The sequence below is a fragment of the Lepidothrix coronata genome, unplaced genomic scaffold, assembly GCF_001604755.1.
Source record: "Lepidothrix coronata isolate B3197 unplaced genomic scaffold, Lepidothrix_coronata-1.0 Scaffold12, whole genome shotgun sequence".
Lineage (NCBI taxonomy): Eukaryota > Metazoa > Chordata > Aves > Passeriformes > Pipridae > Lepidothrix > Lepidothrix coronata.
In genome coordinates, this window is record NW_016690192.1 from 9,977,913 (window position 1) to 10,050,001 (window position 72,089).

The following is a 72,089-nucleotide window of genomic DNA, read 5'->3' on the forward strand; positions in this document are numbered from 1 at the left end:
TGGGAAAAGATCCAACACCATCAATTCATTTTCATTTCCCATGAATGGTGAGAGTATTGATTTAATCCAAGGGTTAGAATTGACAACGCCATATCCATGCTTGCTGATATATAGCTTTGCTTTCCTTGTGACTTAGAGCATTTGGGAAGTGGCTTTAAATGAACAGCTTTTGTGTCTTCTTCCAGGAAGGAACTGGTGAAGGTTCATGGAGACATGGGTGCTCTGGCACAGCCCTCATGAGGCTGGATGGATCCTGGGCAGATGGGACATTACTTTGGTTGTTGTGGTCAGCCTACAAATTTCTTTAATTTGCTGAAGGACTTGGGCCTTACAGGGCTATAGGGCTTCATAAACAACTTTAATTTTCTCTTTCCCTATCCTGACTCAGATCCTCAGGTGAAGAAGATGTGAAGCTTTGATTCAAAACTCCACATCCTACAGCTGATGTCTTAGGTGACCCTGTCCCACATTTAACAGCAAGTTAATTTGGTTTCTGTATTTAAAAAAAAATACATGGAGGTCTCTGACCTTTTCACTTGAGTTAAACATATATGCAAAGGCAGGGTATGATCACAGTGGAGGGTGGTGTTGCAGTGCTGCCTTTAAGTTGGCTGGTCTGACCAGCAGTGTCATGGATGTCAGCAAGAGGTCTTGAGACTCACTACTTCAAATGTTTGTAAAAATACCTTTCCTAATGTTGCTGGCACAGCCCTGACTGCACACACAGGAACCCCACCTTCAGTTGCTGGTAGGTGGCTCTGATTTCCTATGCTTTTAGTGCCAAGGGATTTTGCAATTTTTTTTGTGTAACTTGGATGGAAAGTGGTATTTCGGTGTTTTTTCTGTGACTGCTGCTTTTACTCTCCTTCCCCTGATATATATCTTGGAGAGTTTATACATCTTAATGAAATTATGCAAAGGGGAGGTGGTACCCAGAGGAAAGGAGAAAGTGGAAAAATTATATAAGCTTCCAGAAATAACATGGAAACCAATTTTTTTCTGTAGTACTGAAATCCTCTTCTAGATGACTAAATTAAAAGTGTTTGTAGTAATACACTGAAGAGACAATGTAAGTGTACAAGTGTCTGCTAGGAACACCCACCTGAATGAGATTCCACCTGTACAAGCACTGCCACCAGAGAGTTTTGCTGGCATAGCTGGGGGTTTTTTAGGGGACTGGCACTGGGATGGCCCCTTTCAAATGCCATCTGATGAATCACAGTTTTCTGAGGTGGTTGTGGAGCAATCTTTGACTCCGCACATGAATTCCACTGAACAAGAGCAACGCAGGAAAAATTTCTTGTACATCATACGAGGCTAAAGCTGGAGCCAGTCTAGCCCATGTCTGTTCCCAGGGCAGCCAACTTACACGTGGTCTCTGACTCACACCTAGCTGGAACTGGCCTTTGTATGTGTGTGTGAGCTGGGCAACCAGAGTGCTTGGTGCCAGTGTGAGGCTTTGCCTCCAGTATATCCTTTTCCAAAGCCTGGTATTTTGCGTGCAGGAATGTGGCAGGGGGCAAGGCAAGCCGATTGCTTTGTGGAATGCTAGTCCTGGTGGCCTGGGTCTCTGGGCCTAACATTATGCTAGATGTATATGTTTGCATTTATTATTGCCTCTCATGAAAAATACATAAGCAGATATCTCTCACTCTGTAGCTTTCTGTTAGTTTGCCTGTAGTTGCTGTAGTCCTAACTGGGAAGGGACAAGGAAAAAGGGAGAGGTATATCTCAGCCACAGGGCAGATCTGGGTTAGAGCCCAGAATAAACTCAGTTCACCAGTACCCATAGCTTGAGGTGACTGGGCTGGGTGGAAATTGTTGACAGGAGGGGGAAATGTATGCATTTCCTTTTTGTTTGAATCGTGATTTGCCCTTTCTGTCCCAGATTGCATAACATACATCACTTAGAAGGTTAAAATACAAGTCTTCGTGACTCACTCCCAGAGCTACCTAAAATACTTTTGGGATTTGTGCAGGGGAATCTCAGTGGTGAAGGGGGTGAATCTAATAACCTTGTAGAAGTTGAGGTTACATGTCCCGTGGTAGCAAAAAAAGGTGAAAAAAACCTGCCTTTGAATCCCCCGTCACCACAATACTCACTCCTGCCCTTTCTCAGAATTTCCTTTCAGGAGAGCTGATTCAGCTGTTTGTGTGGCTGCACATAAACTGGACGAAAGAATGAGATTTTGAAAAGCCCTCAAAAAGGGAGGGTTGTGAACCTGTGCAGAAAACACATGTTGTGCATCCATATTGAGATCTATAGTTGTGCTTAGATGAGGTTATCTGCACTTATAGTGCTTCTGGACTGGGACCACAGATGATGAGGCTTGCTGGAATCACGTGCCCAAGAAGTATATGACCTTGGAGCACAGAGCTGAGTGAAAGCCATGTTTCACTAGGATTTTTGAGAGGCAGCCAGCACTGTTTTCAAAGTGCTCACAAGTATTGTGGAGGAAATGTTGACAGATACTGCAATACTCACACTGATGAATATGCTCAGGCTGCACTGAGCATCTCTACATTTGTGCCAGGACTTGAGACCCAGCATAACAAGTGCAATACAAGAGGAGGAGGAAGGAAAAGCTGATAGTGGGCAGATGCTTTCTATCATTTTCTGGATGAGCTGCTTTGGCCTCAGCGGAAGAAGCTGTCCCCAGGCAGGCAGAGCTGCTCTGTGGAGCGGAGCAGGCAGAGTTGCCAGGACACAAGTCATTTTTCAGACCACAGAGTGAAGTTTCTTTCCCAGGGCAGAGCTGGGGGCATCACTGTCAAGGCACGAATCTCCCTGATACCCTGGAGCTGCTGCCCTGATGGCTGACACGTGGGAGGGTGTGGGGGGTGGCACAGCACCCACCTTTTGCAGTTACTAAGCTTACGTGGTCTCCAGACCAAGGCTCCAAAGTGAGTTTACCAGCACAATTATTGAGCTAACAGAGTGTGTAATCATCAGATGTTTCACAGAAATCAGAATGTTTGGAGGCTCCTCATTGCAGATTAAGTCAAAGCACAAGTGGAAAGCACAGAGAATAATTATTTTCAGCATTAAATTTTCAGATCACACTACAAGCAAAAACTTGATTCAGAAACATGTGCAGTATATGTAAGTTTTATGAGCCTTGAACAGTAAAGAGTTTGCTGAAATTTCTATCATCCTTGAAGTGCATGGGAAGTAGCATGCATGCAGTGTGAGAAAGAAGCTGTATCTGTTTTCTTCTCTTACACATTTTAAAGGGTTTTGCATATGTTCCTTGTTTTCATAAAACTATGCAGTGATTCCCCTATAAAATGTCAGTAACCTGGAAACAAACTGTTACATGAAAGTTTGACTGTGTTCCATGATGTACACATTGTATCATAAACCCAACAAAAACACATGGCAATTTTCCCTTCCTTCACATTGGGAAAATTTCTTCTGCAGACTAGCTTCTTCAGTAATACTCACCAACATAGCACAACTTAAGGAACAAAATGCTGAGCACTCTCATGGCAGGATATATTGGGCCACGTGGAAATTTTTCCTGGAATGAACTACTTTGGAAACACAGAAAAAAATATGTGAAATGTTATGTCAAATCATATGTTGACATTCTGGTGATTCCGTCACAAGTCTTGTAACAGGGTTTGCTGTACACCTCTGCAGTTTGATTCTAGAGAGCCTGGAAACCTGAGCTATAAGTAACAATAAAAACAATAAATTAAAAATGAGAAAAATATTGCTCAATCACGCTGAAAAGTGTAAAAATAAAGCTCAAGAGCAAAGGCTCAGAAAAGTGGCCTCCAAGTGCAAATATATATACCCTCAACCTTTTTTTTTTCCTCCTCTCTTTTTAAACTTATTTTCAAACTCTGTGTGACTTCACGGCAGTTTTGAGGCAGAAGGCACAGGAGCACGGGCAGCCTCGTACCTCTGTGACCAGATCCTGTAGGAAACCCATATCCAAGCTTACTGCAGCATGAAAGAAAAGGAGGCATGCCCTCTTCTACCCATTTCCCTACAAAAGCAGTAACAAATACTTTACTATGTCCCACTAACTGTACAGAGAGAAAATGTCAGAGTGTACACAGCAGCCTGCTGTATGCTTTCTTCTGCTTCTGTGGCAGGGATGAGTTTTCTGTTTCTGAAGAACCCCCCTCATGGTTCATACTCATGGTGTATTGCCTGGAGTAGGTCCCTTCCCATCTGGAGTGCTCCTCTTCAGACTTCTCTTTTTCTTTCTGTAGCAAGCCCAAGGACTTATCTCTACAAACCATAGCCATAAGAGGACTAAAGACCAAGATCTTTGGTCTTAGAACCACAGAATCATTAGGGTTGAAAGGGACCTCTGGAGATCATCTAGTCCAACCCCCTGCCTGCCTAGTGTGGGAATTAGAGCCTGGAAAAACTTTTAAAGCGAGCAGGTTATACAGGAATGTGTCCACGTGGGTTTGGAATGTCTCCAGAGAGGGAGACTCCATGACCTCCCTGGGCAGCCTGTTCTATCCCTCTGCCACCCTCAAAATAAAGAAGTTCTTAATGTTGAGGTGGAACTTCTTGTGAAGTCTTCAGCCACTTGAGCTGTATTTTTTTCCCTAGAAGGTGCTTTTTCACAACCTCTCATTTGGCTTTCTTGTCTTCAGTCAGAGTAACAGTATTCTAGTTAATGGTGGCTTTTATTTTAAAGAGAAAGAGCAATGCAAGAAAAGTAAAGTACTTCACTGATAATTTAGTGATTACTAGAAAGTTGCTCTGCAAAGATAATTTCTGTGTCATAATGAAGCTGATATCTTCTCTCTATATCCAACCAACCAGCTATTGGCAATCATGCCAAAAACCAAACCAAAACCCAAAATGGGTTTTCTATTGCCTGTACTTCAGTGTTCTACTGTGACCTAAGAGTTATGGCAATGGCTCTCTTTGGCAAGTACCCCCTGCTGCTTGTGGGATGCCTCTGAAGCTCAGCAGGGCCACAGCAGGATGCAAGCTCCAGCAGGTTTGTGCTATGGCATATTTGAAAGCTTCTAGTCTTTTCTGTAAAGAGCTATATGAAGAAGTTTGTTAAGTTTGGTTGACTTTTGATCTATATTCTAAGTGGTTTTTTTCCCTGTAGGAAAGGATAACGTGATTAGTGTGTTTCTGTATTAGGATGCTTTCACTCCCTCCTTTTGAATTTTAGGGCGTCTTTTATGCTTGTATTCTCAATATATACCTACAGAGGCCATAATATTTGACCTTTGGAAATCCCATATTATGGCTCTGATTTATGCTGTGATGACAGACATAAGAGCCCACTGAAATCAGTCTGGCTCTGGATGGTTACCGTGGTTCTTCTCTGAGCCTCAGATGGAGGGATCTGCTTCTATGTTAATATCTAAGAAGAAACAAAGGGAATTGGAACTCATGTTTTATAAAGAATCAATGTAATTTTCATGTTCCTACCTCACTCCCCATCATCCTAAAATGCAAAGAAAGCTAAATGTCAAGTGTCAGTGGAGATGTATGTTAAAAATTAAAATATATTTTTTTCCACTGCTGTGAATACTGTTTTAATGGCACTGGAGAGATGTGCTGTTGCAGACAGGTGCTCCTGTAGATTTAAATACTATGTCAATCACACCTACTATGTCAATCACAGGGTTAAGAGGCAGACAGCTTTCATCAAAGGCCAGACGAACCCCTCCCAATTTAGATCATCTCCACTGCAATTAAACAGTGTTAGTATTAGGCCTTCACAATTGTCAGTACCTGGTTGCTACCCACTGTTAGCAGCAGTTGATAGTTATTCTACAGAATTTCTTTAGGTTTTAGAAAATGCTTTAAATGAAAGCATAGAGGAAAACACAGCACTTGGAAAAACGAGGAGAGGGTGTGGGTAGTTACAGTACTGAACTGCAGAAGAGCTGTATTTCATAGTAACTGTGCTGCTGTTTGTTCTTGGAAAAATCACTTATTGTTCTCTTATCCCTGTACTGTTCTGAAGAATCTACAAAAAAAAATTAAGAAAACAAATTCAAGGAAGCAGTGGAACGTGAATTCAAGAGCAGAATGTGATTGCACAAGGAGATTCTACACCGAACTGAAACATTCATGTTTTGGATCATTGAGAACAAATGAAGTACAATACCGGTCTGTTCCCTTTCTATTCTTATGTCTCTGTTTTGTTTTACTTTCCTTAGCTTAGATTTTTTTTCCTTTTTGGAGTCCTGCAGGGAGGAAAAAGGAGCCTTTGTTTTAAAAAGTCTGAGACCAACAGTGGCCCATTGATCATAATTAAGTCTAAAATAATACGCTTTTGCTGACCTGTTTGTATTGAATCCAAAAAATTTTATGTTATACCTGCTGTAGTCTTGGTCTGCCCCCAGATTCAGTTGCTTGTTCCTGAGCTTCTGGTTCTGGGGCAATAGCTTTAAAAGCCTAAATAAACCTGTGTGTTTTCAGGGCTGCATGTGAAAACACCTCCTTTTCTGTATAAGAACAAATCGATCATAATCAGATGTTGTCTTTGTCATGTACTCTCTTTTCTTTGACAGACAGCTGTCCCCATAACAACCATCTCTGTTGTCAATAACTTCCTCAGATCATGAAATGGCACACAGGATGGCGGTAGTTCTCATAGTAACACTGGGAGGTTGCATAAAAATTTTAAGTAATCTTGCCGTGATGTGCTTGGACCCAATTCAGAGCTTCCTGAAGTCTGTATGAAACTCTGCTGATTTCAACAATCATTCATCTCTTCAGGGGCTGCTTCTGACCTTTTGAATTCAGGTTTTTAACATGACAAACTACAGAGGCTTAACCCTGTGGCTCTTGGTAGTCTAGTATGCTCTAATGAGTCAATATGCTTAGTCGTAGAACAAATATGCTTCAGGAAAATAGTGGAGAGATTCACAAAAAATATGTCTTGGCATCATTATCCTATGAATGGGGAGTGTTAGGTGCCTTGGACATGCTTCTATCTGTTCTCAGCCTGGGTCTTTACAGACACCCACAACAGGTGGCATAGTCCCATCCAGCTCCTAAGAATGCATGCTCAGGATAAAAGCCCTTCAAGGGTCACCCAATACCTGTCTCCCAGACTGCTCATTTGACTCACCAGCTGGTCTGGTTTGGAGTTCATTACCAGATCAGATGCACAGACATAGAATAGAGAACACAATCACACGGAAGGTAGTTAAAAACGGAATTTAAAAAGAGGATAGGACAGACAGTGGCAATTAGCCATGGGGCTCAGTCACACAAACATACTGACCAGCAGCCTGCTTACATGCAGATGGCTTTTTTTTATATCCTTGCTCCAACACACCTCAATCTTTTTAGCTCTTCCCTGATCTGCCTTTGTGCCTCCCTTCCTTGTCTTTGGCCTTTTCCCTAAACATCTTATAATAATCCTGTATCATTTTAATAGTCTCCTAATCAATCACAGTGTTTCCCTCTCAGACACTTTCTTGTAAATCCTGCTCTCCTTTATGCAATAGTCCCCTTAGGTTGTACAGCCTGCCAGAGAGTTTCGATTGTTGAATTTCTCAGTAGGTTTTGCACCAGGGAAACAGGTTTGGTAGTCTTAGGGACAACTGACTCAGATGAACCCAGTTTTCTGGATTTTTGTGTTTATTTTGAATAACCATTAGCTACACTGATCACAAATCTATCTATTCTGCATTATTTACTCCCTTCAGAGCTGCTTATTCAATACCATTATCATTAAAAATCTCATTTGGCCCAACCAGATGAATCGGAATAGGGTGAGAATCCACTTAGTGCATTCCACAGCAACCCACCCTGCAGCATGCATTGAGTCCTCAAGCAGAGATTATACTTTAAGTTTTGACTGCTGTGTGTTTTAGGGCATCTGAGAACACAAGCTTGGTACTGACTTGCTACTGAGGATAGTCTTCGGATTCTGTACAGGTATATGCTATGGTTTAATCCAGCAGGTTTTTTATTTCGTATAGAGCTGTGCGTGGGTGTTTTCTTGCCTGGGAAAAATCTTCAAATATGTTGTGTTTTTTTCTTCTTTTTTTCTTGAGAAGTGACAACATCTGTGCAGGTTATGGTGCAGTGGTGGCCAGGCCCTCACAGGCTGGCCCAGGCAGATGCCCAGCAGGAGCCCCTCCAGCTGTACAGCTCACAGGTGGGCCTGCGCCTATCTCCAGGGCAGCGGGATGCTGCTCCATACAGGTCTGAGCCCATCTGCAGGGCAGTGGGATGCTGGTCCTTGTGCCTGTTCACAAGCACAAGTCTGCAGATCAGGCTGTGCAGTGCCGAACAACTACTGCACAAAAGGCTGCAGAAAAGAGGGTGCTATGTTGCAAACACGAGACGCACAGCCTTGGACATTCAGGAAAATGTCTACTGCATGAATCTCATGTTCAGTGCAAGGTGAGGGTGTAGAGGGATGGGTACACAAACAGGTCTGTGTGAGGGGGTATTTGGTTTTTGAACATTGAAATCATTGCTCTGCCCAAGCATAATGTATCATTGGACAACAAGTTGGTGGTAAAGCCGAAGGAAAGGTTCCCTTTGGCAGGGAATAACCACTGTCTCCGCATGTATGTCTCCTCCGATGCTGGGGTGAGAAGGGAGCCGGGAGCTGCGGTTCACATTCGTTCGCAACTACTGCCATCCAGAGCTCGGGGGGCGAAACTGCTCTGCCAGGCTCAGGGTTGCGTCTGTTGCAAAACTTGGACTCTTGACCTCGGTGAATTGTTGTGGGGTTTTTTTTTGCTTTCCTGCAATGGGGTTTTTATTACTTTTTGGATGGGGAGAAACTGTAATTTTTTGATGCCGTCCTGCCAGCCACCCAAGACTCAAGGAAGCCCTATTTCCCGGGCAAAATCAAACCTCAGGAGATAGCGGCTTTGCCTACTTGTGCAGCCTGAGAGTTCACCCACAGCCTGTCCTCACAGTCATATTCCCAGGTTTTCTGTACCAGATCTGCTCATTGCCATATAATTTTTTTTCCTCTCTCTTTTTGTTTCTTTTTGTCAGGGTTTTATAAAACTAATTAAGAAACAATAGGGAATGAAATACTTCTCCGCATGTGATCTTCGCATAGGTCATTGGGGTTTTTTTGCATGATCATGTATCTGGGCAAAGTCGTTTTCTTCTTCAAATCTTTGCATAGAGGAATAAAGTGTTACCTTACGACTAACCTAAAATGGAGGTCTATGTTTAATGTTAGCCTGTTTCTTTCAGTGCAGCCTGTTACAGATGCCAGAATACTTTATCTCAGGATTGGTGGATCATAGAATCATGGAATCATTGAATGTTAAGGGATTGAAAGTGTAGGAAATAAATAGGATGGTTTTATTACAAGCAGGGGTTTCCATGGCTGCCTCGTGCTGGGGCACTTGGGAGCCATTTTGTTTAGAGGACTGGGGAACTATTTTGTGGTCAGGGACTAGTGGACTGCTTGTGATTCTGCTTGAAGTTGTTTATTGCTGCTGCCTACTTGCTGCTACATACAGTTCTGCTTGGGGTTGCCTATTGCTCTGCTTATAGTTCTGCCTGCTTACTGCTACTTATTGTTACTTATTGTTCTGTTTGCTTTACAGTTCGAAGGTGAGCAGGGAAGAATGTAAGGTGGTGAGACCAGCCTGGGCTCACTGCCAGGGAACCATGCGGCCCGCGGCAGGGACACAACCTGGTAGGTGGATGAAGACAACCAATGGGCTGCACCAGAAAGTGAAGATTGCCTTTTAAGAAAGAAAAGAGCGAGGCCTAGCATGGGAGGAGCGAGGGAGTGGTTGTGCAAATCGAAGGGTCTTAAAGGGGCTCGTCCCTCCCAGTCAAGTGTGCTCGAACCTGGTCATGAGTTCGGTGCAGCCAGTGCGCTGTTAATAAAGTTCTTTGTTTCACTTTATTTGGCCGTCTTCTAAATTTTAATTAGAGATATTTCTCATAAAAGGGACCTTAAAGATCATCCTGTCCCAGCTCCCCCTGCCATGGGCATGGACATCTCCCACTAGACAAGGTTGCTCAAGGCCTTACATGTTCTGGCCTTGAGCACTGCCAGGGATGGGACATCCACCACGTCCATAGGCAACTTGTTCCAGTGCCTCACCACCCTCACAGTAAAGACTTTCTTCCTTAAACTGATATTATGTTCATTGAAGGAGAAGCATCACGGGAGAGTCATTGCTTAAATAAACGGTTTATTTTGTAAAGCCATTTGGTTTGCACAACACCGCAGCAGCGCACACTGGGAGCTGGCAAGGCACCTCACGCCTGAGGCTGTGCAGCTGCAGGGATGCCACTGAGGGCTCACTCCCGCCAGGCACTGCCTGACCTCAAGGGAGCGTTTTTTACAGCGGCCACTTCAACAGGGCCCGCGGGCATGTGTGTGGGAGGCTGAAGGTGTGGATGTTCTGCCACTCCTCGTCCTGCAGCGGCCTCAAGCGAGACAGAGCCCTTCGCCAGAACACAAAATGGCGGCTGCCAGGGCTCAAAATGGCCGCCGCGCAGCCTCCCTCGTGACCCGGCTGGTCCAGGAGCCGCGCGCAGCGCTGTACGCGGCCGTCCCGGGCCCCTGCTCACGTGACGCATAGCCGGGCCAATCGGCGCACGCCGTGGCCGTGCGTGCCGCGCGCCGGGTCCGCCTCGCCGCGTTGTGGTGGAAGGCGCCATTGGAGCCGCCGGAGCCGCGGGAGCAGCGCTCGCCGCCGCCGCCGCCGCCGCCGCCGCCGCCATGGACTACGGGGAAGGTGAGGGCGCGCCCCCGCTGCAAGGGCAGGGCCTGGCCGCCGCCGCTGCTGCCGCTGCGGGGCCCGGCCGCGGCTCAAAAATGGCAGCGGCCGCTTTGTTACGCGCAGGACGGAGCTCCCCTCACCCACCTCCTCGTCCTCCTCCGCGCCGCCACTGCCGGGCTGGGGGAAGCTGCGGCGGCGGCCGGCGGCGGGAGGGCTGCGCGGGAGGAGGGCCCTCCCGGGGAGGGGCGCGGGCGGCGGGGGGCGCGGGCGGGGGCGGTGCCCCGCGGGGCGAGGCGCCCTGGGGCGCGGGGAGAGCGGGGGGCGAGGGGGCGGTGGCGGCGGGCGGGGGGCGCGGGCAGAGCCGGGGGAGCTCGGGGCGAGCTCTGTGAGGGGGTCGTGTCAGGAGCCTGGAGATCCGACAGGAGAGAGAGCCGCCTCTTGTTGCGGCTCCCTGTCTCTCCCCTCCAGCTCTTGCTAAGCACTAAGTCATTCTCACTGACCCATCCTCTCCAGCTGAAGACAGAGATTGGAGATTCCCAGATACCCCCATGCATTGTGGTGTGAACATGCCCAGTGGGTCAGTCTCAGGTATGAGCTATAAATACGTCTAACCTGTAAAAAGAGTTGGGGCTGAACAGTCAGTGTTGACAAAAACGAAAAGCAAACGGGTTGTTAGAAGTGCATAACATGGTTTAAGTGCACATGTTGTTTTCTGGAGGAGTTATAACTGTCTGGGAGTGAGACTCGATTTTCATCTTGGGCATGTCAACATGAACTCCTGCACGTTCCAAATCAAAATTGTGAGATCAAGGAATGGGGATGGGGGTGGGGGGGGGAAATACAGACTTTTCTTATGATGATGCCTTTTTTGCATAACTATTTTCTTACAAAGTACTGTATTTGATTCTTACTACTTCTGTTGAAAAGGAAGGATATTCCCCTTCTTTTATACAAACATGGAAAAACCCCCAGAACCTGTAACTACTTGAGTTTTATTTATTTACTTTTTTTCATAAAGTTTACCTTAACTAACAGTTTGGGAAGGAATATAGGAAGCATATAAAGTAAATGTGAAACACCAAAAGCTAGCTCTTGTTTTTGCACTGTCAAAAGTACCAAACAGATAAAACAAAAAGGAATGCACTTATTTTTGTAAGATGATTAAGTTTGTGAGTTTAGTAAGACTCAAGAAATGATTTGACATCTCTTGCTAGCATGCAATCAAGTACTAAAAGGATGTTAATATAAAACCTTTACTGTAAACTGTACCCAAGCTTCATTTACAGATGCCGGCAAATAAGCGCTTGCTGTTGGATCTCTTGATGCTCTTGCTGGCTGTTGGATGGAAATAACTCATCGGATTACAGAGGCATCTTTGATTGCAGTATAATCATTTTTGTGATACATTTCTTGAGTCTTAACTTTTTTTTCCCCCAATGATATTATTTTGCATTTATCTTTCATTATAGTAAAATAAATAAATTAAATCTATGGCCCTGTTTTTTAATTTTCTATATTGATTCTTAATTGAATGTCCTTCTGATTTTTATTATAAAAAGTTATTATTAAGTGGCAGCTTAAATGTCTTATTGGAATATTCACTGTAACCGTTAATCAGAACCTGCTTTTCTGAGATCTAGTGACAGTAGTATTAAAGTGAATCCAGGCTCATCCTATGGAAAGTAACTAATCAAATGTGTGTTGTACAGTTAGCATGTTCCTTTTATGTACCTCTGTAATATGAGTTTTCATTATGATAATTAAGCTATTATTTGTATTTATTAAAAAATTTTAATTATGATGTATGTGGTTTGAGGCTTTTACAATGACTGTTTATGCACTGTGTGTACATGAGCAAGGCATGCAAAAAGAGTCTTACCCCAGTTCTGCACAGGGAGCTGAAGGCTGTTTTGTGGGGGTCCAGTAGTGGCAACATAGGATGGATGTTGGGAATTCTCATCTTTGTCCAGTTTTCATTTGAGCTTTTGGCAAGGTTCCTACTGTTGGAAACTTTTAGCCAGTGAGAAGCACTTTTAGTTGGATGTCTGATGACTTCTGTAATTTCACTGTTGTCCCTTGCTGACAACTCTGAGACAGGGTTGACATGCTCTGCAGTATAAATTCTGTAAATATTATTAACAGAAATATTAACTATTCATGTTAATATTTTAGTTACTGCAACTACTGTCCTTCTAATCTGGAAGGGGAAATGGCCTAATGAGAAGATTGTGATCCTAATATAGACACAGTGTTATGAAAATGTAATGTGCCTGGAAAAAATACTGCTTCCTATTGCACAGTGGATCCTTAAGGTTGTTGCAGTCATTGTGGATTATGAATTTAAAATATAGTGAAATTTAGCTTCTTAAATTTATTATTTATTGCTGAAAGATCTTTCTCCTTTCTCATTTTCCTAGCCTTTTCATATATTTCACATGGAGAACACTGTTGAAAATGATATCCTCTCTTTTTACTGTAAATATGATTTCAATTTTCTCTGATCTTAACCTTTTTTTTAAATAGAGTCGTTGTGCCAAGAGATTCTGAGTGTTATCTACTATGTCTTAAACTTCTTACTTCTTTTTATAAGGAAATTTTGATTTTTCTTTATTGGCTATTGAGATTTATTTCACAGCTATTTTAAATGATTTCTCCACCAGATATGGCTTTTTTTTTAATTAATCTGAAGGAATACTTGTACATTAACATCTTATTGTAAATTATTGTACATTAACATCTATTTGTAAATTAAACTTGTCTTTTAGTGTCCCATTCTTTTTTTTTTTAGAGGTAATATTTTTTCACCTTTGACATAACTCTTCTCTCTTGTCTATATCAGTAGACTTTTAAGTATTATATAGAAACTAAAAACTAAATAGTTCTTCTTGCAAGTTCTATTTCTGTACTTCAGTTCAACACTTCATTCATCTGCACTGTATTTATACAAGAGGTTGCAGATACCAAGACCCAATTTAGTCCTTTAATAAATTCTTTGTTTAAGATACTTTGACAGTGCCTTCATCAGTTCAGAGATTCACTCTATTTTTAAACTTTAGAAGCAAATATGGACCACTGTTTTTTCATATTTTTTATTCATAGATACACAGATATAATATTTCTTCAACAATTTCTTTGATAAACAGTTACTATTTAAAATAAAATGAACTTTTTTCTTTAGTGCTTAAACACATGTTCTCTTAGCATGTGAAGCAATTTCACATTTAGTCTGAATAATTTACATGGACAGGGAACTGTTGCATATCTCTGCTGGTGGTGACTGATTATTATTTAGTTACTATATTCAAAAATTAAAGTCCTTTTAACTTTGGTTCATCTAAGTGAATATTTACTGTCATCTTGTATGTTTTCTCCCTTTTTAGGGTAAAGCCTATCTGGAGAACAGACTTTCAAAGTAAAGAAAAGTTTAATACCTGAAGAAATACTGTGCTTGTTAATTTGAATGCAGTATCTTTGTCAGGCTCTGGACATGAAGTATAAAATCTAGAAATCTTTGGTGAAGTTTGCAGATGACAGGATGGCTGAACCAGGAGGCTTCTGGTTGGAATGATAGGTTAACTGCTCAGCAGTGTGGAATAGTGCATGAAATAGTCAGAAAGAGATCACAAGGTCACCTTCATTACATCAGGTCAAAGATGTGTCTGTCCCACCTCACGAATATCCCGTATGTCACTGTGTTTGGGGGTGTGGAACAAGTGGTACAAGTACTCCTTTAGGATGTTTTTATGCCTTCACTGGTTTGCAGCTTGGCGACTTTCTGAGCTAGAGACATAGTGTTTGTGTTTGACATACTTTGAATTTCTTGTCAGTTGTTTTATCCAATTTCTGTGTTAAATCTATATAAATTTTTAGTAACTTCTTGTTACTCAGTTCCAGTACTTGTAAATATGTGTTGTGAAAAAGGATCTAATTAACTCTTTAGCTTGTTACTTGTAAGTTTCATTTGCTACCTCCAGTTTCTTACAGTCAATCATTCAAGTGATTATTTCTCTTCGCGTTTGTACTTTTGTATCCCTGTTAACCATTTTCAAATATGAATGTATTATAATGTAGGTAAATGCAGTGCACTGAGTCTGGAAAGGATGAGAAAGTTGTTCGCTGTTAGGGAGGAGGTGGTGATGTCCTAAAGGCAGTGATTTGAGGATTTAGGGACTGGCATAGCTCTATAGCAAGACTGCTGCTGTTATATAACATGGACTGTGGACGAGTAAGGAGAGTGTTGAGCTTATGTGGGTGTCAGAAGTGACTGTAGAATGGATTTAAGTATTTGCTTTGATGCTAAACATTTTAGACTAAAAATTTATTTCAAAACTATGCTTTGAACCGTTTTTTGGAAGAGTTCTTTGCCTGTGAATGTTTTTGTGTTTTTCCAATACAGAACTTCTGACGTATGGACAACACAGGTCCCTACTTTACTACACTCTAGTAGAATTGCATTGCGATGGGAGGGATCTTGACAGAATGTTGTGTTCTTCCTTGCTGGATGATTAGATTCACCTCTGCAACTCAGCCTCATTGGTTTTGTGCCCTCTTAGGGCCTGCTGCTAATAGGGAGCAGGTGAAGCTGAGATAAATTATTGGGTGCTTTCAGGTCAGGTATATCAGTTTTCAGAGTGTCAGTGATTAGTTATACTGTATTAAAAATACTAACAGCCTGAATCTGAGATTGACCATGGGATCATCTAAACTTAATTTCTGGGAATCTGAGTTTGTTTTGTTGACTGCCTTCCTCTTTTTGCTGGCCTGCATCTTTATGTATATGGTCTTGAGTGTATTGTACTGGATTAGGTGGCAGATCATTCAGTCATGCCAGAGAGGAACATAAGTTGCTTTTATTAGAAGCCTCAGCCATTTCTTTTTGCAGTTCAAGTTGATGATGTGTTGTGCTACGTGATTACTATTTTGAAAAGCTTTTTTTGTGCTTTGATTTTTGAATCTTTATAAAGCATATAAAAAGGTGCAGTGTGACTTCCATGTTTAAAGTTGTTTTTTTTTCCAGAAGTATCATCTTTTAATTTTTTATAAAGTACCTATGATCATTAGAATAAAAAAAATCAACAGGAGGTCTTTATTTGTTGGAGTCTTTATTCAGGTATGCTAATAATATCTGTGTAAAAGTGATACAGTCAGCTCAATACCATGTGCAGAATTTTTGTTGACAGACATGAGAAAGTAAGTTAGAGTGACATGGTGCTAATAAAAAGCAGGTACAAATGGGATATAGTTTATATAGGTATTTTCAGCACTACAGTTACTTTCATGAAATGATATGCACACAGAATTACTGTGTTTCTTTCAATATGACAATTTCGTATGACTTCAGGTGAGCTAATTGTCCTGGAAAAGTCAGTGTTTTACATGTGGAGAAATGTACAAAATACTCTCTCTTGTCAGAGTAAATTTATTTTTTGTCTTTTCTGTGTTCATTCCATTTTCCTTCTCTGTGTTGCTTTTTGTGTGAGTCTTGACTTGCCCGGTTTTCTTTGTATTATCCAAAAGTTAGTGTTGGTTGGTACTGGGAAACAGTTTTGGCCTGTGGAATGCTAGTGAAGCGCAAATTGTGTATGTTCCAGAAAGACAGCGGATCATACTTATTATGCAGATTTGTGACACTGTTTTAGTGCTTTGAATTTATGAGTTTTACTTTTACATAGGACTTCCAGTGCTGAGGAATAAGTTGGGAGAAAATTAATTTGTTTGACTGTAACCTATATACAGAGTCTGCACTGCAGCAAGACAGCTTGTAACCTTGACCCAAGGTCTCTGTCAGTGTGAGTGAAGGTTTTCTATGGCCTTGGATAGAGAAAACAGATGCCTGTGAGTTGGGTGTATTTTTAAAGGGGCATAAGCGGTCTTAATTCTCCACAAACTTCTGTCATATTCTACATCAGGTGTCTCCATTTAATTCTCTTAATTTAACTTGTGTTGATTCCAGCTGATGGAACAATAATCCTGAGTTACTCGCTACTGGGAAAAAAATACGAACTTGATTCCAATTGTGACGTGCTCAGATGATAACAAAGACACATGGCTTCTCTAAGCACAGTGTCAAAATTGTTTTGCAATTGGCAATTTTGTATTTTGTTTGTAAGCACCATGGCAAAGAGTAAACCTTTTACTTAAGAATTTAAACTAGATTACTTAATGAGGCTTCTCACTTGCTTTCTTTATAAACATTTTTCTGCTCTTTTTTTAGACATGGACCGTGATTATGGGCATGGAGGCTATGGTGGCCCACGATCCATGGACTCTTACCTTAACCAATCCTATGGGATGGAGAGTCATGGAGGTGGAGGCGGAGGAGGTGGTGGTGGTGGTAACAGGTAAAATAATCCTTCAGTTGTCCCAAGAATTGATCAAATCCAATTTAGGTTAAAATCATTCTGTCTTCTAACTTAAGTGTTCCTGAGGCATGTTGTTACGATTTTGTACAAACACTTCCGTTCTGAGTCTTCACGTCTGATAAATACTGGCAAATACTAGACTGTAAGAGCTGGATTCTGGTAATAATCAGCATTTTTGTGGAAAAGTTTGACAGTGAAACAATGCGTCTTTGAATGAAAATAGCAAAAGTTCTGTTTTTCAATAATGACTAGCAACTTGTAGCTGATTGGCCTGTCATACCATATTTGACATAGCAGACTAGACCTGACTGGTTTAGTGCCTTAGACTGAATCTATCAACATTCCGTTTTCAAGGAACATTTAGGGTATGTGTTCTTTGGTTTGAATGTGGAGTGCTCAAATGATCTTGGTATTGAATCTGAAAGTCATGTCCAGATTATTTCATTGGCAGGTACTGATTACACTCGAAACTGTGTGCATGTTCTGGGCTGCTTTTTAAGATGGATTGGTCTAAAACTAAAAATTCTGATGCAGTGGTCTTAAAGTTGTGTATTTCATGCTAGGATTCTATTACTGTTGCTCTTTCAGATAAAAACAGTAGGGAGCAGCTGATTTGATTTAGGTCTTAATATTGTATTCAAAGAAGCATGCTTTTCAGAGTAGTGATCCGATCTTGGAGGGGATAGAGTGAAAAGAAAACTTAGATAATACAATGGTTTTCTTGTGAGCGCCCTTGAATTTTTATCTGGCTGTAGCCAGACTACTGTATGATTCTTGTCTGTAGTCACTGTGGTGCCACTGGAAAAGGACAGTACTAAAACAGGGAGGCTGGAGAAGTATTGTGTTTTGCTTCTTGGTTCTGTTAAACATTTTAGTTAAGTATAATTTGTTCAATAATGAACGTTGAGGCTGACTGAAAATTCTGAGCAGATTCAGGAATGAGTTGTACCTACCATATAGTAATCTGCATATGATTGAGGTCCAATGACTACTTGAACACCAAAATGTCTCTTGCCATGTTATGTTACTATTGTGCATGGTCGTCTTCTAGTGTCATTTTCTGTGTAGCTTTGGGTCTTCTGAGACTAACATATTTTAAAATTAAGGCATTCAGTTTACTATAGATACAGTTAATAAGTTGAGTCTCTCCTAGTTTACATTGTATCAGTCAAGGGATTGTCTTTCCCAGAGCCTTCTGAATCACCCTGTTATAACCCAGCAGGAACACTAATGTGTTTCCCTTCCAAGTGGTTACAAATATTGATGATTTCGAGCCTGACACTGCTCTCACCCCAGGCATAACTAAAGATTTCAGCTCCTTGTTACTTTACTCTAAAATTCCAAGGACTGTTTGTGTCCACTGTGCATGCACTGGGTAGACTTCGAAAATCCTGAGTTGCTAGACTTAATGGTCTGCAAGTGAAAGCTGGATATACTGAAGACCGTGAACTCTTTTGACTGGGAGACTGAATTTTACAGGAAAGAAAATTTCCAAAACCTACAAATGTGAATGGAAGAGCACGTGTATTTTTCCTTTAAAATGAGAACTGTGGGGTACTTAAGACTCACAACTGTACCACTTAAAAAAAAAAAAAGATTTTTTTTTTTTCTCAGTTCAGAACTTAGCCGCCTTTTAACTGCTGTTTAACTGTTAGACTGTGAGGGTATGATTTCGAAGAAAGGAGAGTTTGACTAGCCTATGAATGTCTGCAGGTGATTATTTTTGTGAGACTAGGGCTGGGCTCTAATAATGTTTTAGTAAATACATGTTGCTGAAAATTTTAAGTAAACAAAGTTCAGGTATACTGAACTTTAGAATTGTTTGTAGCAAAAATGGCTCAGATAGCTTTCTGTCTGGTCATAGTGTGAATTGCCCAGCCCTAATCAAGATTAAACAATAACACGACTGTACGGACCAGTATAGTAATAAATTGATTTTAGTTGATAAATGTCAACTGATAACTTGTCTTTTGTAATGTGTAACATTAGTAAGCTTACTTTTTTTTCTCCTCACTGTGCAACTTTTCCAGGTTTGGACCTTATGAGTCTTACGACTCCGGGTCTTCTCTGGGTGGGCGAGATCTGTACAGATCTGGCTATGGTTATAATGAACCCGAACAAAGCCGCTTCGGAGGTAGTTATGGTGGTCGATTTGACAACTCCTACCGGAATAGCCTTGACTCTTTCGGAGGTAGAAACCAGGGCGGGTCTAGCTGGGAAGCACCTTACTCCCGTTCAAAATTGAGGCCTGGGTTTATGGAGGACAGAGGAAGAGAGAGTTACTCTTCCTACAGCAGTTTTTCTTCACCCCATATGAAGCCTGCACCTGTAGGCTCTCGGGGGAGAGGAACGCCTGCTTATCCTGAAAGTGGATTTGGAAGCAGAAACTATGATGCTTTTGGAGGACCATCAACAGGCAGAGGCCGAGGCCGAGGAGTAAGTACAGAATCTTTTCAGATTCTTTTCACTAGACACTCTTTTAAACCCTTTCAAGACCACTGCTTTAAAATGAATGCACTGTTCAGTACAGTGTGGAGGTTTTGTCCAAGCAAACTATCATGGTTGACAATGTTGTTTGTCCCTTTGAAGCTGTCTTCAAGTAGAACCCAGTCGCTCTTTCTAGAAGACTAGTTGATAAGGTTTGTTAAATCTCTCCTTTTGCTTGAAAGGTGAAGATAAAAGTAGTAGGTTTGGTCTAAAAGGGATTAAAAGGACTTTCATTTTTCCTTGTAAACACTAGCATCTCTGATGCTGGTGGGGAAATTCTCGAATATTGTAAAAGTTGAATTCAAAGTCTTTTGAAGTTTTGAGTAGGTTAAAGGTGCAATGTATAAGCAAAAAATAAAACCCAGGTTGTGAATGCTAGGGTAGTTTTTGTTTTCTGTAAAGGCCAAAGTTTAGCTAATACTTTAGTGTGTTGAATACATGTTTTATTAAACATCAAGTCTTCTTTTAAACTTAACTCTTGCTCTGACTTGTATATTGGAAGGGTGATGGGGAGAAAATGGCAAAGGTGAGTGGTTAGCAGTTTTACAGTGATTCTTTCTCAAAATTAAAGCATGGTTAAAGGGACATCATCAATTTGAAATCAGGTCCTTTCACAGAATTGAAATCAGTCTCCACATAGTGTGCCTAGTCCTATTACTTGTATTAATTTGATTTGAAGATTTATGTTATAACTCCTTTTCAGTGGATTCCGTTCCAGTGTAGGATGTAAAAACTGTGTCCAAGGAACAGCATGATTAACTGTATGCAAAACAGTGGATCGCAGTTTGAAGAAGTAATGCTTGATGTTAAGTGAGTTGGGGGGAAAAAAACACAACAGAAGAGAATAAAAAAACTCACCAACCTGACAGAAGTACTAACTTTAAGTTGATGGTGTCCCTTTGTCTTGGTTTTATAATACCAGTTCTGGCTGTTTTTTAAAGTACGAAGAGTTCAGTGAACACTTTTCTGCCTGTGCCTGTAGGTGTAACTTATCTTTTAAAATTTCTAAGCGTGCTATATTTCTTTGGGAAGTGATTCTTTGATTTTAAACCATACAACTTATTGTAGTTTGAAGCTTAGAGGAAGATTGTTTTTTTACTGGGTCTTTTAAATGCCTATTTGCGTGGTGGTTTTGTTCCAGAACGTCTACTTTGCAGCATCCTTGAGTACTGTAGTTGCCATATTCAAATTTTAGCTCAGATTTGCACATGGCTGTTAGGTAGCATGTAGCATGGTATGAGAAATAGATTCTAATCTTTGTTTCTCTACTTGTGACGCTGAAAGTGTTATGTTCTTAAGCCTCAGTTCCATCCTTTCAGAATTCATTTAGATCCGAAAGCTTTGTGCAGTTACAACTGAGTTCTTTTTTACTTTGCTTTTGAAATTTATCCTTTTAGTCTTTTATGTAATAAAGGAAAATGTGAGGGCTAAACTACTTACCATATGTAAAATGCATTGCACCTTTAATAGGTAGATTGTCTGTTTAAAAAAAAACCTGAACTTGAAATGATCCAAGTGCGTACTTCATGTCAAATTGATGTGACCAGTGTAAATGTACATGCTAGGTAGTTTATAGCTATCTCAACTAAATAAGTTAACATGGAGATCTTGTGCATGGACTTCTGATAAAGAAAAGTGCTGGCTTTGGTACATTCTGTCTGTCATTTAAAATTTGCTTTAAAAAAGTCATACTTTTCACAAGTATTTTGAAGTTATTTTTAATGTTCTTTTGACAGTGTAATATTAATTATCTTCTCATGGAAATACAAATATTTCTGCTTATCCAAGTCACCCATCCAGTCAGTGGGCTTTCTTCTGTTGTCCTTTATTAATCAAATAATTGAGTTAATATTAAGAAATATGTTAGCACTTTTTAAAATTTCCCTCTTCAGATTACTCATTTATTCCATGTCTTCAGAGAGGTAACTTTCATGTACAAGTGTCCACAAATGAGTGTACATAATTTTAGAAATATTAGAAAGGTTTAGTCTTTCAGCTGAATTTTCATTCCTATTGGTGCCATGTTTTTGTATCACTCTCTCCAGACCCAACTTAAAAATTTTGATTTTATTGAATTCAGTGGAAAGATAAGTAAAAGAAAGAATGATCTTCTTTCAGTTGATCTCTTTTCCACACTGTACAAGCTTCTTTACTCAGTTTTCAAATAACTGATATATCATTTGGCATAAGATGCAAAGCAAAGAAGCTTTTTTTTCCTTTTTAGTGTTGAAAACTGAGTCGTTTAGCTCTGTTTTTTTCCAGAGAGAGGTCTTTCATCATCTAGAGAATCTGAAGAGAGTAGCCAAGATAGTAGGCAGAGATATGAACTTGGATAGATATGTTCATTGCCTGGACAATGGTTCTGAATAAGCAGAAACGCAGTTTATACAGACATATTCGTTCTACTGGACAAACACCCACAAAGCCATTGCACAACAGAACATCAGACCAGGAGCCTAAGTTTCTCCTGCATTTTGCTGTAGAATGCAGATTTTACTTACATTCACAGTTGTGTTGTACCAAGTAGTTGCTTTATTTATGTTGATTTCATATACTAATACCTTCCTCTTGATTTTGCAAATTTTCAGCATATGGGAGACTTTGGAGGAATGCACAGACCTGGGATTGTCGTTGACTATCATAACAAACCCAGTCCTGCAGCAGTTGCTGCAAGAGGAATAAAAAGAAAAATGATACCACAGCCGTATAACAAACCTGGTGGGACTTTCATCAAGAAACCCAAAATGACAAAACCTATTTTGAAGCTGAGCCAGAAAAAATCGCCTAGTAAGTAATAAGTGCCAGAATTCTTAAATTTAGATTACTAATGTTTTTATTCATTAGAAATGACTTAGCTTTAATATTCAGAAAGAGGGCTGTATGTGCTGTTTTGTAATTCTTTATTTTCCACCTTTAAAGTAGTCCACAACAGATTCTGTGAATATACTCATCTAACTTTTCTACTGCAACAGTAATTTGCTGAATGACATTGAATATTTTGATGTGTTCAGATATGTACTGTTGAAGACTGTCTCATTGAGACTTCATAATGATACTTCCTGGAGGCAAATTTTCACCACTGAAAATAATTTCAGGTCTCTGAAATTTCAGGTTGTCTTAAGTGACAATGCCCGACAGATATTAAAATGTGCTCTTGCATGAGCCTGGGCGCCACTGTCCAAATTCTTTGGATATTAAAAGTAGTGCATCAGCTGCAATAAAGATGTGAGGCGTGGGTCAAGAGGAGGGGGAAAGGGAGGCAAACTGAGAAAACACTGAACATTGTTATAGAATAATTTATGAAAGGCAGAAAGAGTTTGCTCCCACTTGCAAATGAAATGCTGTAATGACAAGAAGAACTCTTAAATGTGATAGACAAACTGTAAATATAAATTTCAAATTGTATTAGTGATGCTTGGTTTCTTCCATAAAGATGTCCTACAACTCTAATAACTTTGATACTGCAGGCAGAGTTGGAGAAAAAAGTCACTAATGAGGTTCGAATAAATTACTTGCTTTGAGGGAATGTAAACTCGAGTATTAAATATGATCCGTGCGTACAGCAGTCAGATTTTAGTTTTTTGTGCTTGTAATTTCCTAGTAATTTGGATCTACAGTGTTTTATATAGCTTGGTTTCAAATCACATCTGAAAATAGCTTAAAGTTACTGTAGCTCACAGCTGGCAAGGTAAATGCACAGACTTGGCAGAAACTTCCATGTGTAAATTTTATTTTTGATTTTGTAGTTCTGGATCTATTACTGTTTATTACAAAACTGTTCCCTTAACTGTAACTTCAAGAATACTGTACAGATTTCAGGCACTGGGTGTATAGAACACATTTCTCTGCCTTTTGAATAGGTAATGTTATTGGTGGTCTTATTAGTTTTGTTATGATTAAATGTAGAATATGCATCTGAGTTCTTCCAGTACTTTTGTACATTCTCCTTTTCTAAGATGTGTTCAGACAGAACACTTCTAGTTTATTATCTGATCCCCTTCACTGATTTCCACAATCCAAGGACCAATATACTACATAATATTGAAGTTACTTTAAGAAGTAGAACAGATAGCACCTTCTAGAATGCAGGCTCTGAGATTAGGGGGAAGAAACTGTTGAGTGGTTTAACACAGTTTCTGAAACTTAAACTGAAAGATGCCCTAAGCCTCATGTAGTTGAAAACTAAAAAGTAGGTGGCAACTAACAGAAGATATGATGCAATTGGTATACAATGTATGTATGAAAATATATCTCAAAATTATATTGTCCTTTCAGTCTTGATTTTCTTTTTTGGAGTTAAATATAGGTGACTGCTTCTAAAAGTGTTTAATTTATATTTCTAAGGATAATTGATTTTACGTTTAGTAGTATTATTAAACTATGATAAATTGTAAATGTAGACCATCCTACCTGCATAACAAGGATTATGGTTTTTTCCTAAATATCTTATTGTCTTAAAATGAATTGGCAGTGACAGCGCTTTTGAATTCTTTCTCATTTTCTGTTAATAGACATGAAGACGTCTTTCCAGGATTCTACTATAGAGGTAAAGATTCTCAGAATTGAAAAATGTTTGTGATCCTTTGAGAACTTTGCATAGTATGCCTTAAGGCAAATAATTGCTAAGCTAGAGTTATGAAGTTGAACATTAAATTATATAAGCTTTTCTAAACACATTTTTTTTCTTCACTTTGTCTAAAGTTGTCTTATTTTGATGCCAGTCTGAAAGCCTTACTGATTTCAAGTGACAAGATACAGCTAGTGCAGGTAGCCTGGAAAATAAATTTTAAAGTATTTTTAGACCCTCCCTATTCTCATAATGCACAGAGAAGCTCTCATTTGAATACTTCTCAGGTTGCCACAGGTAGACAGCTTGAACTCATACACCTATGATCTGCCTGGGTGGGTTGAGAAATTAAATACAAAGGAGATTGCTAAACAGAAGTGAGGAGGAATGGATAAGACATAAGACACATCAAGGAGAGAGGGTAAATAAAAGAAGAACCAGTGTTAAAAGTTGTTCTCTGACAGGGTACAAAGGTTAGTCTCCACTACAGTTGCAACACTGTATAAGAATGTATTAGAAAGCTAAGCATGTGTATGTGTGTGTATACAGATATATATCTCCTGGTTTAATGTTGAAATACTGGAATGGTTTTTTCCTTCTTTCTGAGTGAGGTATTAACACATTCTCAACTAAGTAGAAGTCTGGATTGGAAGTCAGAATATTTATGTAGAAGACAATTTTGACTGTGAAACGAATTCACTAAGGCTATAAGGCATTAAGGAGAAATGCAGAGCTAGAAGTTTTTGTTCACCGAGTCCAAGAAGATACTCAATTCACTTTCTTTCGTTGCCATGTTTGATAGAAATAGCAAGTAACAGATCATTGAAAATTAAGTAATTTATGCTGCCTTTCTGGATTTAGAGTGACATTGTTTTGGGGGGTGTTTTTGTTTTGGTTTTTTTCAATTTATGGATTTGACTTTATTAGGAAATTGAAGTTGATACAAGTGGTGCAGTCGTTATATATGAAGACTTTACAAGAGATGCTTATGATCTTGGATATCAGACTTTTGGAGGTAAGTCAGTTTACTTTGTCAGGTAAGGTATTGTAGGTATAGTATTTGTAAGTCTTTGAATAGATATAGTAAGCCTGTATGTATGATCTCTTATAGTTATTCAGTAGCATGACTATTTCTGTTTGTTTTTTAAGCATTTATAAATTTAGGCTGTGGGAAAGATGATTGTTTCTATCATCCATCCATCCCTTGGTTTTTCTCATGCTTACTGTTTATGCTCTCTGATCATCTCTGTATGTTGTTGTTTGACTTGTTTTAATTTTTGTGAAACTAATGTAAATGGTCTTATACTTAACTACCATTCTGTTGCTTGAATGTTGTTAATCCCACTGGTTCCTCACCCATATCCTATTATTTATCCCACTAGCTGATCAACCTCACCCTTAAACCCTAGGTGAGTCACTTTTATAAAAGTGGATTCAGTTAACTCAGAGAGCTGCTGTTAAGAATGCGGGATCTGTTTCATGTACAGTCTTAATGAAACAGGTTTATTATTAGTTTACATAAAATCAGTTAAAGTGTATATTAACTGTGGTAATTTCAGACACATACATAAAGAAATCCAGTGTTAAGGCTGAAACTCTTTTTAGTCTCCTTTTCCTTGTGTATGCTGTCCCATTGCATATGCAGTCTAATCTGGTAGTAAAGAGTGCTGGAAATTTGCAGCCAGGTGATGAGTGTTTCTTTTCTTGAAATAATAGTAAATATTTTTTAGTTTATTTTTAAATTGTGCAGGTTTTCTTTCTTTTTAAAACTTTGCATAAGCAAAGTTTCAGAAAGTGGGAATCTTAGTTTATATGTAGATTCAGGCTTCCATTCATTCCTCAGCTTCTAACAGGACAAGCACTTGAATTTGGAAGTTTGAGGGAGAAGATAGAGGCCATTTCACTCCACAGAATGTCATACCAGATGATTTTTACAGCAGTAAAAGAAGTGACCATTTGCACATTTCCAGGGTTGGTGGTAGGGCATGAAGTGAAATTTAAATCCTGAGATCAGTATGGGAATTGAGTAGGTGGTTGTTTGTTGTTTTCAATTTGAATTTTTAATTTTATGGATGGAGTTTTTGCCCTCTCTGGATTACAGTACATTTTGAAACTCTTCACTACAGAATGAAAAACCTTGGGATAATCAGGAGTGAAGTGTAAGCTGTTAGTCAGTGAAAATGTTTTCAGTACTCAGTGACACTTGTACAGCCACAGTGTGTTTTGCAAGTCTTGGTGTTTTCTGCATTATGCTGCTGTATTTTCCTTTCTGTTGCTGGTTGAATGGAGGTAGATTTCCTGGAGGCTGACCTCTGTTCTAAGGTTGAACTGCAAAAGAGAGCAAAGTGTTCCTCTTTTTCTTGCTCTAAACCTACTCACCAAATAATACTGTTTCCATTTGTCCATGGAGTTTTAAAGCAGACATAGGAAAGGCAAACATAAGTGCACTTATGCAGACAGTCAGTGTCCTTGGAAGTCTTTAATGTTGCAAAACTAATTTCTATTCATTTATTTGTTCACACTTACATGCCAGGTGGTAATTTAATCAGGTTCTCTGAAGGTTTGGTTGGGTTTTTTGTTGTGTGGTGAGTCTGTCTGTCCTTGTCTATCCCGCCCTGCCTCATTAACTGATTTGTTTCTTTAGCTGAAAATCTTTGGAATGTTTTTCTGTGAAATAAGTGAAGTCTAGTGGGGAAAAGTAATAAAGTTGTTAGAGTTCATTTTTGGTACTGTATGTTGGAGACACACTGTCTTTTCTCCTTTATGAGAACTTTTGGTTTTGGTTTTGTAAACTGCCTTCTCGGCAGAAGAGTCTGTTATATAGTTTCTTTTTATGTAAGGGGATTGTAGCAATGGTTCTCTCAAAACATGGGAGAGTTTTAAACAATGTGTTTCTCCCTGTGTTCCAGCAGTCACCCTTTCCTAGTCACTTGAAGAGGCCTCTAATAACTAGGCACAACAAGGAAGGGTTTGTTCTAACTCTGAATTTCCTTGCTTTTATGACTGTAACCTAGAATGTAAACCCTTAGCTACTAAGTGGACATTGCTGAAAGCAAATGTTTAATTTGGTTGTCTTTAGAGGAGGAAAACACAGCGAAATTTCAGGACATTTAAGTGAACCATTGAACCATGTCAGTATATAGTCTTTCTCTGCATTTTGAGGTGTTTGTGGAGGAGACAAGGTAGACAGATACTTCTACTGTTGTTGTTTATTTGGTTTGGGTTTGTTTATTAATCTTTGTATTGCATGTTAAGATGGCAAAGGAGGAGAAGTTAAAAGTGAGGAAGAAGAAAAGCGGCGAATCGAGGCCAGAAGAGAGAAGCAAAGGCGTAGAAGGGAAAAAAACAGTGAAAAATATGGTGATGGATACAGGTTTGTGCTGTAACTTCTATGTCGTGTGCAGTGTTTTACGTCTCCATTATGCCTCATATTCTTTCCTGAAAGCCCTTTTGGACTGATTTAGGAAAATAAAATGCAACAAAGAAACGAGGAAAAAAAACCTCACCTCCTTCCACCCCCTAGCTTCCCCCACTCCCCAACAAAACGAAAAATCTAACCCAAATAAGGAAAAAAAACCCTCAAGCCAAAACCTGGCACCCAAATTCATTTCATGGGACCACTGTTGTATCAGAAAATGCACAATTTACTCACTCCTTCTCCCTCAGAAGTGCACACTTGAGAAGTAGCTTAGAATGGTATTCCTTTTGAAGTATTTGTTCATGCTGACTTAAGAAGCTGTCAGAAGTTGACTTTATTCTGGTTTTATATGTTTGTATAAATATATATATGTATATATGGTCAACTGTTTTGTGGCAAAAATAAGTACGTAGTTTTGTAACTTTTCTTAATTTTGCCTCAACCCAGTGGGCTGCACTGTACAAAATGTTCCACGTCAGTGCTGTATATCTCATAACATTACTGTCTTTTCCTCATTGTACTGAGGAGGTTTTATTTTTTTATAAAGATTATATAGTTTTTGTATGGAAAATGAGCTTTAAATGAATTCTTCTTACTACTTGTAATTAGGAAACCATGGCCTGACTGGACTATGATTCTTTGCCTGTGAGAAGTATTACAAAAGGTGACATGAACTAGAGAGCTGTGATAGACAGACTCACAGAATAATGTGGCTTTTAAATGCCTGGCTTCTGATTTCAGGAGTTTTTATCTTCTGCATAGATAATTAATTGCTCTGGCGCTGGCCTGATTTATATTTGATTCTTATAGCACTTATCCTTTATAATGGAAAAATACAAGATTTTTTCTTTTCTTTTTCACTGAAAAAAGTGTCAAGTCCACGTAGTCTTGATGAGTTTTACTTTTAATAGTAATATTTAATGTATTTCTCTTAATAGAATGGCATTTACTTGCTCATTTTGCAAGTTTCGAACGTTTGAAGAAAAAGAAATTGAGGCACATCTGGAGAGTGCAGCTCACCAGGAGACACTGGATCATATCCAGAAGCAAACCAAATTTGACAAAGTAGTGATGGAATTTCTTCATGTAAGACAGCTGTTTTTGATCTATATAATACTTCTGTATGAGAATATAGTTACAATTTACCATGTATTTCCAAAATATGCTTAACTTATCATTGTTACTCCTTTTGCAGATGACTCTTGTCGCAGCACATATTACTAAAAGTTGAGGCGAGTTCAGAGTCCATGAAATACTGTTACTTTTACAGTAAAAAGTGAAAGTAGTGCCTTAAGAAATGACAGCAATTAATCACTGTTTGTTCTAGAGCTCTTCTGAATTCCTATTGGAATATAGACAGTTGTAGATCAGATGTCTTACAGTTTCTTCTTGTGATCCTCTGCAGGAGTGTATGGTGAATAAATTCAAGAAGACAGCTATGCGTAAGCAGCAGACAAGTAACCAAACGGAAAATGCTCAGGCTGCTGAAAAAGATATAATGGAAGGTGAGCGATGTGCTTTATGTGCAAATGCATACTGTGGGGCTCTCCTTGTCTTTTTATCCTTTCATTCGTCTTCAAATTTAATAAAATGGATTAAAATAGTCAGTTTTCCCACCTTTTCTGTACCTGGTTGGGATACCTTTCTTCATTTCTGACACAATGTGGAATGTAAGCACAGCAGGAGATAGCAAACCTTATTTATGTTTGCTATCCAGGTAGCCTTGTCAGAAGGTGTGATAACATTGTGTTAGGTACTTGACAAACATAATTATGTGGGCTTTGCCACAGTCTTATTCAGTATAAGGCAAGACGAGTCGCAACAGGTGGTTGCAGGTAGGTTGAAAGAGTGTAATAAAGCAGTAAGGTGGTAATGGTCAAATAGGATGGCAAGGGTTTGGATAATGTAAATAGGAGAGTTGCTGTGGTTTTGAGGGACAGTGACAAAAGTTTGAGCGCTTTCTTGGCTACCCAAGATGCGTCTCAGCCTGAGTATTTTTCCCATTGGCTGCTGTACAGACAGTTTTCTGGAGCATTTCATGCGTGCCCACCTTGCTGTGCCATATTCTCCCACCCTGTTCTTTTCTTGAGGGATTTGAAAATATGTGCTAGAGCCAGAGGAGACATCTTTTGAGTACTGTTATTTTAAGTAATAACTTTATTTGAATGCTACTTTAATTTAAATTTAAATACTAAAGGCTATTTTAAAATGGATATAGCCAGCATCTTAACAATCTCACAGATTCTTCTTGTGTACTTTCCTTGAGTACTGGAGGGCCTGTTTGCCTTTGTGAAGAGAATGTTTGTTTTATTAGCAAGCTAATATGTAAAAGTGCAAGAGGAATTGGGTTCATGTACTTCTTCCTGATGGTGAAGGGAGGCAAGGAAATAAATTAGTTGTTCTTATAAGAGGTAAAGTAAAGGCAAGGAAATAAATTAGTTGTTCTTATAAGAGGTAAAGTAAATGCAACTGCTTTGGTCAAGCTTTGTTTGTTTGTTATATCAAAATGTGTATTGTTAAGGATAATTGTTGATTTTAAATAGATGGCCTTTCTGTACATATCCTGGATCTCATGTATAGTCTGTGGAGAAGTGGAGTTGGAGAATTTGAGTGAAAAACTTCCTCCTTCAATATTGCCCTTAGGGAGCCCCTGTGGTTCAGTTTCACATGTTTAACAACTGAGAGCTCTAATTTTTGAATATAAAATAAATAATCCACTTTTCCACTTGCCTAGAGTAACACATTTTGTGTTAATGATCTGTTGCATCTTCTTTGGCAGGGGTTACTGCTGATGACCATATGATGAAAGTTGAGACTGTTCACTGCAGTGCTTGCAGTGTGTATGTTCCTGCATTGCACAGTTCTGTTCAGCAACACTTAAAATCTCCTGATCACATAAAAGGAAAACAAGTAAGATATGACATTATTAAGAACAAAAGGGCTAGCATAATCTAATAGTAGGTGAAAAGTGTTTGGTTCTTGGTACAAGTAATTTCTAAGTTCTCGCTGATGTGACTTATCCTCTTGAAAGCTGGAATGTCCTTTTTTCACTTTGTAAGCATGAGATCTCATGAAGTAGCCAGTGCTTAGGATCCCTTGGTTAATGAAATGTTGGTGTGCTTAAGAGCTGACAGTAGCAAGTCATGGAAAAGTTACTAGGAATGACTTTTTTATTTTATGGGAATTTGTTTTACTGAGCTTAACTGTTGGAAAAATTATTCAAATTGCAAAACATAATACATGTGTTTCTAGCAAGATGACAAACATGGTGCCTCTTTTTTTCTTGTCTGTTATCTTTTTAATTTGAAGAAAAGCGAGACCAGGTTAGAACTAGCAGTAGTGTGGTATTTGTTGCTGTTATAATTTATAATGATATACTTTTAAGACTGGTAGAAGGGTTGAAAGAGAAGCATGAGCATCATAGTAAGCAAGATTGCCAAAGTAATGTTTTGTTTATATATGAGTTTCTGTGATTGTGGAGTATCATAGAACGTGTTGGGTTGGAAGGGACCCTGCAAATGAGCAGGGTCGTCTTTAACAGTATGCTAGGCCATGATGGAAAAGCCTGTGTGTTGTCTGTAGATGAGAACAGATAACTCTGGTTGCAGTTCATTATTTATCAAGATATGAGAATATATTTTGGTCAAGCTAAAGCAACAAACTATAAACACTACTAAACTTAATTGAACTTATTATGTAATTTGGCCTTAAGTGCTAAGAACAAACGGATCATGCTGCAATATGTTCATTATTTTACTTATAGAAACTGACCGTGAATTCAAATTTATGTGGCAATTGTAAGAGGTATGTGATAATTATTCACTGTGAAATTTGTTTCCTAGGCCTACAGAGAACAAATAAAAAGGGAGAGTGTTCTCACTGCCACCAGTATATTGAATAATCCTATAGTCAAGGCACGATATGAGCTGTATGTGAAGGTAAGATGCAAATGGAAAGAAAGTAATTTGTAATGTTTGCTATGCCACCGTTTTCTCCACATTGATGGAGTTTAACCTCTGTACTCTGTCTGTTAGGTAGCTCACAGATTGCTTATGCTTTTAATGTACTCTGCTGGTCTAAAATCATTGTCTTGGATAAATTTATTTGCAGCAAAAATTACCACCTTCAGATTTACCAGCTTTTGGTTGTTATTTAGCACTTATTTGTATTTTAATTTTTAATTAGATGCTCCTAGAAAGGAAAGTCAACCTTTAGGAAAGCATCAGCAGTGTCTTTATTCATAATGCTAACTGTAGAGCACAAATGACTTTACAATTGAGTCCGTCTTTACATTTAGAAGCAAGAGTTCCATCATGTGGCTTTGTACTGAAGTATAACGCACACGACTCAGCTACTTTTTATTCCATAGAATTTCTAGGGTTGATGGCAGCATACAAAAATGAAAGCTTACAACAGTAGTTGATGAGATCAGAGAATTCAAAAGGCCTGGCAGCTTGTGTTGCAGATACGTGGCCTGAGAAACAGGTAAATTCATTTTAGCAAAATACAGGGTTTTTTCTACTGGGCCACTTTGCTAAATGACTCTTTCTGTAGTACTGTTGTTAGCTGTTTCTGGTATTACTTTTAACTGTTTTATGATTTTGCCTGTGCCAAACAATAGACTCTTTAAGACAAAGCAATACTTTCTTGAGTAAATATGGCAAGGTATGAGCCAGTGCCCAAGTTAATTGTGATTTAAAATGTCAGATTAGCTGTGTGCTGCAAAATGATGTAGGGATGAGCATGTGAATCATTTTCAGACAACTGTTCTGTATCTGTTATGAGGTTGCAAATGTCCAAATACCAGAGCCTGGAATATCTGTCTGTATTTCCAGCCACCTTTTCTGGTGTTCCTTGTGCCTGGCATGTGTTGTCCCATACAGCCCCCTAGTGGGAGACTGGAAGAAGGGAGAATGGAAATTTGCCGTTCATCAGGTCGACAGGGGGCAATCAAAATTACCTAAACAGAATTTTTCACAGGAAACCACAACGGGGCAATGTGGGTCTCAGATACTAGTTGTGGTAAAGAGTTGGATGATTACTAGTCTCAGCAGGGTGTAATTCCAGCAGGAAGTACTAGTCTCAACAGAAAATGAGCTTTTCCTAATTCAACTTTATTTGAGATATGTACCTCTTCCAGGGCACACATTAAAAGAACAAACTTCCCAATATGCACAGAGAAACTAAGCTGTGTAATAAGAAAGAAAAAAATCTTTTATCTTTTCTGCTAATATTAAAATGTATCAATAGGGATACATAAACCTCAGGAGTTGCTGACCTGAAATTTTGTTCTACTTTTGTCAAAGGCATCTGTGATACTAATGAGCTGCTTTTGCCACTTGATACAAAACTAGGCAGCTTTGCAGGTCTTGCCCGCTCTGAATTTTCTCCCTCCGCACTGCATATGCAGAGTAAACAACACTTTGCAAAAGAATGTTGAGTTTGGGGATTTTTGTTTGGTTTTGTTTGAGTTTTGGGCTTTTTTGGTTGGAGGGTGGGGAGAAGTGTTTCCACATACAGTCTGCCCTACATCTAAAACAAACTGTTTTCAGCGGTTAACAAGGATTTCCTGGAAGATGGCAGGCTCCAAACGCGTGTGTGCTCTGCTCCATCACATACTGTATAATAAAACTGCACTCTGCGGTTGATTATACATTTGGATAAGGATGAAAGGGATTTGCATAACCAGAAGCCAGATACATCTCACTGAGCAGGTCCTGGTGAAAGTGTATTCAACCCATCCCAGAAAATACCAGTGGCAGCCATTCTGAAAATGTCAGTGGTCTCCTTGTGAAGACAGTCTTGCAAGTTTTACCTTCCTCAGTTTTCTAACATGTCTTCTAATGCTTCTTCTGTTCTCTGTGCTGCTGCTTTGGTGCTGGTGTCTGCCTTGTTGGAAATTTGTCAATATATTCAGTTTCCAGAAAACTACTGTACCAGCACTGAGGTTTCCAGCAGTCAAAACTTGCATGAGATCTTTATGATCCTATTGGTTCTGGTGGCCATCTTTTGCACTATCTATTACATGATTTTTTTCAATTCCTGTATTTGAAAGTCCAATTCAGTGCTTAGTTTAACAGTGTATTGTGTGCATCTTGTCGTTTACGTGCAAGGAACTTTTTAATTTCTTGTTTGATATTTTCATCATAGATAGTTTAATCAAAGAACCTTGAAAGGATTGTTTTTTACCTTGGGCAACCTTTTGAAGAGCCCTGTTTCCCTGGTGCTGTTTTTGTGTGGTACCCCTTTATGCTTCCAATATACTCTTTGTGTGCTTTTTTAAAGATTTTCACTTCTCCTTATTCTTCTGCATCCATAATGTGAAGAGGAGAAATCCGCCATGACCCACTTTCTGGCCACTCTGAAACAATCCTCTTAAAAGTTTGTGAATGTGTAGTAAGTCCCTTTATAATAAGGAGGAAAAAAAGACCATCTTGTTTCTCCAGGCAAAAAGTTATCGCTTGGTGAAGTCATGACTATCTAATTTTGGCCCATTTAGAATTTCCTAGACAGAATGATGTCTATGATTAAAAACTGCTTGGATGTTACACAAGAGAACCATCATAGAGTTTGACATTTTTTATCACTATGTCCCAGGACTGTTTGATCACAGTGAAGGCATTTTAAAGTTTACTGGTTAGGTGGGCAGACTTCGGTATCTTTTTGGATCAGGTTGGAGAGACCTCTTGTAAATAGATTGGTTTCTGGGGACATGGGAATCCCAAAGCTTTGGTTGTAGATGCTAGTTCATAGTCTTAAACTTTCTGTGCAATTTAAATATGCTAGAGACAAGAAACCCCCAAAATACATCTCTTGGGACTAAACTACTTACTGGTGTATTTTGTACTTTCAATGCATCATAAAGTCTTTCTGCAGCAGTTCAGTACTGTGCCTGTGTTCTTGTTTTCTGGGGGTTTTTTGTGCCTTTTTTTTTTTTTAAGCTATCTGGGACCAGTGTGACTGTCAAAATCAACTAGCATTAGAATTGGCTCTGCATGCTGTGCTGGATGCCTTTAATGCTGCATCACTGGAAAAGAGTGTAGTCATTAGGATCTTCCCCTTGATGGCAGTAACTTTTTCCTTAGCTTGAGAACTCGAAAAGTGCATTTTTCTCTAAAAAAACAGTTGGAGAAGGCAACTTTGTTGTCGTTACTATTGTGTAGAGATCTGTTCAGCCAGAAGTAGTGTGCTAAATCCAGTTCTGCTAGGCTAGCCAGCAGCAACTTACAGTCTCCGCAGGAAGGAAGTGTAACAGTTTTCTGTAGCTTGTCCCCAATAGACAGGGACAGTCAGAAGTTGTCTGCAGGAGTGAGGAAGTAGTCCTTTCAGAGTGCATTCTTTAGCTACAATTTGTCATTATGCCTAGCCTAGACATAAGAGGATTTAAATCTTTACTTTTGTATCAGACCTTTTAAAGGGCTTCCACTATCCTTGTGAGTCATTTACAGAGAAAGGCCACCTTTTTTCTTTTTTGAAGAAGCAATGCTCTCTGTTAGGACATATGAAACTCTTAATACACCTTTTTTCTCTCTGTAAGGTCTCCCGGTAAACATGTATTTGAAGCTAACTAGGTGAAGTATTCTTAACTCAGTAATTTAGCTTTTGTCCAAAAAGGAAGGTAGATGAATGCAATTCTGGAGAGTTACACTAATCCTAATTGAATTAAGGTTTGGATCCTCAGTCTTTTTGTTTCACAATGCTTTCCATAGATGTTGGAATTAAATTCATTTGGGGACGTGCTTTGCTGTATGGTTTTTTTTTTTCATGAAACAATGTCCTGAGCCAGTATTTTTGGTATTTCAGTGTTGGGCACTGTTACCTGAAGTAGTGAAATACCCCTTGGTGTTCCATAGCCTGATGGTGCTTGTCAGTAGTAGTGGATCATCTAAAAGTGGTGTGAGCTTTACCTGAGGGTTTGGTTTGTTGTTTTTCTGTAGGGCTCAGGTAAATTCTGATATCTGATACAGCTTTCTATGTACTTGACCATTATGTATGAGAATCTAATTTCAAAAAAGCCAAACTTAGTATCTTGAAGTTTAAATGGTACCTTATTGAAGTTTAAATGTTACCATTTATATGTGGAAGCTATGTCTTTGTTTATGCTACGAGTGGATTGGGCTTAACAGACATTACTATCTGAATACTCTATCTGGCCATTATAAAGTGCGTGCATAGAATTATCCAGGGACTTGGAATAACATGGTCTCAAAGAATTCTGCTTTCATTGGGTTAAATCTGAATTTGAATCTGAATTTAGGATTTGTCTTGATTTTTAGAATAACACTGAAACCAAGCTTTTGTTTAGTGGCATTTGCTGAATATTTTTATAGTTTTTTTAATTTTTCAGTGGCCACCTGAAAGATTCTGCCTTAAAAATGTAACTGAAGTGAAAAAAAAAAAAAGGACAAGGGACCTAGCCCCAAATTTTCTTTTGTATCTTCTAAATGATACTCTTAAAATCCTAGTCTTGGTGCAATTAGTGGTTGCTGTCGTATGTTAAGATCAGACTTGCTCTGTCATGTTTGAATATGAAATGAACTTTAACCAAGAAACTCCTAATGCTTTTTATTGTTATTCTTCATTGTTTATCGATTATTCATAGTTCTTAAACATCTGAAACAAGTGAAAGCTGAGGTATGTCTTGTACTGAATGAAATGAAGAAAATGTGAATCTAGAATGCCAGTGTATTTGAGGTACTGAGAAAACTATTTGATAATCTTTGTAGATCAACAATGGAATAAAGTTCAGGCTACTCAATGTAATTATTTCTAGGTTTCATTTACTGAAGAGTTTGTCTTTTTTGATAGAATTATTCAGAGTGAATAGAGACTGTACATAAGGCAAAGCAGAACAAAACTGTTCAGTTCCAATTTGGTTGTAATTGGGGAGAAGAAGGTAGCAGCTGTAGTTCTTAGTAAAAGCATTTTGAAACTTAACCATGTAATTTTAATTTCTGAAAGTGGAAGTTAAACTGAAGTTTGTGTGTGGCATACTTTGGCTTTTTCTCAATGCCATTTCTACTTGTATTAAAAGATTTTATTGGGATCCCAGTTTCCTATGTGCCTAAAAATGTGGTATTGCTAATTTTAAATCAAACCTCTTGATTTTCTTGCTAAAAACCCCAACTATTAAAAACCTGTATAAAATACTGTAGCATTTCTTAGTGGCTGCCCCTTTCATTCACTGAAAAAGAGTATTATTTTATTTTGTGCTTGAAATAAATATCAAAGTGTTTGTTTTCAACCTTCTGCTTCAGGGTGAAAATCCTTTTGAAATTAATGATCAGGCTCAAGAGCAGCAGACAGAGGAAGAGGACAAAGCTGATGAGCCAGCTGAGGGTGAGGAAGAGGAGGAAGAAGAGGAGGAAGAAACTGAAGAACAAACTGACTTCACTTTAGACCACACTGAAGATAACTAAGTGCAAGAAAATAAAAATACATTGGGGGGGACAAGCCAGCTTTTTATTTCTGCTCTAAAGTGGCTGAGACTTTTTAATAGTCTCAAATGAAGTTGGAGATTCCCCACCATTTGCATGCATTCCATTCCATGGAGAACTTGTTTATATAATTCCTCTGTGTTTCTGATTTTGTTTAAAATGAAATTAAGACTATTTTAGTTGAGCTTTTTATAGAAAACTGACTATTAAAGCTGATCAGAACATTGTGTTGTATATTTTTTTAAGCATCCTATTTTTTTGGTGTGTGTATTGAAAGTTGGATATAATAATAATTTTTGGTCTAATCAGTTGAAAAGAAAGGTGGGTCTCTGGGGTAAATACATTAAAAGCTTTATCGTGTAAGCTTATAATATTTACCTCTTAGTACAGAATGAGTAACTTCAAAAATTGTGCTGTTGAGTGTGGCTGTTTGGGGAACTGCATTGCACTCTGTATAATAGAGTATGTGTTTATAATGCCTTGTAGCTTTTTGTGATAAGATGTACCAGTTTGTAGCAATAAAACACTTAAGAAATGTTACTGTTTAAAGTGTCTGTAGTTAAGTATTTCAAGAATTTCCCTATGCTGACTACTAAATTGGTTTCCAATTAGATCTTGATTGATATTGTCATTGAAATTATTTAAAATTTATAGCTGCATCTTAGTGACTTGTGTTGTTTATTGCTGATTTTTGATATATTCAGACTCCACCTAAAGAGAGATAAGGACTTGAGCCTTCATAGCATATCTTGGGGAAGTGTGTTTTCTGTATATTTACATGTGGTGTACTCTTGTCTATCTTAGAAATTACTTTTAAGTACACCTGTGTTTTTTCTGCAGTTCCTGCTAATCTAACTTTTGACTAATGAGAAGTGAAATGTCTGATTTAACGGTTTTTAAGTGCAGCAAAGTAACTTGCATTATTTTTCCCTAGATGTGGTAGTGTAACAGAAGTAACTGTACAATCTCTGGTGGTCTTTATGGGGATTGTTTTTTAAAAATCTGATCATACGTATAATGTTGCACGTTTCTGTTGGAGAGCCCTTTTGTTAATTAATTGTCATCACTGTATAGAGGTGGTATGACAATACTTCTAACCTCACCTGTAAACCAATTTGCTTTTTCAGTGATGAATTCTACAATGAGGGGAAGTGTGCAAGTGTTTTGGGGGAGTACTTGACTTAGATACTAGGCCACCTAACAGCCTAGTAGCAATCATCTCTGAAGAATGCTGTGCATTGCAGTCATTTAGCTGTTGCCTTTTAGTGTAACTTTGAGAGTAGAAGATACAACAGCATGAGGAAAGAGAGGGAGCTGAGTTTGGTGTCTTGACCTCCTATTTATGGCCTTATATTTTTTTATTTCTATTTTAAAAAATCAGCATGATGTAGACTACATTGTTGTACCTGTAAGTGTCAGCTTGGAACCAGAAGCTGCATGGGTTGGTTGAAAGATGTGTTAAGCCTGCAGCTGTTTGAACAGTATCTCTTTTAGCTGTGCAAGCTTATAATAACAAAAAGGCTCCCTAGACCTCTAAATACTCATTCTCCTGCTCTCAGTCTTAAGGCTAGAGATTGATATTTGCATTACTTTTAAGGTGTAACTCCCCTTCTGCCTTACAAGCTGGTCACTCAGCTATTTGTGTTCTACTTGTAGGTCTCTTGCCTTACAAGAGAAAGATGCATCTTGTAATCTCTTCCCAGACAAGTTAACAGGAAGCGTATCAGTGTTCTAGAAATTGGAGAGAGCTTTAGCATGAGACCTTGTTTGCAGTAGTTAAGAGAATTGAGATGCTGCCCAAATTTCTGCAAGTGGTGAGTTTTTCTCTCTTTGTCTATGGCTCCTTTATTAGTCGGAGAGAATGAAATTGCTTCTACTCAGCTAAGTCCTTCTACTCAGGATCTCAGTACTTTTTATTTCCATTGCTGCAGTCATTTTATCCCTATGGGATGGCATCAGGATCTTTGAATTCAAAGCATTCGTGATTTGACTGTTATCTAAAACATGTAATTTACTACTTCTTTATAGTAGTAGTTCTCATGTATGAAGTGTGTTAAAGGATAGCTTATACTTGGATGACAGATTTTGGGGGGTGGAGGGAACAACTGCTGGTTATAATGGACAAAATTACCCTTTTCCATAGGCTTAGAAGGAACTTCTAATGGAGTCCCTGGGTCCCTTTTGTAGCTAACATTTTATGAAATTAATTTTCCTAGATGAGTGAAGTGTGGACATAATTTCAGAGGGAGTGATGGCTGCCTGTTCAGGTGACACCATTGGTAAGACACACACACACACCTTCTCGTTCCAAACTGAGTGAAGATAGCGTTTGTTTGGTTCAGAATCTCAGAAGTAAAGACTACGATTTTATGCAGTTCTGGAGAAAGGTGCCTGCTGATTTACACATCTCTGCTTAACAGATTCCTTTGAATTCCCCAAAGACCAGCTATGTGCTGTCAACTGCCTCACTCTTTATAAGTGTTGGTTGCAGTAGGATATACCTTTCCCTAGATTGTTTTCTGAATAACTTTCTTGGAATGTTGAGTACACCAAGTGAAAACCATTTATAAAACCACAAAAAATTTGAGAGCATGTTTGTATCCCCCATACCTAAAGACCACTTTAAATGAAAGATGAGTGAAAAACTGGACTTAAAATGTAGTTGTTGATGCTTCACACTCCAGATGATAACTGATTGCTAATGGTGTTTCTTGGAGAGTCAGCTGATTAGGGAAAAGCAGTTGGAGGGAATTTATGGTAGATCTTATGCTGGAAGCAGTATTGAGAGGGTTGAAAAAATTTTGCAGATGGTAAAGTGACACTGAGTGAAAAGTATTTCAGGATGTTTAAAAACATCTTTTGGGAATAAAAATGGCTTCTTTACATTACAGGCAAGATCTCTCTAATCCTGTTTCAGTGCATGGGCTGCATAACTTTTTAGTGTCTTGAGTAGAATCAACAGAGAAGGTGTGGTATGGCTGATCTGAGTAGTGAAAACTGCATGGAATGTTTCAGGTGAGAATTTGCAAAAGAATTGCAGGATTTGACTTGCACAATGATGCTAATGCTATTTTTATTTCTATTGGAAGCATCCTGATGTGTTTTTAATCTTCTATAGGAGTACTGAATGGTGTTCTTGGTTTATAGTTGTGCTGAAGAATACATGCAACTCACATTCTAACTACCTCTTTCTGGAGCTAGAACTTAAATCTTTTTGCTCTGAGAAATGTTGACAAATATTTAGTGGGGTTTTGTTTGCATTTTTTGTTTTGTTTAGGGTTGGACTTGCAAGGTAGCCAGTACAGTAATATGGGCACTAATCCTTGAAATCCTTACACATAGTGAATGACTGCCCTATATGTGTACTCCTATGTGTATTGCAGCCCAAATGCACTGGGCTTTTTGTATGCACAGTATAATTGTAGAATAATTAGCATCACACCTGTGCAATGCTCTGCTTGTTTTCATGCTGTGTGAAGGATTGAAATCTTTAAACAAGCATGTAGATTCTCTTGCTTTGGCTCCTCCTGTGTTACTTACAGTTAAGAGTTAAATCAGTTTTTAGCTTGCTGAATAGTAGTTTTACATTTTCTTGCTCTCATCTGTCAACAGACTTTTACAAAAAAAGCTTTTCTTTAAATGTTTTTTTCAGCTGCTAGAACATCTCCTGCTCTTTTTAAGTAGCCCTAAAATAAAGGATCCAGAATTTTGCTTCAATTGGTTATCCTTCCACTAACTGAAGTCCTTACCCACTCAGCTTTTAAGACTGTAGGGAGAAACTTTATTGTAAGGAATGCCCATAGCCATCAGAGAGTTGGGTCTCTCCTAGAGTCTTCCTCCCATCTTATATGAAGGAAAGACTCGGTAAGTCCCACATACTCTTGAGTCTAAAGCCTGCAATGAAGTTCCTCAAATCATGTGAGAGGATAAAAATTCTATATCCAGTTTGTTAGCAGTGAATGTTTATTCTGATTTAAGTATAAAAATAAATAATATATCATCTGTTTAATTTGTTTTTAAATTAATTTCTAAACTTGTGTCAAGTTTTTAGGCTTACAATCTTGTACTTCCTTTTAAAATAAGTCCTACAGCTCAATTCAGCTGTCTTTAAACAGTTTTGACTGTCTTAAAGTACAGTTAGCCAATGAAGAATAATAAGGCTTTCTGTATAAGTAAAATTGTGTATAGACTGAAGTCCAACATGTAATACAAAAGAGTTTCTGATTTTATTCTCCAAATGTAAGCTTTCCTCATCCCATCCTTTGGTACTTCAAAGCTGATGTTTACAGGAAAAGGAATAAATACCCGGAGGGTAAATTTGAGCATCAAAATCTGCTGGGGCAAAAGCAAAAGAGAGGACTTCTTAAGAAGGCCCCACAACCCCCTACTATCCTGTGATTCTGATTTCAAACAAAGTCCTTCCTGTATGCAGAAATGTGGTTGGGTTTTTTTGGTGTGTTTGGATCTTTTTTTTTCATGATTGAAGATTACCAAATGTTATGGGAGAACAAGGAATAAATAATCTGCTTACCTTTTTGGTCCCCTACAGGTGAAACATTTAAGTATTTACACCAAATGTACCTGTTCTTTTTATGGAGACTTACCAACTTCATTCCTGTTTACCCTGGACGTCTTTCTTGTGGACTCTGTAATACGTATTCCAAACTGTTACTGTTTTTGTAGAGTTCTTTATAAACCCAAAGTTATGAAGGTAAGTCAAGAGTGTTAGGAACTTTTGGGAATCACCAAAAAAGCTAAGGATGGATAATATGGTGGCAGGAGGAATGCATATATTGTGAATAAGCACAACCTACTGTGTATTTAAGTGAATATTTGTCAAATATTTTTAAGAGCTGAACAGCTGTATTGACTTAGGAAAAGAGCCACAAGTGTTGATGTGCCCCATTTAAAGAAGAACATCTTGGTTAATGTACAATCCGTTTCAATCTTCTCACTTCAGACAGGTCATAAGACAGATGTCCTTCATCACCAGCTAATAACACTGTGGTCCACATCCTTTTTTTTCTTTTGTTGTCAGTCTGTAAGGTTGCTGTCTTATTAAACCATCAATCATTAAGCTTCCTTCAAATGTACCTGTAAATCAGTCTTCCTCTTTCCACACTGAGGTGACTGAAACACATTGGAGCCTGTTTGAGTTTCTTAGAACATAGCTAAGATAAGCTGTTTAGCTACTACTCATATGGGAGTGGACAGTTAACAGTTGTCTTAACATCAGAGTTGGAGTCAAGCAGTGCTGAATGTCTTACAGTATTACTCATTAGAGTTTCCTATCTGGTCCTACTCTCCATAGGTATCATAGGGACTACTAGAGTCATCGGGATGGAGTAATCTCTAGCCTGTCCCTCTTGTCGCCCTGCAGACATCTGCTGAGTGTCTGGAACATAAGATCAGATTTTATATTTCTCCCTGAATTTCCTTAGAACTACGTCCAGGAGTTGAGGTCAGGTCAGGTTGCAGCAGGTTGCAGGTCAACGTTGCAGCAGTTCCAGAGGAGCTCAATGGAGCTGGTGAAGGGTCTGGAGTACAAGTCTTACAGGGAGCAACTGAGGCAGCTGGCGGTGTTTAGTGTGGAGAAAAGGAGGCTTGAAGGGAACCTTATCACTCTCTACAACTACCTGAAAGAAGTAGTGAGGTGGGGATCAGTCTCTTCTCCTGGGTAACAAGCAATAGGACAAGAGGAAATAGCCTCAAGTTGCATCAGGGAAGGTTTAGATTGGATATTAGGAAAAATTTCTTCACTGAAAGGTTTGTCAAGCTTTGGAACAGTCTGCCTGGGGAACTGGCTGAATCACCATTCCTGGAGGTATGTAAAGGATATGTAGATGTGGCACTTAGGGACATGGTTTAGTGGTGGACTTGATAATGTTAGACTAAATGATTCTGTGATTCTAAGACTGTCAGTAGCATATTTTTAAATAATGTCGTAAGTGGGTTTTTATGTACAGAAATTATAATCTATAGAATATACCTAATTCTATCTATTCCTTGTCTGAAGGTAAAACCTTGTGCAGCCTGTTACTGTTACAGTGTACAGCAGTCCTGATGCTGGAGTTCTCAACCCACTGTGTACCAAAGAGTTAATTTGTTTCCATCACTGGGGATTTGAATTGCTTGTCAGTGCTGAGGTCACTGTCACTGTTAAATGACAGATGTCTTTCTGAAAATCCCTTGCATCTTTCCTTGTGTTGTAAAGTTCAGTGACTGCAATAACAGGGTGTTGTTCTTTAATAACTGTTAAATTTATTCTTTAGAGAATTTACAAAGATGTCCTATTGCTCTGCGAGAGCTCCCTTGATGCCGAACTCTGCATTTTCTTTTTGCATAATGCCTACAGATTTAGAGCCACTGTACTCCCAGTTGTATAGCTTCTGTATCCCTTGTTCAGTGCTGCTGAAATACTCGTAAATCTCCTTTCTTCTAGTGGCTTTGTGCAGCAGCTGGGGTATGACAATAAGGTCCCTGATCTATAATTCCAGACAGCCCCGGAGGGTGAACAGATCGACCAATCCTCATCCCCAACGTAAGCCTGGGGAACTCACTGTCCCTGGGAGGTAGTTGTCTAATGCTTTCTATTAGTATTCTGTATGAAACTCTTCTTGATGCTGGACTGTTGTTCACTTAGAGAATTATCCAGTGCACAGTATATAAACTCCCACTAGAGATTGAATGCATGTAAATAAAGCATGCCTTAAGTCTAGCATAATGTAACTTTAAGTGAGAAGAAATAGACTCAGTCTAAGCACCTTGTAAGGCTGCATTCACCGCTCAGATCTGCACAATGCAGTCACAATCTGCATTTCTATGTCACATGGATAAGAGGTAAGGAGGACAGCTGTATAGGTTTTCTAATTCCAGGGATTTCCTGGGTATTTTACTGGTTTGATGAGAATACAGCATCGAGTTTTTAAAATAACAGCTGTTTTTAAATACTCTTGCGAAATAGCAACATTCATGTTGTAACAAAGAGAGACATAGTTTAAAAAATGTGATTGATTGACCTTTATGCTACATATGCCTCATGAAAATGTTACTTTATACTCTGTTTTCACACCACCTAAAAGCCTGGCAGGCATTTCAGAGTAGAGACAGAAGACGATCCTTGCCCTACAGCTGTTGCAACCTCCTTGTAATTTCTAGCTGTATTCACTTCGCCTATATGATTTTTGCAACTGTCGTGCCTGTGTAGCAGCATCGACATGTATTTTAACTATAAATTATTTAGAACAGATCTGCTTGAAAAACTAGTACTCATTTTTTCATAAACCTCCATCATCTGCTTAAACATTGAGATTAATGAAGTGTAAAGGGCTATTTTTAAATGCAAGGTGTTACACGCATGGTGTCAGTCTTTGATTACACTTGGCGTATCCAAGCCGCTTTAATGCTGACAAAATTGTCAGGCTGATTTTATTTTCTGCAGCAGCTTTAAAGGAGATTAAACTACTTCAGTTTAGTGATTTGCTATTTGCCAGAAAAATATATTCAGTGTATGGAAAGTAATCACATGTTTGATAGAAGTAGTATGCGCTCTGCGAAGGCCCCTGTGCATCAAGGCCAATGACAGCAACACAGTCAGGGCAGCACCCAGCCTGTCCCGGTAAGATTGTGTTGGACACCCCATCAATGCTGCTCTTAGAAAAGTGATGGTTCTTCTCGTATTAGGGAAATACAATTCCATACGAGCTCTGTGAAAGCTAATCCATAAAGAAAAGATGGAATCTTTTACTGTTTTATTTTTCATCTGTAGTGACCTATTACTTTCTTATGCATATTTTTAAGAACTGATAGTCTTCTCTCCAACTCCTCCAGAAAGGTAATGTGCCACTGGTCTGTTAGAAGGAATAAGAACAGCTTACAGAGGACAAACCATGAGTCATATTTTACTTGTATTTCAGTCTCCTTTGTACAGATAGCTCTACATTTCTGGTCCTTGACCTGTCCTTCCTCAGATGGGAATTCAGGAAGGCTGAGAGAAAATTCTATTTAAACCTTTATTTTAAACAAGGGATTCAGTTTCCCAAGTTAAATATCAAAGCATATAAATTCATCCCTAATAAACTTGGATTTATACTAAGTTAGATATAATTAAACTGCAGTAGGCTATTTGAACTGAGATAGCGTCTGTTTTCAGACGATCTAAATAAAAGATATCTCAGACTCTGAAAGTAAATGTAAAATAATCATTATCTCTTTAGTCTTACTTAACTGCAGCAACACTTGGTAGGGACAAAATCCTTGTGAATGTAAGAACATGTACAAGAAACTTGTGCATGTTAAGAGCACTCAAAGTTCTGTGCGAAAGCACTGTGGTTTCTTAATTACTTTTACATGAGAGCCAAGCACTGTATTTCTTGAGAAGATGGACATTAGTAGATTTACAATATATATGTAAATGTATTATGTAATTAATGTAGTCTTGGTTAGCTAAAATGAACTTTGCATCAACATTAACATGTATTTGATTTATCCTTGCTGCTCTCAAGAGGTTCATTTTATCTGGAGGTTCATGGCAACATGATTTTTTGGACATTAAATATGGCCAAAATAAGGAAAGACCTTCAATGAAAAGAACTAGGTTGCTTCCATTTCAAAGATTTTTCAAAATATCAGATTTTCATTTTGTTTCTTACAAAAAAATGCTCATAAAGACTTGAACTACTTCAACAGTGTTTGAAACATTTTTCTTTATGGTTGAGAATGGTTTTCAAGAAAGTAAAAAAATATTTTAAAATGTGATATGTCAAATGTAGAAGATAACAGCGTGGGAAGTTTTAAATGCAGTGGGATTTTTGGTGAAAGTTTTATTCTTACAAAAAGGCATTATTTCAAACAAAAAGTGACCAACTTCCTGCTTTACAGAAGTTGTGCCCCTCAGAATGTGAATTTTGCCTGCTGTTTTTCTGGATGCTGTAGCCTTTACTTCTGGAAGTAAGCTGAGGCTTACTAAATCGGAGGCAACTAAATCCTACATATTTGTTAGTATATTATCTTTTCATTTACTCTTCTGCTCTCTTAGTGTCTTTTGCTCTATTCAGAATCTTTTATGATTCAAGCCTGGGGAGGATGCCATAATGTGGCAGAGTACCCAGTTGTGGTAATAGTTCCTTCTGCATATTAGCTGTGTTAAACAAATGTTATTATTTAGGTTGATGTCAGTGTTGTAAATCAAGAATGACTTATTTTCCCCTCTTTGTCTCTTGATTCCTCCTTCCCCTATCACATCGGTTTTTCCACTCATGGTCTCTAATTTGTCATCGAAGTGGTAAGGATATTTCACAGGGGACTGATTTCTTCTTCTCCCCTTCCCCCCAGTTTTTCATTCACTATTTCTTCCTTTGAATCAATGATAAATGTTGCTGGAATCGTAAGTATGGACAGACTGGCAAGTCTGTTTGTATGTTGAAAGAACATACTGAAAAATGGATAACTGCTTTTGTATATTTGTTTACTATATTTTTAAAGTAGCAACTACATTTAAGTCCAGATGCAGTTATGATACTGAACACTTAAATTCACACAGATCTAACTTCAGTGTACCTTTCATATTTCAAAACTAAAGTGCCTGAGATTTTAAAGGACTAAGACACTCAAATTGCAGAACAAAAATAGTAATATTACATTTCTACTTTTAGTTTTGTTGAACTTGCAAGATGGAGTACAGTTGTGATGGTACTACTATAAAATCCTTAACTGTCCCCATAAAATTTCTTGTATTTGTTCCTTTCCTCTGAGTGGGTCAGAAAACAGAAAAGCATTCACAGGAGAACAGACTTCAGGTTACTTCAATTCTATCAGTGGAGATAAACTACTTTCTTAAAGTCATAGTCCTTTACATTGACCTCTGAATTTTGAGAGCTTTTATGGGTGGGAAAAGAATTGCTTTGAAGAGTTTTTGTTGTTTCTTCTAGTTTCTTATTTGTTTGGCTTCTATTTGGGAGTGCTGGTAGTTAACAAAACCAAACCAAACAGCAAACCCCTGAACCAAAAAAGAAATCCCCAAACTAAATACCAAAAGTGTTTTTTGAATGAGTGGTGATATGACAGTGAAGCTTTGCTTTAGAAGTAACTAAGAGTTGGGAGTTCTCTGCTTGCATTTAGCTCTTGCACAGACTTCTGATGTCTTGTGGAAATTCATTTGGTAATAGTTAATCTTCTCACTTGGATAAGGAAATTATAAAAGTTAGTAAAGCAACTGAAAATATTTTGATATTCTGAGAGAGAGTCTACCACAGAATCACATGTTTTTGTTGCTGCTGTGACTTAGTAACCCCAGGACCTCTGTGTTCTTTTCTTGAAGAAGATGCTTTCATTTCCAAAGTAGCTCTCCATGGTTTCCATTAAAAAAAAAATTGTTATTTTTCTCATTTGAAACTCATTAGGTTTTCAAGTCCTTTTGAAAGACTTGCCTCTTTTTCTTTCTTTTTTTTCTTTTTTTTTTCTGAGAAGTTCACAAAAAATAGTTGGTTTGTTGTTCTTTAAAACAAACTCAAGATTAAAAAGAAACCCCAACAAAGTCTGAATTGCTGAGTCTGTCTGGCTATCTGTCTTTAGACTTTATAATAGAGCCCACTGGTGTAGTTTCTGTGCAGCAGTGTGGTTAATAAAATGAGATCCCAAGTGAACTTGGAGGCTTTTTATCCTCTGCGGTGGTAGACAGCAGAGCCTGGTGTAATCCTGAGATGATCAGTGTTGATTTGTTAGCTTTGTCAGAGAGTGGAACCTAGACCATGACCGAGAAAAGGTCTTTTCAATCCCTCTCACTCTCTGGATGGTATATGCTCTCCTTACATCTTTACAAGCTTTACAGAGCAGGCGCTGTCTCAGAAGTTTTGCCGTTAACCCTAACAAAAAGTAACTTTTTCTCTCCATCCCGATTCCTTGATTTTAGTAACAGTCAGATCTGAAAGGTTGCTAATATTACTGGAATAAAACATGTCAGAACAATGACTGATGGGGTCTCCTTCTGTGTGAAGAAGGGCTTTTCTCTGGAGTAAATCAAGAGCATGTCTAAAAAGGTATGCTCACTTTGTTTTACTTCATACTGGCTTTCAGGAAGTAGAATTAACAAAGTGGATCTAGCCTGTGTGTTTATACTCCCTAGATGCAAACACTTCATTATGTTTTCAAGTTAATGACATACTCTGGATGTTTGACCTGGTGTGCTGTAGTGTGCGATACATGTAGCCTGAGTGATCTGTCTTAATGTAGAATTTCATTAAAATGCAGTGGATGTTCATTGTATTCCATGTATGCCTACTTTTGGCTGATGGCTTCGCTTAACTAAAGGTGAGGTGGCAGGGGGTGGAAAGTGTCTCCTTAGCTTTTAATTTCATATAAGCAAATGTCGATTTATTCTATTTGTTTTTAACCATTGTGCTATTAAGGACATCGTATCAGTCTCTCTATTTCATAGAACCAGCTGGGGCCATGGGAAATATTTATTGGAAGGTCTTACCACTCTTCAGCGAGAGAAGGATGGATAGGATACTGGAGATTCAAAGAGGAGGGTTTTTTTCCCTAGCGTTTTAATTAAGTGGGTAATAAGAGAAACCAGGGAACAAAGTACAGATTTAAAAAGGGAGAGTAAAACTGTTGGCATCTAAATTAACAGTGTTTGAGTGCAATAATGATTGTCTTAATTCTCTGGTCACGAGTGTTTAGCACAAATGCAACTTGCTTTTCTCATGAAAGAAGGAGAGTAATGAAGAAGAGGGGTTTTCTTTTGTTTCAGTGGTTTCAGTCACAGATGTTCAGCACTTTTTAGTGCAACAAAAAGAAAAACTGATGAAACAGACTGATTCCTGCTTTCTTTTGCAGGTCTTGCCTTTTATAAAGAAGCAAAACAAACCCAGAATTTTTGAGGAATATAGCCTAAAAAAGGAAAGGGACTGTGAGAGAAACAGAGGTAGAAACATTGCTGTTGTCCTTCATGCACTGAAATGGAGTTTCTTTGGCTCAGGGAAACATGCTGGTAGGCTCAGTAATGGATGATTAAATGAGTGATTTTTGGGACAATGTGTCTTACAGGTGAATATAATTAAAAGCATTTAGCAATCATTCCTTCAGTGGTACTTCATATGGCACTCCATGTTTAATCATAAGCTGGTTGGTTGTTGTTTTTTTTCATATTTCCCAAATAGTTTTATAGCATTCATATAGCATTTATAACATGACAACCCAGTCAGTCTCATCTCAGTGCCTGGAAGGCTCTTGGAGCAGATCCTCCGGGAAACTGTGCAAAGGCAGATGGAAAATTAGGTGATTGGTGACAGCCAAAATGGCTCCACTAAGGGAAAATCATACCTGACGAATTTTGAGCCTTCTATAATAGAATTACAGTATTGGTGGATGAGGGAAGAGCAAGTGAGGTCATCTACCTGGACTTGTGCAAAGCATTTGACACTGCCCCACACAACATCCTTGTCTCTGAACTGGACAGGCACTGATTTGATGGATGGACTACTCAGCAGATAAGGAATTGGCTGAGTGGTCACACTCAAAGAGTTGTGGTCAACAGCTTGATGTCCAGTTGGAGACCAGTGACAAGTGGTGTTCCTCAGGGGTCAGTATTGGGACTGGCTGTTTTAACATTTTTGTTAGCAGGGTGGACAGTGGGATCGAGTGCACCCTCAACCAGTTTGATGGTGACACTGAGCTCTGTGGTGTGGCCGAGGCGCTGGAGGGAAGGGCGGCCACCAGAGGGACCTGGACAGGCTTGAGAGGTGGCCTGGGCGAACCACGTGAAGTTCAACACGGCCAAGTGCAAGGGTATGCACCTGAGTCAGGGCAATCCCAAGCACTAACACAGGCTGGGCAGAGAATGGATTGGAGCAGCTCTGAGGAGAAGGACTTGGTGTTGGTTGACAGGAAGCTCAACACGACCCAGCAACATGCGCTTGCAGCCCAGAAAGCCAATCCTGGGCTGCATCAAAAGGAGTGTGACTCTCCCCCTCTACTCTGCTGTGATGAGATTCCACGTGGAGTCCTGTGTCCAGGTCTGCGATCCCTAACATAAGACGTGGATCTGTTGGGATGAATCTAGTTGTGGGCAATGAGCAATCTCCTATGCAGACAGGCAGAGAGAATTGTAGTTGTTCAGCCTGGGGAAGAGAAGGCTCTGGGGAGACCTTAGAGCACCTTCCAACCTTAAAGGGGCACCAATAGAGCTGAACGGGGACTTTTTACAAAGTCAGGTAGTGATAGGACAAGGGGGGATGGCTTTAAACTGAAAAAAGGTAGGTTTATATTGAATATTAGGAAGCAATTCTTTACTGTGAGGGTGGTGAGGCACTGGAATGGCTTGCCCAGAGAAGCTTTGGATGCCTCATCCAAGGAAGTGTTCAGGCCAGACTGGATGGGTCTTTGGGCGATGTATTTTGTTGGAAGGTTTCCCTGCCCATGGCAAGGGTGCTGTAGCTGTATGACCTTAGTCTTCCTCACTGGAGATATTTTCTGGATGCAATCCTGTGCAATGTGCTGTAAGAAGAGTGGGGAGGTTGGACTAGATGACCTCACTGTGGTCCCTTCCAACCTTACCCATTTGGTGATTGTGTGATTTTGTGATCTTCAAGGTCCCTTCCAACACCAACGATGCTATGATTCTACTCCCTCATTTAAACTCAATAAATGGGGATAATAATTGTGACTTTGATTTTCTGCTTGGTCAAGATAGATCATGTAATTGTAGCTGAATTCTGATGTCTTTTTAGAATTCTGTGAAAAGTCTGGGACTTCGGACCTAGTTCTTATTTTTCTGTCTTCTCCCACAGTCTGAGAATTGACAGGTAGAGGGCAGCAAAGTTCTATTTTTTTTAAGTAAAGTACAAACCATTTTTTAATTGAAGTGGTTTTTATCAGATAAATAATGATTGTCAGTTTGATGCATTGTTTGATGCTTTTCTGATTCAAAATAAATATAAAATTTTCAATTGAAGTATTTACTAAAATACAAATAAATGTAAAACTGTTGCCTACAGTACAACTTAACTGGTTATGAAATAGCTGCAATAAAGGAAGAAATCATTTGCAAGACCAATTAAAGGACGGCTTTTTAAAATCATACTGAGAAACTTGTGCTGGTTTGTGCCAAAATCTATAATTACAGACTGCATGCTGAATTGTATAATTGGAAACCAAATGACATCACCCACAGATATCTCCTACTTCACTTAAGAAGAATAAATGAAAGGGAATCTTGCATGTGGCTGTGGATTGATTTTTGGATAAATGCCTCATCTTTGCCTCATTTATCTCACAATGTGAAATTATTCATATTCCTCAGCGGTGACACTCTATTCCCCTGTGATTCCTTCAGTACAGTTATGAAACGATGGCACTGAGTTTGAAATCAGTTACTCCTCTAGCATCACTGTGTGAGCTGTAAACATTTCACAGGAGGAACAGGAAAAACATTAAACTGCAAGTGGAAGTGAATTCTCATGAATTCACCCAAAAGGAATACCCTGTGCAGTACTTTAGCCATTAATAATGAATGTTGATCATTAATGCAGAAAGTAGCATTTACTTCGTTAAATAATTGGAACGTATATATTATCTTTTAGAGTGAGTATGCTGTTGTACTGTTTAGCTAGTACTGTTGCATGGTACTAGTATTGCTTGTTACTGTACAATGAGTATGTAGTGAGTTTGAGCTCAAAGCCCTGGACTGATAAGGAAGATCAGGGTCAAAAGCTGGCAACAGTCACACTTTACTGTGACTTGCTTCCTATTCTGAAATATATCTGCAAAAAAACCCCAAAACAAAACCCTGAACCTCTGTTCAAATGTTCTGAGTCATTTCAGAGTTAACTTTCATATCATGTAGATTGACTGACGGCAGGTATGTAAGGAACTTGTAGTGGCTCACCAGGTCTGAAATGTTCAGATTTTATACAGTCTGATTGAAGCTGTCAGATTAGGGGTAGTTCCTCAGTCTTTACAAAATGGAAGAATTCTTAGTTTGAAGACTGTAAACCCAAAGATGCTGTTTCTACTTTGACTGCATGTTTAAGAGATGGAAAGTATTTTTCAGGTTTTAATTGTGAGACAGTATTAATACTACTCTTGATTTTTTTTTTAATATTATTATTTCTGGGAGGTTTCTGATGAAGTACTAGTATTGTTTTAAACATTTTGCATTAATTTTATCTCATGTGCTGGGACTTTCACTGCTGTCAACAGGTGCCCTCTTTGAATGCCATAGAAAGCACAATTTGGCTTTTACATTCTTAGTCTTGTACTTTCGAGTTTGCATCATGTTTTGTTTTCCTTCTGTTTGTTCATTCATCAGTGACTCCTGGGGAACTCTATACTGTACTTAGTTTTAAAATGTCTTTTTGAAGGACGTCACATTAGGTTTTCCTTGTCCTTCTTTTGTATCTCTCCCAGACAAAATCTTGAAGTGTTTATTCTGGCTGAAACTGATCCCAAATTATTGCAGGTATTTTGAAATATCTCCTGCTTTATCTACACCAAATTTTCAGACATGTTGTTTTGAACTCTGTCATGTCGGGATAAATGAGCCTTAAGTTGTGCCTCGGCAATGGTTTTATTTTAGGTTTTAAAGTCTCATTGTTTATTTTTAGTAATAATTTCATATAAGTCTTAGCGTTATCAAAAATGAATACACGTTTGTAAATGCCGTATTGGAGTAGGAAGTATTTAAGTATTGGATTAGGAACAGTGAGTATTTAAGTATTAAAATATTTATTGCATGTTAATTCTTCATATAAGTGACAAATATTTGGATCTGCAAAAAAACCCATAAGAAATGTAGTAATTTTGTACATAATGCAGTCATTAAAAACCAACAATCTATAAATCAGAAAAATAACATTAGCTAATGGGTTGCATTATAATGTGAAGCTACAGATATTTGAAAAATGAACTTTTATGCTGTAGGAACAAGCAGCTCTAAGCTGTTTTAATTTCTGCATGGCTAATGTTTAGAAAATATGATTAATGAATATTTAATGCATGATTTTTTTTGCTGTTATTGTTGTTTTGTTTTGTGCATTTTTTTTAACAGAAAAGTGTGAAGATGGTAAAAGCCAGACTTCAAGAATTGCTGCTTTGAAGACGGGGTAGGTCCGAGACACATATTTTTTTAATCAAATCATATAATCTAAAAATAAGCTAAATTGAAAGAGTGAAGCACCCTTTACTATGTAGCATCACAAAAGCATAGCTACTATAATGTGCAAAATATTGCATTTTTCATTGGCAAGGCTATGTCTGTAGTACTGCTGGTAAAAAACAGATTGACATTTGGTCATTATTTCTTATCAAGGGTGTTTTACTTGTAATGCTATTTGACAGCTATATTCTAGGTCTGACAGCATTGAACCAGCTTAATTCCCACTGAACTGCTCTAAATACGTGGTATTGCAATCAGTTTAACAACCCCTGGAGGCAATAAATTCTCTCCTTTGAACACACACAAGGGGAAGAAATCTAAGATTTATAAAGGGCAGCAAGTATTCAAGATAGGGGCAAAGTTTATGTGTGAGCCTATAATTGATGTTTCCTTTGTTGGAAAAGAAAGCTTGAGGATGCTTTAAGAATTAATCTTTAACAAGTTCTAATCTGCACTAACAAGATCTGCTCAAGATGAGTGAGAGAAAGATATGATACCAAGAGTTTTGTCAGATTCAGCCAACAATGAAGATTCAAAGGTACTCTGTAGTTCAGGAACATTTTTGAGCAGATAAAGAAACTTCACAATTAGATGTGAAATCTGTTAGAGCTCTCTGCCGCAGGTGGATGAGAGCAGAACCCGTAACCTAGGCTGCTCGTTCTCTGCCGTATATTCAGGTGAGCATTCTTAAGGCTATAAGAGCTTTCCATTATCTGCTGAATATACAAGATAGGTGGGAAGGTGGTGTGAGTTTGTCTGCTCCTTTCATTGCTGCAGCATGTAATCTGGCAGATCAGGCAGTGACAAAATAAGGGTAGATGCTGATGAACTTATCAAATAGTATCTTACTTGCCAAGGGATACCCGGTGCTTTAAAAACTACTGCATTTGGTATTACCCGTCAGTAAAATGTAACTGCCTCTAGGATAAATGGTGGTATCTTTCATGCGAGAAAGAAGATTTTTATGGAAAAATGTAAACCCTGCCATTATTGTGTAATTTAATAAGATACTATTAATGCTATAGGAACGTGTCATTAAAATGTATATAAGAATGTTTTTATTGCATATGTAGGAAGAGCATTAGGGAAAAAGGTTTTCAGAGCCTTCCTGGCTTCCATTTGTAGAACTACACAGTGCAGGGTTAAAGCATAACTGTCTAAGAGAAGTCTTTCTGTTCCAGGTTACCACCTGACCACTACTTTTATATCCGTAAAGTATCAGTCGATACAGGGAGCTTGGGGATAGTCTCCCGAGTGAGGGGCTGAAATAGCAGTGTTATTGAAGAGGGCAGGAAATCTCAGGTTATCCTAATGTGTGAGAAGAGCTCTAAATAGGGAGACAATGAGCACATTTTCTCTGATAGCAGAAGAAGTGGGTGCTATCATAACATTGCACTGTGGAATTGTATCTTAGGTGGTTTCTGCTGTTGCTGTGAGAGGCAGCAGAAGCTTGAATGGGTGGCTGTGGGACTTTGCAGGCAAAGATTCAAGTGGTGTGCAGTTGTATGGTGAACACTGTTCCAGCAAAAACAGCTAGTTCCTTGTTGTGCTGGTTTCCTTGTTCAGTGCTGCCACAGATTGCTGCAGGCAAGATGAGGTTCCAGTAATTTTCTAGTAATTTTCAGTCTGATTTTTTTCCAGAGGTTGGAGAAACTTTACCTGAAATAATTTGTTTGTCAAAAATATTTCCTCCTTCTCTGTTGTGGACATCATTTGGTTTAAGTAATCATGTCCTGTAGCATTTTTATTACAATAGTTGAGATTCGAGGCTGTTAGTCTGCCTCAGTATTGATTCATTTTCCTTCAGAAATGAAGGTAGCCTTCTTTTTAAGAGTTATATTACCTGACTTTTGAATTTCTGTACAAAATTAAGTAAGTATTTGTAATGGCGGGATGGATGGTTCCAGGTTTGATGCTGTAATTTTTTGCGTTTACTTTTCCTTAATCAGCTATAAATCTGATAGTGCAGAGACAGGGACCTTGTATGTTACAGAAAGAGGCCACTTCAGTCTATGAACAATAGCTTCTGGTTTAGTATGGAAAAGGGGAATAGGCAAAATCCCTGTTGCCTGTGGTGAATAGATAATTGCAAGGCAACACTTCTCTACAATTAAAACTGGAATGTAACTAAGTACTGGTACAAAGCTACGAACTGCTGGGCATATTTTCTAAGAATGCAAAAATTATTTTTGCCCCACCTAGCGTCACCAGAACTCTGCGAGTTTTCATCAGATGATAGCAACATCTGATAATTTCTCTTTTTATGTTCAGTTACAGTTAGTAGGTATTGTCAAAAGTTACAGTTAATAGATATTTTCAAAAAATTCTATATTCAAAGGTTTCTGGCATTGCATTGCAGTATGCCCTTGGCCACTGTATTGCTTCCATTTGAAAAGCTTCTTTTCCTCAACTATCATTTTTGATTTTGCAGACCTTTAAGTTGGTTAGTTAGGGGAGTGTTTTTGTTTAGTTCATATGCCTGTTGCTGGATGTAGGGCTCCCATGTAAGCCCAGCTACAGAACAGTCTTGGTCAAATCATGGTGATGATCAGACATGGTCTGTAACACTCCTGATTTCATTTGGTGAAACAGGCTACCCACTTGCTTTTTTGACTCCGTTCTGTGAATAATTTAGTAGTGTAGTTCTATTCATAAGCCCATTTATTATTATAAAAGTTGTTTGATTGTTTTCTTCTCTTTATGAAGATTTGAAGGTAGTAAGTAACTGAGACCTATGTGAATCTCTCTTCAGTCAAGTGCAGTGTGGTTGCATCTCAGGTTGTTAGTTTGGTCAAAAGACAAAGACTTTTTAGAATCAATTGGTTCAGTGTTTATTGCCAATAGAGACAAACTCTAAAACTCCTGCCAACACAGGGTAGGTTTAAAGAAACTTCAATGCCTCCATCTCTAATATTACAGTAGAAGCTCAGTTATGCCTTTCATGCCCAATAGTTTTGCGTTTCCCATACACCTCCTACAGGAGGAGACTAGCCCTTTCTGCTTGACAGTAAACTGTATTACCAAAGAGCACCTGTGGCACTGATATAAAATGTACTGTAATGTACTTATTTTTATAATGCAGTATTTGTATTATTCTGAAAGGTTTTGTAATCTTTTACTTCTTACATAGTAAAAAACCAAAAAAAAAAAAAATTAACCAAAAACCACCGCAGCAGGTTTTGAAGAGGTCGTTAGTCTCTAATGTGAATGAGGAAGGTTCTCTCCTAAGTAATTAAAAACAAATTAAGCAGAGGCACTAAATCTCTGTCTCATAAATGAAGGTTTCATCAGGATGAAATTGTATCTCACTGGTCATGGAATGAATAATAAATGAACCAGAGAATCTAGTGGATCGTTTCAAATGACTAATCTTAGTCAACCAGGTAAGTGAAGATGGCTATAAATTGGGTTAATTACTGTAGCTTGAGTTTTAGCTCAACAGCTCTTAATTTCAACTTTCAAAGGCTACACAAACCAATTTTGTACTCTTAGATTATAATGAGCAGTCTTTATTCTTTAATCAGTTCATCCAGTATCTGGCTGTCTACTGTAACATTCCTTTGAAGTCGAGAAAGATCTAACATAATTGAAGAAATGTCTAACTACTTGACTCTTTCTTTTTTTAATATAAAGGAATTAAACATTAATCAGACTTGTGCATCTCAATTAAGCCAATTAAAATTATCACAGAATGTAGTGCACAGAGCAATAGGTAGCTTTAATGTTTGAATATATTATCAACTTTTACCTAATGTTCCTTATTTAAGATGTTTGTTACTCAAAATGGAAACTCATGCAACCCATTAAAGAACACTGTCATTGTTTAAAAAGTTTGACTAACTTAATTTACTTAGTGTAATTGCCCACATTTATGCACAAGATACATTAAAATTTGTTGCATTTAGTTTAAAGTAGTTGTGGATTCTTTAGGTCTTCCTACGCCAGTCTAATTTCCATATGTTTTTGTGCTGATTGGGATTTTTTATAAGAAAAATATTATACACTATATCTGAATTAATTTCTATCACCAGGAAGTATGGCTTAGTCTTTACTGGCTGAAGTGTGTAAGCAAAGTCCATATAATTACTAATAATTTGTAACAAGTGTTAATTGATAAACAACTCCCTCTGGTAGCTTAATTAAAGCTGTAGGATAGCAAGGCGATTTACAACTGGGATTGATCTCAATTAGTCAACAAAATCTGTGTAGTCTGTTCAAAGAAGAAGGAGGAAATTTAGCCTAGTGAGGCTTTGGGGATTTTGTCTTGTAATTTTCTTTTTTTTTTTTTAACAAGAGAAATAAAATCACAAAGTATAGTAATGTTTTCTGCAGTTATCTACCTACTGTATACTATGCTTATCTTTTACGCTACCCAGCATTTGTTCTTTCATTTGTTTGTTCATTGTCAGGTTACAGAACAATATTCAAACATTTCATTATACACAATGTGATAAAAAAGTAATTTCATACAGGGATGTACATTTTAGAATAACACCCCCAGGAGACCACAAACTAGAGAATGAAAAACATTTAAAATATGTCAGTTTTTGATCTTACTTAGAGATTTGTTTATAAACTGGCATTATGCAGCCTTAATTAAAAGATAACACAGGAAAGATGGCATTAGGGAATAACTGGATATGTGGAAGCACAGTGATCTTATAAAGTCAGCTATGCTGTTTCAGGATTCACTACTCTTTCATCATTTGGACTGATAGTAAGAATATAATCTATGAGTACTTGAAATTGCCCCTGTGGAATAAAAAAAAGTGTCATCTCTGTTTAAACTAGATCACAGACTGGCTGAAAACAGCTGCTGAAACATTAATTAATTTGTTTGCAAATAAATCATGGATATGTACTAGCTGAAAATACAGATATAAACAAGCATGAATGTTGTGCTCCTTAGATTACCTATGGATCCCTGGTTCGCCTTCATTTTTAAATAATTTTATATGCACCAGCAAAACAAACACATAGACCAAATAATCCGAAAGAGCTGAGCCTTTTTATTAAAGTTTTTCTATAGATACATCGATGTGCTGAAATGCAAATCAGTTTCAGTGCTTTAAAAAACACACATCCATTTTACATTTGTGTAGGACTGAACCTCATTTAAGAAAGATTTGTTAATCAAAGAGAATGAAATATTTTGGTGGAGGCATACGAATGTGGGTTTAACAAGTTTGCAGCTAAAAATATGGCTTGATGATTTCAGCTGTGCGATTTATGTTCCTCTGTATTTTGAATGCTCTTTTGGTAGCTGTGTGGCATCCTATATAAATTCTGCTTTACTTGGTACCTGCTTTTCATATGCCATCAAGGCTGCTGTTTAATGTCTGTGGATTGTTTAAAGAAACAGACTAAATGCTAGCCTTGTAGCTTCACTGAGCAAGAGCTGAAGCAGATGTACCCCAACTTGCACTTGTAACAACACATGTGCTTCCTTGGGGCTGCCCTTGTAGCTTTTCGGTGCTTCGCATTGTAAGGGCAAATCCTTGACTCTTCCCAGTGCTCCCCTAGCTCTGCATTTGGTAGGCAGAGAGGAAGAAGATGACACTGCAGGCCTTGCCCTCTTGACATGAGCTTTATTTTCAAGAGTAGAAAAAAATAAAGGTTAGATTCTGCCAAAGGAGGGGACTTGCATATGCAAAATGAACAATATAGGGAGGCCTCTGGATACCAACTAACCTTCCAGTGGCGGGCTGCTCTGTAACAAAACAGACCTGTTTGTGGAGGTTGTAGGACATGGCCAGGGAAGCTTGCATGGTCCAAATTTTGCATTCTCAGAGAATGCTGTCTGCCTCACAGAGCTGTTGGGGCTAGCTGTCTTACATAGACAGTCTTTTCTCTACTTTTTTAAAAGGCTTTGTTTTGAATATTTTCTCATATGATGAGTGTAATTTCTAGTCTTTGGAAAATTAAGTGTTTGCCAGCAGGATAAAAATAACATTTTGACATGAAAAAATAAAGTCAGAACCCTGGGGGAAAAATAAAACTATTCTATACAAGAGTTGATGCTGTGACTTGCTGATGATGATGTGAATTTGATTTTCTTCCTCTTTCTAGGGTGTATATTTTTTTGTACACTAGCTGAACTGCCATGTAAAAGATTCTATTCCAAGCACATGGTACTATCCAGATGTTTTTGTCAGTGGGAGCGGGTAGGCTTTCTTAAGTTTGGCTGAAAATTGTTTGAGCAGTATTGATCTTTGGGAAGTGACATTACGTCGTGCCTTAAGATTGCCTTTTCTGTAGATAGTGCAAGCTCTAGTGTTAGTTCCAAGAGCAGTCTCTGACTTCAGGGAGCGTATTCCTGCAAAGCACTTGGGATGTACTGTTAGCACCCAGATACCTCCTTCATGCCTACTTTCATCCTGATAGAGAAAGCTTCAGGTCATTTAGTCTTTGTACTTGAATTAAATACAAGCCTTTTCCTTAGACTCAGAAAGCACTGGCTAGAGCACAAGTTCTTTCCAAATTCAAAGCCTGTTAGGGCTTTTTGAGAGGTTAATGTGACCACTCCATATAGTGTCACAGTCATGTTCGTTTGCCACCCCTGCCCCAAGGTTCACCCACCAGCTGCTCCAAGTTCAGCTATTTAGCATCTTGTGGCATAGTATTTCCACTAGCCTGATTCTTCAGTGATATTCTGTCTAGAAGCTTGACTTTCATACATTTAAGGAAAGAAGGAGAAACTTTTACTTTATTTCCACCAGTAATACCAGCTTGACTCTCTTTCTGTGGAAGATCTGAACCTTCGTATTTTCTTTTGTAGAGTGGGGGAGGAAGCGTTCATCTGAACATGTGGGCAGGAAGGGCATTACCTGCAAGCCAGTGACCTGAGGGAAACTGTGTGCTCTTACAGGTTATGTTTTTACATGAAGGATGGTGATGGCTTCTGGAAGCCAAATTATGATCCCTGGCCAAACTTCTCCCTTAAAACAGGCGGTCTGGAGAACAGGTTTTACTGATGGTACTGTTAGGAGAGATCTCTATATTTCCAGCTGTAAACTCCAAAGAAATGTATAACCATCACAGTTTTTGATCAAATTAGGGAGGTATAGATTTTGAGAAGAGGTCTTTTTGCTTCTGTATTCTGAATTTTCCTTTTTTGGAACTTCTACTGTATATATAATCATTTCGGATAAAATTTAAGCTTATTTGTGCTCACAGTGGTTAATAAAGTCAGTGGGCAGCCAGGGATGACCGAAGTTCTCAGAACCACTAGCACAAAGAATTTTTACTTGCTTGTCTGTCATTCCAGTTTGCCATACAGCATTAGTGTTTTTGGCTGTTATGGTGACTGGATTCATATATAGTGTCTCCTAACCTACATATTATATGCTGTCTGTGCGATGTAAACTGTTGTGTGGGTGGAATATGTGCTTGCCATTTGAGCCCTCCAAGCTTGGGATTGGCTCAAACTGTTCAGTTTACCCATGTTATCTTGCCACAGTCCTGAATAAGTCTCCAATATATAGCTTACAGGAGGAGACTTTTTTTTTTTACCATCTTCATTTTAGCATTTAATGTAACCAAGAAGTTGGGGCCCCTGGTGGTCTAGTGGTTAGGGTGCAGGACTCTCACCGCTGCGACCTGGGTTCGATTCCCGGCCCCCCGGGCAGATGGAGCTCGTCAGCCTTGTAAGGCAATCCATCTAAGAGAAGGTCACTCTAAACAAACCTACGTTCTGAGACCCTCACTGCCACTGTCCAAGCTTGCTCGGCCCCGGCAGATGAACCTCAGGATTTAAAGGGTGGGCTCAGTTCAGCGCAAGCTGTGTCTCACCTAAAAAATCCACTGCGCAGGCTCGAAGGGTTAATGACCTTTCCCAAATCTTCGCTCGCGAAGACTGGCCCATTATTATTATTATTTATTATTATTAACCAAGAAGCAGAAACAAGGTGCAATATTTTGGGAAGTGGGTGATACCAGAGTAATAACCAAGTAAAAATTTGCTCACTGAGATGACTATATCTCCCTTGAGTTATCCTGGTGCTGAAGTTCCTGGAACCAGTGGCATCAATTATTCAAGCTTCTTTCCACCTTTGATTTGTGCTGGAGATACTTATGGGGCTTTGTTACTATCTTGATGTTCTCTGCAAGATGATAATTGAAGGTATAGCTTTTCATATGTTGGACTAAAATTGGGTTGTCTTCTCAGAACTGACCCCTCCGTGAGTCTCTTGGGGGTGCTTTATTGTATTTTGCTGTTTGGGTTTTTGGTTATGTTCTGTTGCCTGCTTCCTTCTTTTCCTGAGTTTGAAGTGCTATACATATGCATTGACTTAAGGACACTTCAGGCAAAGCTGAAGCAAGAGTTGGGGATTCGGCCTGATAACTTTTCAAGTTACCCTGTTCTGCTAGTTCCTTCAAGAGCTTAAGTTCCCTCTGTGATCAGCTTTAAAATGCTTAATTTATTTATGTACTTATTTCCAACCAGTGTCCCCAGCTCATCTCTTTTCTTTCTAGGAGGGCAGGAGTCCCTCTGTCAGCATGGCCCACAAGCTGTCTGGAGGGCGTTACTTGGGGGCACGCGACAAGGCGGGGGGCTCTTGATCACGCTGCCAGACCATGAGGAACTGTACTTAGGACCTGAATGCAGCCCTCCCTCTGGGTTTGTCTGCTTGTTGCAGCTAATTATAATTGTAAATTTGCCCTTAAAATCAAATTCTGTTTAAAGAGCAACTTTTGCCTTGGGGCAGCCTTGTAAGCGGAAAATACTTATCCAAAAAGCAGTTTACTTGGCTTATGATTTCCTGTAATCCCTATATTGTTCTTTAAGATATTTGTATGAGAATGAAGAATTGCTTTCCATGGCTCAGCCTCTCCTCTCTTTATGTCTGATCTTGTACAGCAGTCATCACCTTTTGTTTTATGGTATCACAGCCAGTTCCATAGAAATGGCTGGATGCTCCCAAGTTTTACATCTTCCAGCAGGGTCTACCTTTTAAGCTGCCACTTTCACAAAGGAATGCTTGGGGCATGTTTCCTCACGAATTTAGGCTCTTAGTCCTTTCAGCATAGGACAGTTTAGATAGAATCACTTTGCCCAAACTACTGCTTATTCTGGGCTATACCACAAAACTTATTTATCCTTGTGGCCACACTACTCAACAGTTTGGGATCAAGAAGCAAAGAACAGTATCATGATTAACTGAGGTGTGCACTGATCTCTTGACTGTCTGAAGTCTGGTTCACTACCTGAAATTAGGACAGTGTTATTTGCCAGTGATGTAAAGTCCTGTGCTTCTTTGGAAGATTTAAATAAATCTGGATGCATAAAGCTATTTGTGCAAAATAGGCCATGGAATAATTGAGTACAGCAGGTACAACTGCCAGTTTTCCAGCAGGTCTGGAAGACAGGGCTTCGAGCTGCATGGGTTCTTTGTATTGGCACTTATCAAAAGAAAGTACAAGGAATAACTAAGCTTAGCTAACCCTCCTCATTATCCCATGTCTTCCTGATTTATAAAGAATGAGTTTCTGAACAGTTTTGGCTCAGTTTATATCTTTGGTTCTTGATTAATAAGTTAAACATCAACTAACGGTTTCAGAGTCAGTCAGAAAAATGGAACTGCTAGGATTCAACCACAGGTAATTTGGTATCAGTTTAAGTATAGTGGATTAAAACTTACGTAAGCTAAAATGAGAATCACTTACGTAAGTGTGAAAGTGTACATAGATGGAAGCAAGCTGAGAATAAGTAAAGAAAAACATAATTAAAAATTAAAAAGGCCCCCAGAATGCTATTCTGTTCCAAAATGCCATATGGTCAATTGCTTGGCATCATCTTCCCAAGTATGCTAGCAATACTCTACAGGTTGCTTAACATCAGTGCCCAGACAGGAGGCAATGGCTGAAATAGCATGATGTGAAAAAGGGAGCAGCTTGAATGCTTCCATCCATGTGTTGGCAGTCAGGCAGTGTTGGATTGCTTCGAAATGTGATGCTTGTGTTGGAACTTTCTTCAGTAAGAGTTCAATAGGAATTGTTCAGATGTAAGTGAAGTAAAGGTGTTTTAACACTGTCCTTGGTTTGGATAGCAGAATTTTAAGAAAAATCTGTTAAGGTTTCTCTTTTGCATATTATTAGTAATTTGTACAATGAATAATTATGATTCTTGTCAGGGGGCCAAAACACACATCAAGCTACTTAAGGGTAAGGAGTAAACAACACTTGTGAGTTATGACACATACTCAGAATAATGCAGGGAAACAATGAGGGATATTCTTGAAGCAAAACTAATTTTTGTTCTTGTATAACATTTTGAACAGAACAATGAAGGACATCAGAAATCCATTCCTTTATTTCAAAATTTGCAAAACAAATCCCTTCTTACACGTAGTATTTGTACAACATGAAATTATTATTCAATAAGTTGACATTTTAAACCTATTACCGCCTAAACCCATCTATTACTGAGCTATTCAGAGCACTAAGTTAACATTTACCAGAACATTCATCCTCACATCATGGGGAGATCAAGCTCAAATCCTTTATTTCATATTCAGATCTTGTTGGGTCAGGATTGAAAACTGCTACCTTTCTGATACTTTACCGAAAAGCCACTCTGAAATCCACAAAAGAATTATTATCAAGTTACTGCAGTTATTCAGCTAGATGTTGACTTTGATATGTCAACTCTCTGATCTTTAATAGAAAATTGATGGTCTTGCACTGAGGGTCAGTCATATGCATGACCAGGATAGGCAAAGGTTTGCATTAAATTACACCCAGCCTTGCATTCTCATTCTCTGGCAGGCAAAGTCAAACAAAGCCAAATGGATCCCTTGTTAGTTTTGTTTTCTTCATTGTTTTGTGTTGGGGTATGGATTTAATTCTGTAATGGGTGACTGCTGGGCACAATCTGCTTTAGTGACTTTTCTGGGGAAAGTTGTTGTGAGAGCACCCAGAAATATTAACAACATAAAAGCAGCTGGTGCAATTTTTGTTCTTGTTGCAGTGGATGTCTGTTATACCATTTATTCAACAATTGACTGTGTCACAAAAATTTATGTTAAATTTGTATTTCCAGAAATTTCTTCTTTTAGCCTGAGCTGAAGTTGTGAATCTCACTGTGGCTTTTTTTGGTTCCTATAAATTTTGTACTTGTGCTGACTGCAATGAATCATGCAAACTTTGGCCCTTTTCAGCGCTGTTGGTTGTCAGTTCATACAAAGTTGCATTTTTAACTTGTCTGAGGAAGGAATGCTGTATGGCAGAACTAGGATATCCATGGTCTAGGATTGCGCTTCGAATCCCAGCTTCTAAAGTGTCGGCTGAAGCCACAGGGGGTTGGGTGAGCTACCGCACTGTGCATAATTTCTTTGATGGCTGCAGATGAATATGTTGTATGGCAGCAACTAAAGGAAATGAAAGAAAGGGAATACATTTTCCTTTAAAAAACAAGCCCACCAAAGAAAGTGTTCTTCAACTTCTGTTTCCTGCAACTGCTATTATGTAAACACCACATCAAATACGCCTACAGAGACTTGAATGGCACATCTTCTGGTCTTATATGTAGCTTTCCGCAAGGCTTTTAGGTTTGCTGTCCATTTCACACTGCTCAAAATAATGACAGAAGATGAACACATGTCCTTTCTTTTTCAGAATGAGCCAAAATCTTCATACCAAATCCTCATGGAAGATGATGGACAAGTTTGGACATGTGCTGCTTTGGATAATGGCAGCAAAGAATGTCTTGTTCCTTTCTGAGTGGAAGTTGGCCAGGATGGTGGCCAGTACAGTGGGCCTTGTCTGGACAGTCACACGGAGCATCTGAGCATTAACTAGTGCATCGCTTTTCTCATATGAAATCTAGAGAGGGTCCTGGATACAAAGTAATAGTTTTTGAGGTATCTTACCATTTTCTAAGTAGGCTGATCATGGAAAGACTCAATTTACACAACTTGTGTCTATTGTTTGTGTTGATTTTGTGGCAGTGTTACTTTGCCTAGATTTTTCAAAGCCTTAGCTGGGAGGCAGCCAACTCTCACTGAAATGCTATAGGATCTAATGTTCAGAAAACCTAACTGACTTAGGAAGACAAATCTCATTGACTTTCAGTAGGACTTACATGCCTAAGTCTCTTAAATGCTTCTGAAAATGCCAGCCTTGGATTTGAAAGCCAACCAAATGTGTGCTAAGCACTTGCACAGAAGCAGACCGGTCACAATACACTCTGCAGGACCAAGTTTCACAACAGATGCATAGAAGGCATTTAGCAGTTAGAAAAAGGGTGTCAGACTTCAGATTTGAAGGGGACTGCACACCCTAATGTAAGTATTAATGGAGCTCTTAATGCCAAGTTAAGAACATCAGTGCATATATAGGAATGATTTTTAGGAATAGCCCTTGTTACTACTTTGATGTGAATCTCCTTCATCAAACTCAGACTTAACTTTGCTGAAGTCAATAGACTCTTGCACCCTTGTAAGTGACTGCAGTCAGGCAACCCTCTAAGTATATATGCTCTTTTAGAGCAAAATATACAGATTATAAATAACATCACAGGGAGAGTGGGTCCGCTTTATCTCTGCTGTAATTCTTCTGATATGCTTTGAGTTGCATCAGGATAAATTTGGCCCACTGAGATTGGTATAAAAAAGCAGATAGTGTTTCTTAGCTAGAAAGGTGCATATAAATCTCTGTATCTCTAACTTTGATCAGCTTAACACTCAGCTTTCTGTGTGAATCCTTTACCTTTCTTATTTCAGAGCAGCTAATGCTGGCAAATGCCTGTTGGACCTACAAAATTACAGTGCTGTACAGCAGAGGTGCTGTGAAACTCCCAGAGCATACAAGTGATGCTCAGATCAAACTGTCTTTCTCCTCCTCCTAGTCTATGAAATTGTGTAGATGACTCCTTCAAATCTCTCTTTCATTTTAGAGCCTGATCCTGTGACCCACTGATTCCTCTCATCTCCCTTTAAAGCTAATGAGAGTCAAAAGTGCTCATCATCATTCATGGTGCAGGATTAGGCCCTTCATTATCCTTGGAAATAGTCATTCTCTTCTGGATGATGAAACGGTGGTGTTTCAGCCTTACCTGGTGACGGTAATGCCCCTTCACGTTTGTCTTAAGACGCCTTGCTTTGTCAAGAGAAGGAAAATTTATGTGTCTGCACCCCCCGCCCCAGTCATACACATTATACAGCAATGTATGGCACCAGCCTGGTTTTGGTTTGTCCCTTAGGAAAGAAAAGATTGTATCCACTCTTTAAAATAGCTCATCATTTAATGCTTTTCTGTATAATTAGGAAATGATGTTCATCTGACAAAGTACATTCATTAAATAATTTCAAAATAAGCCAGAGGCATTGTTTAAACATAGTGTCAACATAAACTGTAAAAAATGTGCAGAATAGTTTAATTTTAGCCAAAAGTGTATGTTAATGGAGCAAGAACACTAAATGTTTTTTCTGCTTTTTAAGGCATCGAACTATCTTTTAGTGCAAGTTCTGCCTCACAGCCAGATCTGGCCCCTTCTTCACCCTAGCCCTTTCATCTCCCTTTGTTCCATGTCTATGCTGAGACTGAGATTTTCCCACCTCTCTCAGTCTTACTGTGGCTCTGAAAGATGATTGCCTTCCGGTGAAGCCCTTTCCCCTTCTTCTGTACCCAAGCTCCATGTTCAATGAACATCAAAAAGCCTTATCATACCCTGATGGTTTAAATCTTTAAACAGAGAGTAACAGCCTGAGTACATCCAGACCCCTCACATCCTATAGTCTTGTCACTATGTGTTCCTGCAACAATTACCAGGAGAGGGAGGCTGCGGAGTGAATCAAGTAGCGTGTGTTGTCTCCCTGGACTCCATGCTGATGCTCTGATCAGGACTTCAGCAAAATTCTGTTTGAAATGAGAATAGACTAATTTTCATCAGACTCTTCTCAGAGGAATCCCATGTGGGCTAGCATGCCAAGGGTCATCATTAGAAAACTGCCTTCAAAACAGCTGAGGTTTCTTGTGGCAAAGCTTTTTCCCTTTACTAAATTTATAAACATTTATGTAAAAATGTATACATTAATTGTTCTGCTTCCTTGTATGCCTGCAATGTAATGTCCAAAAACGTACTTGAAGAAATACGCTTGTAAAAATAGTCCAAGTAAGGACAAAAAAGTCCTCATTTTGACTGAAAATTCAGAATACTGTGATCAAAGGATGCTGTAACTCCCAGCTGTTCAAAGGGACTTGTATTAAAAAAAAAAAAATCAGATGTGACCAAGAATAGAAAATAACTCATTAAGAGCTTAACTAGATGATGACAGGTGAAGCCATCAGTTGCTTAAACAGTGTAATGTTTTTCTAAGCAGTTTCTGTTATTTTTCTTTTTTTTTTTCCCCTCTGGAATCAATTTATACTTTCTAGAAATAATTATGAGATCAAGTAAAGTTTGTCTGCTATGGAAAATAAACACATACACAAGACACTGGGCTATGGAGTAATGAAGACATCACTTTACTGCAGTTGCATTTTTTTAGGCATAGAGAAATTACTGAATTTATTTTACTCTTCCTATTTATCAGTTTTCTTCTGAAGTAGCTGTAGTTCTTAAAAGGCAAAAGAAGGGTAAGGGAAAGTCTGTAAGAAAAAGAGTGAAGTTTTAAGCATTCGGACATAAAGAAAAGGTCTTTTCTCTGTCTTTTGAGACTTAAAGGCAATGAATGGTAGGTGGATATGATTCTCCTCATTTTTATAGCTATTGTTTAGCTACTACAGTGTTTGTAAAATGCATTAAAAAAATCTTTATAATTCTCTTAAGCAGCTTAAATCCCTTTTCACTTTCCCCAGGCAAAACCTGATTCACTTGCATGTTTTTGGGCTCTGACCTTCACAGCACTGATCTCCCAACAGTAGTAGCCAGTTTCTTATTCTTTAAGTGCTGGAGGAATCATGAAAAATTCAGACACTGGGTTTCCCTGAGACCAATCTGGTGGCTTTGTCTTTGTGCTAACTGCTGCTTTCTATGCATCATTCAAAAGGTACATACTGTTGTCAGCCCCTGAACTGCTACTTGGTGTTAAACATGAATATTTGTAGCTTAGCAAGGGACTAAATTTAAAAAAATTAATATTTGACAACCTTTGAGAAGGCATTACTGGCATGAAACCATACGAATGAAAGACTGTATTTGTGAAAAATGGAAACTTTCTTCACTGGGGCAGTTTTAAACATTATGAGATCTGTTTCAAAACAGCTCTGGTTGTGGGACTTTCTTCCTGATGCACAGATTATGATTGTACCAAAGAAAATACTGTAGTAGATTTATTTTTTCCTGTGTACTGCAGGGGAAAATTCATTCTGTGCATGTGCCACTAATCCTATCCGACCAGAAAGCAGAGAAAGATGGCGTATGGCTTATTCTGGCTACACATCAGAGATACATCCAATGGTAAAATTGCCTTTTTCCACATTTCTTAATTAGAAATAGAAATGGCTTCTGCTAATAGAATCTCTTATTAATAACAAAAGGAATTGCTAGCTCTCTAGTTCAAGTGGCATATCTGCATAACTTATAGCCTTAAGAGCTTGTAGAGTCACTCACACTCCTGGCAGAATGCCTTTTACTCTCCCATATTAATGAGTTGTTCTAAATTTAGTCTACTGTGACAAACTAATATTAATACAGTATTTTATGGCCCAGAGCATTGTTAATGCATAAGAATGAAACACTGAATCAGAAGAAGGGGAAAGGAGGCAAGATTACTTAGTATGATTGTCAAGATATAAGATAATCCAACTATGTAGATATTAAGACTTAAATATAATACTCTGCTTATAGATTTATATTATGTGAAACATTTTCTATTATTTTAAATCCTTGCAGTATTAGTTTCTTATTTTCAAGGGTTTATAACTCGGCCATAAAAATTCACTCTGGGCTGAAGCTTGGCATACAAGGTCTTAACCTGGGAGCATTTTCTTAAGTAAATTTTCAAACAAATCTGTATTTGTCTTTGATAAAAGTGGGACAACAGTCAACATATGACTATATGCCATTTTCATGACAGGTCTCAGAAGACAATGGAGACTAATAAGCAAAGCCAAGAAGAGTCTGTAATAAGATTTAATTGCTGGTTTTGTATTATTTTATTTTTTATATTTGCAGGATATTAACAACATATTTGGCAGGTAGTAGCTCTTTAGATGTCGGAATTTCTTCTACTGAAGTCAAAGGGAGTTCTGTCACTCTTTGAAGGGGAAGTAGGATACAGTACTCTATTTGGTAGCTATTTTACTATCTTAGTCTTTATCTAAATAGATATTTGCATGACTATTATTTAGATATCATTTTGCAGGAGAAAAAGACTTCCTGCAGAATTTTTATATGATTTTAATAGCTGTGTATTATAAACACGCATGTGCGTCCATACTTACAAATACATTTCATCTTTGCAACCTAAAGCTGTGTCTGAATAGAGTTAAACCAACTACTTATGTAACTTAAGAAGAAGAAGAGCATATGACCCTAACTCATGGGAGGAACTGTGCTCCTAACTATACCAAGTATGTATCATGCCTGCTAGAATCCTGCCAGTTGTAAGATGTACCATGGATTTTCATTGTAAACAGTAAGCAACAGACAGCAGCTGAGCAGATGTGAAAGCATAAGGTCAGCGATGAATTGTGTAAGGTGCCTGACTACATCCACCATTACTGAAAATCCACCTTATATGAGGAGGGATGGTGAAGTTTTTTGACTAGCTAATGGCATAATGTTAGAGGTTTTTACAAATAAACTTTCGAAATGGTATGCAAAAAGTAACTTTTGCTGTACTTTGGATCTCTGACCAAAACATTCGGGAGATAGAATTTAACCCCTGAATTGGCTTCTCTTTTCTCAGATTCATATGGATTAGGAAGTTCTATCTCCAGTGTTTACAGGGATAAACAGGTTAGTTAAGGAGTCTTGAGTAAATGTAAAACTTGAAAAGAAAGGCCTGGGATGTGCAATTTCAGTACACAGTAGGTCTTGGAGGAAGACAGTTCTCTCAACCTCATTTGGGTCATGCTCCAGAGCTGTCAGGATGGAAGCTGTCTTTGTATAGGTGGAGAAATGTTCCATTTGACACTATTCTCAAGGAAATATTTAGAAAAATTAATCTACTTTATGGCTGCTGGTGTGAATCTAGCCCAGATTAGTTAAATTGCATCCAGTGCTGTTGTGATATGCTCCTTTGAAACATGAAAAGTATCTGAATGCTTGGTGGTGGGATAGGAACTCTAATCAGTGTTTCTGTGAGCAGTGACATAACTTGTAATTGGTGCCATTCAGGAAAGAACAATCTAATTGCAGTGAAGTTTCCATGGATTGGGAACTTATAGAATCAGCAGGTGTCTGGCTAGCACAGAAGCCCAGCACAAACTGGGTTGTTAACTTTTGTGCTGGTCAGATAAGAAAATTTTCTACACATAAGAAAATGTGTAGAAAATAGCAGAGGAATTAGGAGCCCTTGCTCTGCAGCTCTTTCTGCAGTGCCCCACACTCCAGGAGGAGGGTGAACACTGGAGTTGGGTGCATGGTTCTGCCCAGGGCCCCCCTGTCTAATTGATGACACTAAGTTTCATGGGCAGGGCAGATCCATACCTGACTGGGCAGGAGGGAATAGCAGAAGTTACGTGTAAGTGACACGGCTTGGTTATCAAGAGAGCAGTGGTAGGGGGCTGTAGCTCACTGGAGGCAGATTTTAACGAACTGCTTCACAGACTGGGCAGAATCATTTCCAGCACAGCCCTCATTTTGGCACTGACTCAGTCTCCATAAGACCTCTCTGTGCTGACAGAGAACTACAGACTAGAAATTATCTAAACCTGATGTAATTTGGAATAAAATCACAAGGACTGGCACTAGGGATTAGTTGCCTTGCATATTGTGTTGCTCAAGTTGTACCCAGCCACTTAGGTGGGTAAGATGCAGCCAAGGTTTGTTGCATTCTATCCCACAGTGTTGGGAGTCTTTCTGCAAGAGCAAAGTTCTGTTTATTCACGTTTGCTTCATTGTGCAGGATGCCGGTACTTTCCACATTATACAAATTATGGAGTTCATTAATCTCCATATGCTATAATGAAGTCTGTTTAAGTCTACAGTGCAGTCTATGGATTCCTTTTAGTGGGTGTTGGGGGAGCAATGGATCATTTTTTACCTTGCTTTCCCTGCCAGTACTAGGTCTTTACCAAGCACAGCTAATGATCCAGCCAGCCATCTTTGTCCCTGAATCCTGGTCATATACACATTCACTGGAGAGCAAACAAACTGTCGTTCTGGGGAAGGAGCGTTACTGAGAACTCTTTTGTTGCCTGGAAGGCAGGATGAAAGAAAGGAAAATGCAGTCTTCTGTCAAAACTGAAAGTGATTCCCGTACTTGCTTTGCACTCTTACAGAAACGTAAAATAGGTTATTGAAACTTCATGTATTTAGATAGTATTTTGGTCTGTCTTTGGTTTTTGTGTCCTGCTAGCTTTAATTCCAGTCATGCAGCTGTGTTCTTGCATACCCTCATGAAAAATCCCTTCAACAGAGTCATGTCAGAGGTCTAAGGACTGAGTGGCCCGTGGAGGTCGTGAATGAACAGTCATTGTCAGTGCGGTGTTTCTGTGCCTCACCTTCAACAGTTATTTACATGATACAAAGCCTGGATCTTCACCTAGCAGATTATTTTGCGTGATAGTGATTTATATTCTGCAGGAAATAATCTGAACAGAAACTTAAATTTTCCATTTTCGTACATAGAATTTTTTCCCTGTTTCTCCTAGTTTGTTGATTTTGTTGTTGGTTGCTTTTTTTCACCATTTATGGCTTTTTTCAGTCGCAGATAGAAGGATAAAATCAAAGGTGTCACACCAATAGTGTCCAAAATTTGCCCTGCCTTCATGCATCTCTATTGGCTAGTATTTCATTTGAGAAGCTTGAAAGAAGACTACTTTTCAAGAGTTAAGTGCCAAGCATCTTCTAAAAGGCAGACCTCTCAAAGCTGTATGAGGTAAC

General features: G+C 38.6%; 1 protein-coding gene and 1 long non-coding RNA gene across 4 annotated transcripts; both read left to right on the plus strand.

The window, feature by feature from the left end:
- Positions 1 to 1,576: 1,576 nt before the first annotated feature.
- LOC108492820 lies at positions 1,577 to 9,842 on the plus strand. The gene is made up of 2 exons (XR_001873247.1): positions 1,577 to 4,973; positions 5,961 to 9,842. It is a non-coding gene; the product is annotated as an uncharacterized LOC108492820 (long non-coding RNA).
- Positions 9,843 to 10,634: 792 nt separating this feature from the next.
- ZNF326 (zinc finger protein 326) lies at positions 10,635 to 37,479 on the plus strand. 3 transcript variants are annotated; one of them, XR_001873255.1, is made up of 14 exons: positions 10,635 to 10,683; positions 11,182 to 11,256; positions 16,883 to 17,009; positions 19,061 to 19,466; positions 22,106 to 22,304; positions 24,029 to 24,063; positions 25,012 to 25,099; positions 27,340 to 27,457; positions 28,441 to 28,588; positions 28,908 to 29,007; positions 30,282 to 30,412; positions 31,345 to 31,440; positions 31,872 to 31,987; positions 36,760 to 36,870. XR_001873255.1 is itself a non-coding variant. In XM_017805593.1 (13 exons), exons 1-13 carry the CDS (start codon positions 10,668 to 10,670, stop codon positions 36,919 to 36,921), a joined length of 1,701 nt encoding a protein of 566 aa, XP_017661082.1. In that variant the 5' UTR covers positions 10,636 to 10,667; the 3' UTR covers positions 36,922 to 37,479. The 3 variants fall into 3 exon arrangements, 2 of the variants coding, with proteins under 2 accessions (XP_017661082.1, XP_017661083.1); XM_017805593.1 differs by lacking the exon at positions 31,872 to 31,987 and having other exon boundaries at positions 10,636 to 10,683; positions 36,760 to 37,479; XM_017805594.1 differs by lacking the exons at positions 11,182 to 11,256; positions 31,872 to 31,987 and having other exon boundaries at positions 10,653 to 10,683; positions 36,760 to 37,479.
- Positions 37,480 to 72,089: the final 34,610 nt, after the last annotated feature.

What these genes read in the sequence shown, in the direction of transcription:
- ZNF326 (XM_017805593.1), top strand. An exon ending in GGTGGTGGTGGTGGTAACAG is followed by an intron (nt 17,010 to 19,060) that starts GTAAAATAATCC and finishes CAACTTTTCCAG; the next exon opens with GTTTGGACCTTATGAGTCTT. An exon ending in GATATGAGCTGTATGTGAAG is followed by an intron (nt 31,441 to 36,759) that starts GTAAGATGCAAA and finishes CTTCTGCTTCAG; the next exon opens with GGTGAAAATCCTTTTGAAAT.